Genomic DNA, 64446 nt, shown 5'->3' on the forward strand with positions numbered 1-64446 from the left:
TAAATACTCAAAATGCGACCCTGACAATTAAAGTTTTATTTTAACACCTCATTTGTCATATAATAATTTTACATGTAATTGGAGTTCTGTCGATGTTAATGTTTATTTTCCCCTATAATTACACACGAAATATTAAAGTATATTTAAGTTGTCACAATGGCATACAAAAGATCAAATTCACCTCGTCATATTGACTTAATGAAAGTAAGTGTATTTGAAGCGATATTATAAATAATTTTTTTGCATTATTCATTTATTTAGTTAAGTTCAAAACTATAACATTCTTTTAAAGATAAATGTAATCTTTAATTTTATTTCTGCGTTTTTCAATGTATGGTTTTACTTTTAAAACTTTCTCTGTAGTGTTCAACTAAGGGTGTCAGAGTTCATTATGTTTATTTATTCTAACTATTGTGTGGTTGGTTCAATAATTTAAACATTCCACTAATTAATAATAATATTATTAATTATAATATTTATAATTAATTAAGTTGTTTATTGTTGTTCAAATAGATAGATGAAGCTAATCACATAACATATTGGTATTTGACACATATGAAGTATAAATAATTATAAATCTTTTATTTCAAATTTTTGTACCATTTTAGGATATTATGAAACTGGTTGCAGAACCAAAATCAATAAATAATCAAAAAAATTCAAACGTAACTTATTATCGTCAACCTGGTAAAGAACATAATCATGATTTTTGTGATGCATGTCGTGAAGGAGGTGATATTGTATGTTGTGATAGATGTCCAAGATCATACCATATTACTTGCCAGTAAGATAGAATTTCCTGTAAAATGTATTAATATTGTATCCATAAAATTTATTCATTTGAATAAATTAATTGTTAAGGTTTTTTGTATATTGTATTATCAATAAAGATTCTGACGATTTGTCTTCTATGAATAATCTGCCTTTAAAGTCAATAACTATGTAATTTTTGGTAGATATGATAGTTATTTCTAAATTTGTTTCAAATTAGCATTTAGTGTTTTACAACAGTGATTATAATTATTGTCAGATATTAACCAATACTTATCTAAAAAATTCCTCAACTCTACTATAATAATGTATTCTGACAGTACTTTATTATCATCATTATCTTTTTATAGCTTCTATCTCAATTATTCGGTATCTGCTTTACTTTAATAATTAGACAGATTTTTACACCGCCTGTCAACCTGATGAAACCTCATGGCTAAAAAAGTCAGTAAATTCCTATTGTACATAACTATTTATAATTTGTTATAAAGTTTTTATATTTTTCGTATACTAAGCAAAATTGTTATAGGCCTGTCATTTTCTTAATTAGATAATTTTTTATTGTACAATATAGTATGTTGTATTTAAAAAAATTAAGTTCACACCCTTATAAGCTATGAGTCATGATTCTAAAAAGTAATTAGTAACTGATTAACAATAATTGTGTATAACTAATGGATAAAAAATCATTTGTCCAATATTGTATTTATTTTGTGAGTCAATTTATTTCTCTAAAAATGTGTATTAATTTTTTTTAATCAATTGAATCAATATTTAATTTTTTTTAGCATTCCTCCTCTAACTAAATTACCAGATGGTGAATGGCTGTGCAGAAAATGTTTTATAAACAATGTAAGAACATTTTATTTAAAATAAAAATAATAATTTTATATTCCTCCTAGATTTGTACTTTATGATTTATAATTTAAATAGTTTTCATAATTTTTTAATTAATTTTTTCCTTAGCCATGATAATTATTATTTCAGAAAGAGCCAATGTATGAAGTTCCTTTAAATAATTATGATAAGACTGAGAGTGACGATGATTCTAGTTGTCCTTATGATTTTATGAGCAAAGATAGATTTGAAGTTGACATGTTGCCTAGTGTTGTTCAAAAAATTATAGGTGAAAGCAATTCTCCGAAGTGCATGATATTTACAGATATCAAATCAGTAATGAAGCATAAATTTGATCTGCAAACTCCACGTTTTTTACCTGGACTTAAATCAATTTTTAAAATGCCTTTAGTACGAAAATATAGTGAGTAAAATCGAAGTACTTAGTATGAATTTATATAGAACTAAACTAACTCCTTTTTTTTAAAGATGGCAAACAAACAATACGAAGACAACTAGATAAGTTTAAGTTTCTCCGTAAAGATGAGAAATGTTGTTTGTGTAAAAAAGGTGTCCTTAAAGGACGATTAGTACAATGTGATTTTTGTAATAGATTATATCATCTTGATTGCTTGGATCCTCCTATTCGTGATTGGGATCATAATATGAAATGGTTATGTCCAGAACATAATACATTTTATGTAAGTCATATCACATATGCTATTAATTTTATATTAAAACTTGCTACTGCAAACAACTTAATTTTTATAATATTGAATTTATGTTTGGCGTTTATATTAGGTTATTTATTTAATTATTCTAGTCTTTTAGATTGAAACAAAGTATATAATCTTTAATTGAATACATGAATATAGTAAGGTATATAAAAATTATAGTACAAGTAATTACATTGCAAAGTCAAATAAATTGTTATATTAAAATATGAATGGTAGTCAAATCTAAAATTTTCTTAATTAATTTATAATGTTTTTCCAAATACTCAATTTAGATAAACTTTAAAAATTTTAAAAAATTGTATAAGTATAATTATTTTTTATTATATTATTTTATAATAAACCACAATTGATCATATTTATTTTATTTACTAAAAATAGAATTTTTAAATATAACATTGTATTTTTACAATCAAAAAAATTGATCTATAAATTTTTATTTAAAGTAAACTGTCAAAATCTATTTAGTTCTGAATATTTCAATTTTAAATTTTTTTTAAATACCAAAAGTTACTCAGAAATAATTACTATGATTTCTATTTAAGTGATCTATTACAGTAAAAATGCAAAAAAGTATTGACCTTTACTTATAAATTAAATAGTAATTATAAAATTTTCTGACTGCATAATAATCTTAACAATACCATGTTTTAATTCTTATAAAAATTTCTATTTAATGATGTCAATTTCAAACTTGCAAGTTGAGTTAAAAGTCATAGTAATAATTTTTAGCTTTTTTTATGTTTTAATACTCGTTTTTAAATAATTATTAATAATATCAAAAATTAGCAGTGATGGGAATAATTAATTGCAAATTTAAAACAATACAAAAAATTAGTTTAGTAGAGTATATTTTGGACTTTAATGAAATTTCCTTGTAGACCATTTATTCATAACAACAAATGTAAAGTTTTGTATCAAATCCTTCAATTTTTATATGCTTTTACCATAAAAGTATCAAATACTTTATAATTTCTCCGTAAAAATTACAATACTAAATTATTAAATATCAATTTAATGAGTGCTATAATAGATATTTAATTATATTTTATTCTTATAAATCATAGAACTGATAATTAGGAATAATGAAATAAATAGGAATTAATTTTGCTTTTGGGAACATCATCAATTTCTTAAAATTATACACTAACAGATTTGCATCAAAGTGTTTTTTATGATAGTGATTTTAATCATTGTCAGATATCATCTATACTTGTTTCAACTATGCCATGGTCACACTGCTGCAACTGTTTTTTCATTTATAATTTGAGTACTCAAAACATTGTTACAGAAAAATATTTCCAAAAATTTTTATATATTTAATCTTTGTTTACAAAACAATGAGTGCAGTATTTTATAAATACTTCTTATTTAGTTCTATTTTATAAAAAAATTAATATTTGTATGTTTAATTTTTCCTAGGAACAGGCTTATCCAAGGTTTTTTAAAGATGATCAGTTGTATTCAGATTGTATTACAATCAAAAGATTGCGATGCCAAATGTCAAGCCCTATTGTAAATAGATTAGTCAGCATTCCCAATTCTGTTGATAATGTGTATAAGAAAGTAAATATATAACATTTAGATTTTGTCATTTTTCATAAATAAAAATAACACTTCAGGAATAAGTTTTATGGTTTAAGCAGACTATAAAATAAGCTATAAATGTGGTTATTTTACTTTTGTTGGTGAATTTTTAATAAAAAACTTAAAATTTTAATATTAATTCTAATTACCTAGAAAAATGTTGAATTCTAGTTATTGAAAATTAGGGTTTGTTATACATATCCTCTGTGTTAAGCATCTTTCAAAATTATATATTTACTATACACATTTTACTCCTGAGATATTTTTAAATTGAATGAATAAGTATAGTTTAAAATGTTGTATATTTTTACAGTTAATTAAATTGATATAAAATTTTACAAAAGGAAACTTTAAATTATTTTAAAAAAGTCCTAATATTTGAATAGAGTAGATGACTTCAATAATAAATATTTTGAAAAAAAAAAAAAAAAGGGTAATTGTTTCACAAGAATTGTTTAATAAAGGAAACATTTCAAATTGATTCTTTGTATTAAAATATATACACCTTATATCTATTGTATATGAATATTTTTATTCTTAAAAAATAACATATTTTCCAAGTCAGAATACTCATATTTTAAAATTTTATTTTTTTCTAATTTATCTTTGATTTTAAATTATTTATAAAATTCTTATATTAGAGTGTGTTTTAATGAATTTATTTAAACTGAATAAAAGGTTAATTTTTTTTAGTTATTAAACCATTGTAATATAATTATGTAAAACTATTGAAATTATTTATAATTATAAAGTAGTTTTAATATTTTCTTTTAATATTTTTAGAGTAATGACAACAACATTCCTACTGAACCATTTACAACAGCTTCCTTACAAATTCTATGGTAATAATTAAAATATATATATATATATAATTTGGCTTTAATAGGATTAATTATAATAAGGTTTCAGTCAAGTACAATTTATATATTTTTATGGAATTAAAATTATTTCTGTGATTATATTATATTATTATTATGATCCAAAAGACTTAAACCTTGTATAAATTCAGTAAAACAGAAGCTTTTTTTTAAATATAAATTTAATAATATTATTCTTAAATAGTTTTAAATATATATTTTTTTTTAGTGATATTGCAACATTTGAACTAAAATCAATGACTCCTGACATTTCAATTGATAGTAAGTGTTAAAAATACCTAATATAATGGGCAATTTTATAAGCTTTTAATACTTTTATTACTTTAAAAATATAAGTAGAGTTAAAAAGAAGTACTTAAAGATATTTTTATCCTATTGATATTCTATTAACATTTTTGGAGACTATTATTGCTGTAAAATAAAACTTAGTGTTAGTATACAAGATATTAGTATTTAAGCTGAATATTATGTTATTTTTGATTTAATGAAAAAAGCTATTGAAGTTGTAAATAATGTAGAAAAAATAATACAACAGCTTTATATTATACCTTTTTTGTCTCTCAAAAATAACACTTATTTCAAATGATAAAAAAACTTACTATTAACATTTAAAAAATTATACTGTATTTTTTTTTCTAACAAACTGAATTCCTGTTTACCAGGTTAACAAAGTTCATTTTGTAATGTAATTACAAATTAAGTAATTACTTTTTAGCATTATAGATATCATAGAAAATTATCCTATAAGGAAATGATGGTCATAAACAACTTTTGGACCAGTATTTTATAATTTATAACTATTTTCAAATATAGAATAGGGAAAAAACGCGAGTATAATTATTTACATCATTAGATATTTCTTGGCTGTTCTTCTTCTATCTGCCCATATATTAAAATTTTAATACATTTCGAAGTATTGCCTAAATAATTTTTTATTGTATAAAATAGTGTAATATGTAGCTATTAAAAAAAAAACTATGTTGTCATTCCTATAAGGTATGATAAAAAATAATTAATAGCTGATAAATCATGAAATATATCTAATTAAAAGAAATATTGTACTTATTTTGCAAATAATTGAATAATTTATGATAAATGTGATACATTGATATATATATAACATTCATGTATACATAAATCATATGTAATCATAAAAACACACAATTTTTAAACATTATGTCAAATGATCACAACTGGTGTCTAGTTAAAGATATTACTATCCTTGCTTTTGGAATAATCCACCAATTTCTTAAAATTAAACACTATCTACAGATTTACATTGAAGCATTTCTTATGATGGTGATTTTAATCACTATCAGTTATCATCTATAATTGTGTCAGCTACGCTACGACTCCACTATGCTACCATTTTTTTTCTTTAAGTTATTTATAATGGCTACACTTTAAGCATAATTCTTGATCTTAATCAATGTTTAGATAATAGTTAATAATTATCTACAATTATTGTAAATAATAGAATATTAAAAAGACAATTAAAGTGTAACAATACTCTTTGGAGTATTCCAAATTCAGATAGAAAAAAAATGTGTTTGTTTAAAAATTCATACTCCTCAATTTTATCAAAAGCTAAGAAAAATTAATTCTTTAATAATTTTGGAACGTTTTACTTAATCCATTGGTTTTATATTCATATTATTACTGTAGTTACTGCCTCTTATACTGAGGTAAGAGTTAAAAACTTATTACTATACAATTTTTTCTACTTTTCGAAAAAACACAGTTCATCATGAGTTTTTTTCTAAATCAATGTATTTTTAGTTGTACAAATTATTATGTATACGAGGTGTGTTCAGAAAATAACGCAAATTTTTGTTTTTTGAAAAAATATATATTTATTCGACTACATTAATGATGACGCCTTCAAAAAAGTCCCCATTAGATATTATGCACTTGTACCAACACTTCTTCCAGTCCTCGAAATACTTCTCAAACTCCATCTTTGGGATAGCCTTCAGCTCATTCAACAATGCACTTTTAATGTCATCTATGCTTGTAAAATGCTCAAACCTCTCTTTATTTTTGGAAAAGAAAATAGAAAAGTCACACGGAGCCATATCTGGCAAATATGGACGCTGGGGCATCGTTACAGTATAAAGTGTAAGCAGGTGCATTATTGTGGTACAAAAACTATTAATCATTTTCCCATAAATCCGAGCATTTTTTTGGATTGCTTTACGAAAATGGTGTTGAACTTGTAGATAGTACTCTTTATTGACCGTTTGATTTCTGGGCAAGAATTCATGATGCATTATGGCATTAAAATCAAAGAACACAGTTAACATAACTTTCATGTTCGATCTCATTTGTCGAAACTTTCATTCTGGCGTTCTAGAATATCTTCACTAAGATGATGAAGCCTTAGTTATCCTTAACATTTGTTAATATAATGAAAATTATATTAACGTAATATTACGTAACAAATTACGGTAGAACTTAATTAAAAAAATATATTTAAAATATTAATTTAAAACTAAAAAATATTTAAAATATACCCAAAGCGCCATAAAAATTATTAAAAAATTGTATGTATGAGTATGTGTTAGGTTAGTAATATTATTCCCAAAATTTACATATACATAATTTTTTAGTATTTTTTGTGTTTTTTATAGTTAAATATTGTTTAGTTTTAAATTAATATTTTAAATATATGTTTAATTATAAGTAATATTGGACACAACTGATCAATTCTTACTATTAAATTACTATAAATGCTACTAAAAACTTATTTTGAATTTATTTTATTTGCCACATTACGTTCAAATAATTACCAAAATTATAAGTATCTATTAATTTGTTAAGCAAATATACACTATTCACATTCCAAAGCATGAAGAAGGTGAAATATCTTACCATAGGGATTTAAAGTTTGTTAATTTATAATATTTTGTTTGAATCATTATTTAAAAAAGTAATATGGTAAATCAACAAATACTGATATTAGTATCAAACCATTATTGGCTTTATCACACACAATAAATTGTGCATAGTTTTTTTTATAAAATTGTTTCTTAATTTTTATTAATATTGAACAGATAATGATGCAGATGTTATAAATGATATTTCAATAAAGTTCATTGCTCTTCAACGCCTTTATCAACTACAAAAAAGCTATCTATCAATACCTACAAAACCATTAGCATATCTATCTTGCACAAACCCACCTAACATAACCACTTGTGTACAAAAATTGGAATTTACCATTGGAACGTGTAAGTTTCTTTTCTTGTTTTAATTTTCATGTAAACTTTAGAAGGTTTTTAATGTTAACTATGTTTTATATTAATATTTCAGCATCTGAATGTGATCTCTGTTTACTTAACTATATCAATTGTGAAAATGTTTCTGATGTCCATGCAACCATTTTATTTGATGAGGTATTTATTAATTATTTATTCTATTAAATTAATTGTAAACTATTGGATATTCAGTTAAGTTTATACTGATAATTTTTTTAGCGATAACTATTTAAAAGGTTGATTTTTAACAACAATTCAATAAAACTTTTGCATAATGATCTTGTATTTTTAAATTACTCGTTTTATTATTCTAAGCCTAAAGTGTCATTTAAGGTCCTTACATTCTAGGTGTTTCAAAGACCTGTAAAGAAGTTAATAAAATATAACATTCATAATATTCTCATTTGGAAAATTGTTTTATAACACATTAACCGCCTTAGGTTTGTACTTGTTGAATTATGAGCATTTAATGCTACATAAAAAAAATTCAGTATCCGAGTTAAAAACTTAATGAATAAGGATCTTTACTTATTTTATTGTGCATTATTATTACTTTTAAATAAATTATGTGTTTTTTTTTTTAGAAACTTGGAGATTTTAGCATTAAAAACCATAGTAAATATGGTATAATAGTTAATAATATTTCTTATTTTGGTAACTATCAGCCTAAAGATTTGACCAATAAAAAATTGAACAAAATTAACTCTCAAATAAAAAGACATATAAATAAACGACGAAAGTTGATGAGAAAGCAGCCAATATTTTCTATAAATGAAACCAATAATGGAAAGTTTTCACTCAAGTATAACACAAATAAACAAAATTCTCTATTAGATTATCGATCATTGTCAAAAAATTACATGAATATGTTAAGTAACACTACACATAATTACTCTAATGTACAATGTTCATGTTCAAAAAGACTTATTCCTAAAGATGGATATCCAGGCTTAGCTTTTTTATGTAGTGGTTCCACGGTGTCATTTGGCTGTATTAAATTTAATTTCACTTATGATCGATATGTAAGATCAGTTTCAATTGAACCTTTAAGTACCAAAAAGTCATTAACTTTTAAAGAAGAAATGAAAGAAAGTGAAATTGATCTTCAAAATAACGAGAAATTAACATTCAGTCACAAAGATGTAAGCGATAATAATAATAGATATGAAAAAAAAAAAAGTGATACTTCTAGTTTAAAAAATTTACCAAATAGACCAACTGATTTTAACATTTCTATTGAACAAACTAATTTAAATCATAAAAAATACTCTATTTCTGAAAACAATTTAATAAAAAATATTAAACCAAAATTAAATGGATTGATAAACAATAATGGTCATGAAGAAAAAACATTAGACTCTATGTCTAATTCAACTATGACAAATTTGACCATGGATTGGGTTCATACTAATGGAATAAATAATCAAAGTAAATCATATTTTGCACATGATTTAATACAGGAGGTAGAAATTGATGCTACCGAATGTTCTAATGAAACAATAGGTATTCAACAAATTGAAGAAGAAATTGTGTATGATATGGATTACACAGAATCAAATAATAGTGCAATGGAAAATGTAAATGAAAATAATGCTCAAAATTGGATTATAGAAGAAATCCTAGAAGATGGTGTAAGCTGTAATGGTTTTGAAATTGGTAATGAACAAGATTCTGTTGATCAACTCTCAGATTCTAATGTTTTAAAAACTTCTATTTTAGAATATTCTGTATCTGAATGTAATAGTAGAGATTATAAGACTGAAAATGTATATCATCCTACGTCTAGTCTGTACAATGAACCTATAATTATTTCAGATGATGATGATGTTTAGGATTTAATAACCAAAGATAATTTTGTTGTTGATTTATTGAGTTTTGTTAAAGATATTTTATTTAAGATTTCAGTATTATGTTTTTCTATGTCAATTAATTTTTTGTACCTTTTTTGTACTATTTAATCATTGTTTAATATATTTGTAAAAAAAAAAAAATTATAAAATAATGAAAAATTGCATTTGCTTTATATGTAAATAAATTATTTAAACTACTAATTTATATTTCATTTTACAATTTGTTCCAACAATAAATTATACATATATTTTGTATTCTTTAAACACCATGCAGTTTTTTTTATAATGTGAATGTAATTTGTGAATATGACAAGTATTTAAATATTGTTTTAGTTAAGTTTAATTAAGAATATTAATTAATTAATATAGCCACCGCTTCAAAATTTTAGTATAGCTGCAATTAAGATCCTAAGGAAAGGTATTCATTGAAAAATGTTTCATTACACCAGTGTAATGACTACCATGTAATTATTTTGGTCAGAAATATATCTCCCTTATCTACACCCATAACAAAAATAGGTTTCTTTTCAGCAATCAATTTAAAAATCTTTTTTTAGAATATCATTAAATAAAGGTTTACATGATTTATTAAAGGTTTTAATTTTTGTATAAAATAATACAGAGTGCATAAGACTTATTTTTTAGGAAACATGAATATTTTTAATTTTTGTAAAGAAAAATATTGTTTGATTTTTACTTTTTTTATTTTATACAGTAATATGTATTTAAATAATTTTTTTTCATCCTTTCAGATATCAAAAATCTTAACTTTAATTTTCTTTAAATAATGTTCTAACAATTTTGTTCTTATGTTTTTTATCCAATCATGCGTTTGCATTTTAAAATTATTTAAAGATTTGGACTTAATATTAACTTTATTATTATCTTGGTTTTCATAATACTAAGACAACAATAATCTGTTTTAATGGACCATAAATTATAATTGGCATTTATTCTTATTATCGTAAGTGACAAATATGATAACAAGAATTGTCAATAAAAACTTGATTATGTGATATGAGAATAAATTACGACTACAATATGTTAAACAGCAAATTATCAACAATTGTTAACTTAAACTATCAATAACAGAAAAACAGTTCATTGAATACAAAATATATGAATGAAAATTTTTTTTCTGTAGTATTATTAAACCAAATATACCTCTATTTTTGGTTTTGTTCTAAAGAGATGAAAAAAAATTATTTAAATACATATTAATTAAAAAATGTTTGAATCATACAGTTTTATCCTTTATAACATAATGTTTTTTTAATAGTTTCCAAGAACGTAAGTGTCTTATTTTTAAGTGATCACTTGTATAACCGTGTTAAATTAAAAATGATAATCATATCAATTAATATAATATAATGAATATAGTATTATTATTTACTGTTTTATGTATGTTAAAACCTATGTTCCACCATTTTTGCAACTCTAGGAATTTAAATGTATACATAGAAGGTTAACATATCTACTCTGGTAGACATAAACTTAACAAAAATATATTAATGAGAATAATTTTTTTTTATCGACTAATTGTTATAAAATTCATCGACAATTTCAACACTTAGGACACGTGTTTCATTTGACCCCTGAACACTTCATTAGGTAGGTGAAAAAATGTTATGTTAATAGATACCATGGGTCTGATAGACCCATATAATTAAATCGATTTTACTGTAGTATGGTAAAACTTTATTTCTACAAATGTAAATAACAATTACATAGACATACTTAGAAATATATTTTAACAATTACGAAACAAAAAAAAAATATATTTAGGTCTGATTGACCCGACCTACCTAAATGTAGGAAATGTATTTAAAGGGTTAAATATATTTCTAGTACTTGGACAGTAATGCACCGACTCATGTTTATTCTTATCAATTATGACAGTAGCCGATAAGAATAATAGTTATTCTCGTATATTACGATACTGTGGTTCACTACTTAAAGTGTTCACGGCATAAACTGTTGTAAAAATTAATCGGGTTAAAATTAAATTATGTACACAGAGTTTGACTAAAGATTGTTGTTATCCCAAAACTTAGAACTAAATTTTCTTTTTAATAAAATTTTAGTCAATATGATCAACTATAAGTCTTTTAGATTATGGAGGACATATTTAGGAACTGAGTATAGAACTTATGATGTAAAGAAAATTAGTACGAGAATTGAACCCGTTAAAATGTCTTTCACTTCTTACGAATCGGCTAGTGATAGTAACCAAGATTCACCATTGATTATTATGCACGGACTATTTGGTTCAAAATCTAATTGGAATAGTCTTTCCAAATCTCTTCACAATTTAACAAATAGAAAGGTATGTTACATTATCATATACGTTTTATCTTAACCCATTTGAGCATCTTGCATATATATTATTAGTTTAATAAAATAAAATGGTTATTGTGTATTCTTTCTGATGAATCAATTTATTAAAAATTGATTATATGGTTAAAATTTTATAGACATTTTAATAGTATAGTGGTCGCATTAAATAAACATTAGTTTTGAAATTATTAAAATAGACAAAAATTAGTAATTTGTATTACAACACAATTAACAAAACAAAAAAAAAAATGATCAACTTATTAATATTTAGTCAAATATAATTCCTTGCATTGTTTAATTTATGTGATGAAGTATTGAAATCCTTTTATTTTGACAGTTTGCCAAAATTTAAACTGTGTAAACAAAATTATAATTAGAAATTTGCCTGCTAAAGTAATTTTAGAATTATTTATCTCACTGATATTTATTTTAGATTCATTTTAAGCCAATTGTATTTTTTTATATCTACTAAGTAAATCATTTTATATATTTTTTTTTATAAATTTGACCTTTTACCTGCCAACAGGGGTGGATTCAAAGTGACAACTTTTTCACAAAAAATTAACTTTTTTAACTTAACTTTTGAAAGTGTTCCGGAAATACTGACACTTTTATATATATCTTAAGTTAAAGCTAATGTAATATACTTTATTATGAAAAAAAAAATTTTCATTGTAAAAACAGACATCAAAGTTAATAAAAAAAATACAATTTTTGTAAAAAAATTCTTTTTTATATTCTTAACTTTATAATGCTATAACTTTTTGAAAAATGTATGGATCATTATATTTTTTTTGAGATAAGTACTATTTATATTTATATATATATATATTTATTTATTCATATATTACACTTCTAAATCATAAAACTTGTAATCAGAATATAATTAATGAAATACCACGACCCCACTGTGCTGGGTTTTTTTTTTATAACAGTACTGTTATTCTAAAATCAAATGTATTTTTAATAGTTAAATAATAAAAAAGCTTGACTTTTGACTTCAAAGTTTTGAGCTTCAATAAATTTTGTTTTTAAAGATCAGATTCCACTTATATAATAATTAATATAAAAAAAATTGTTTACCACTTTTTACTAATTTTATTTATTATGTAATTATTTATATACACAATTGATATGTTTGTATGAAAGAATATTAAAAAAAACAAAGTTGACAATCCTTATATATATTATGTTTGTCTATATAAAAATTATATAAAATTTTATATAGAAAAATTTTTTTATTTTATCATTTCTTGGAAATACTTGTTACTTGCTTTTCGTAACTTTATACTAGAAAATTCTGATCACTATACAAATTTTTTATACTATTTTTAAGTGAAGTTTTATTATTTTATTTCTACAAATAAAAAGAAAACACTTTTAAAGGTCATTTCTGTAGATGCAAGAAATCATGGTGATTCTCCTCACTCAGAAAAACATACATATGCACACATGGTTGAAGACATAAAACTTTTGATGGATGATTTAGGCTTGAAAAAAGCTTCAATGATTGGTCACAGTATGGGTGGTAGAACAATGATGTATTTTGCAATCATCTATGTAAGGTTTGTTTTAATATTTTGATCGTTAAGATTATTTTATTGCGTTTCTAATATTTTAAATATTTTTAGCCAGATCTTGTAGAAAGTCTTATACCTGTTGATATATCACCAATAAATCATAAAATTGGAGGCGAAGGATTATCTTCTATTCGAAATATTATTAACGCACTTTCTAAAATTGATACTAACTTAAATATGCCTATTTCAAAAGCTCGACTGTTAATTGATGATCAACTTTCTAGTTCTATTGAGGTGTGTATTGAATTTTTCTTCTTATAGGACTAACTATTAGGACTGTTTTTTTTTTACTTTATTTTTTTACAGAGTCCAGTTCTTAGACAGTTCCTTCTGGTTAATCTTATACAAGTAAATAACCATTATACATGGCGTGTAAATTTAAACGCAATAGATTCCAATTTTGATAATGATATAAGTGTATTTCCAGAAGTTAATTCAACTTATAATGGACCTACTTTTTTTATAGGGGGTGGTCTTTCAAAATTTTTAATCCATGAAAATCATGACGCGATAAGAAAAATATTTCCCAATGCTAAATTTGAGTACATCTCTGATGCTGGGCATTGGTTACATGCAGAAAAGCCTAATGAATTTTTAAAATTAGTGACTGAATTTTTAGCTACTCATTAATTCTAAAGTATAGAATGTTGAGAAAATTAATCATTCTTTTAAAATGTATAATAAAATTAATTAAATAAAATAATGAATCAGGTTATTTGTAAAGCAAATAATTATATAAGAAAGTTGGATAATTAATTTTTGATACAAAAAAAAATTTGAGTACTTTACATGAATGTTGTTAATGTTGTTATTAAAAACAAATTTGCAATTTATTTATGGACCTTATTCTGTATAATATTTCTTTTAATCTAAAAATTTTGTTAAATTAACTTCACGTGAGTATCATGTAAATTTTATTTCAACAAAATAATAATTTTAATGTGATTTCAATAATAAATAATAAATAAATTGTTTTAAAATAAATTATTTAAATTTTTCTATCCAATAGATAGATTAGTTATTTCAAACTGGTTAGTGTCAATAACTATCTATTATGTAATGATATGTTAGTAAAATTGGTAAAATTTCTTTTTGTGTTTTGATACACTATTTATATTAAATTAAAAGTGAATAGAACAAATTTTCAATCATGGTTTTTTAAAATCATTTTAATAGACTATACAAATTTTCAATTTTTCAGTGAATGATTTTTTTTGTCATCTATTAAGCACAAAGGTCATAAAATATGTTACTTTTACAAAAAGGCAATAAAAGAAAGAGTGTCAAATTTGCAATTTTGTAATTCTAAAAAAGAAAAAAAGTTAAACACAAAAAATGACAATAAATAAAAACTAAATTTAAATAATATTTCATGGAGGATTTAGTATCTGAAGTTTATTATTGTTACAAAAAAAAAAAAAAAAATTATGGCAAACTAATTTTAATTAAAATTCTTTTTACATTATTTTTAAAAATTATAAAAATACAAATAACTAAAATTCATGAAAATTTGACTTTTAATAGTTATTAATATTGTTTTATTTATAAACTTCTCATTTGATGGACTTGTTAACATAATAAATGTCAATATTAATTATTCACATAGAAATTTTACATAATTAACTATTAATTCACCTTTGACAAAAGTTTCTACCATAACAGTTTAATCTTTTCAATATTGAAATTTAAAAAAAAAATAATTATGTACATAAATTTTATTACAAAGTTATTTAAGTTTCTTTTTTTGTTTTACACAATCCTTTAATCATTTTTTTTTATAAGAACTAATAACATTAAGCTAATTAATAATAACTTGTGTAATTGAATTTTGATCAATAGTAGGTTAATTAGAAATAGTATTTACAACTGCTCTTAGGTCCCTCACTTTTTTTTCTAATTCCAATATTGTAGATCCCCTAAAAATAATAATTTTTTATAATAATATTTATACATACTAAGGGTAATCCTTTAAATCATAGTTACATTTCTGACAAGTTTCCTTTTATCACTAATTCTTGTTCAAGAGTTAATCTAAAAGAGCGGTTCCCTGATGTTTGTCGATTAGATGAAATAGATTCTTGCTGAATTATATTCCATTTATCTTTTAATTCCTCTATACGTTTATTCATTGTGGTCATTTTTGATTTATACATTTCTAATAATTCTCGTTTTTTTTTTGTTGACACACTTTCAGGTGTAACTGATACTAATTTCATGAGAACTGTAGATGCTCTAAATATATTAAAATTAGTTTTACCTATTGCTTTATACTAAAATAGTCAGTGTATAACATAGCAAAAAAAAAAAAACTTACCTTTTTGTTAATTCTTCTTGTTTGTTATTAATTTCATCTAATTTCTCAGCTTTATTCTCAACATCTTCTTGTAATTTTAAACGAGCCTCTTCTAATTTTTGCATTTCCAATAACTGTCTTTCTTTAGCATTAATTAACATTCGCACTCTGCGTTCAATTTCTTCCGAAACAGTTTTATGTTTTTTTATGGTATCTTCTCTCATAGTAGTCATAGATTGTAGAATCATCTAAAATAAATATTTGAATTATAACTTAAAATTGTTAGAATTATTTTATACTGACATAGTAAAAAAAAAAAAAAACCCAGCACAGGGGGATCGCGGCACAGTGGTGACGTGGTATAGTTGGATCAAGTATTATGATATCTGACAGTGATTAAAATAACTATAAAAAAAAAACGCTTCGATGCAAATCTTTAGATAGTGTATAATTTTAAAAAATTGGTAGATTATACCAAAAGCAACATGATCTGCTAGTTCTTTATTAATATCCTGATTCAGATAAAGATATATGTAAGGGATTATAAAAAAATATTATTTTTCATAAAAAAATTATGTTGATCCATACACTTTTCAATAAGTTATATCATTATAAAGTTAAAAATGTAAAAAATAAAATCGAGAATTTTCACACAATAGCATTTGGTAGCTATTTTCACCGTGAAGATAAAATAAAGTCCGAAATTTTTTTTTTTGCATAATAAAGTACATTACATTAGCTTTAACTTAAGATATATATAAAAGTGTCAGACTTTCCGGAACACTTTAAAAAATTAAGTTGAAAAAGTAAATTTTTTGTGAAAAAGTTGTCATTTTGAATCCCCCCCTGTAGGCAGGTAAAAAGTCAGATTTATAAAAAAAATATACCAACTGATAGGTAAAGACATCATGCATCTATAAAAAAAAAATTATATTGATCCATACATTTTTTAAAATGTTATAGCATTATAAAGTTAAAAAAATATAAAAAAGAATTTTTTTACATATATCGTATTTTTTTTATAAACTTTGATGTCTGTTTTCACCATGAAGATAAAATAAAGTCCGAAAATTTTTTTTTGCATAATAAAGTATTTTACATTAGCTTTAATTTAAGATATATATAAAAGTGTCAGACCTTCCGGAACATTTTCAAAAGTTAAGTTGAAAAAGTTAATTTTTTGTGAAAAAGTTGTCATTTTAAATCCCCCCTTGTGGGCAGGTTAAGGGTTAAATTTATGAAAAAAATATACCAAATGAAAGGTATTGATATTATGCATCTATATAAAAAAAAATTATATTGATATGTTCATTTTTGAAAAAGTTACGACAGTTTTTAGTAAAAAAAATTGAAAAAATTTCGAAAATAAGCGATTTTTAAATTTGTAATTTTTTTGGAGGTTTCCCCCATTTACGGGGAACGAGGGAATTTTTTTCAATTTTTGAGGATAATGTCTTCGACTAGATACGATTTTTGATCTTTTGACGTATCATTGAAAGAAATCGGTTCGGTGAGAACTGAGAAAAAGTGGTAACAGACAAAAAAAAAAAAAAAAAAAATAAACATATCTTAGTAAAACCAATACCTTCTCAGCTTCGCATCGAAGCTAAAAGGTAAATTACCTGCATTACAATATGAGGTGGAATATCTGATCCTAATTTCAGAAGAGTATTTTTAGATCCATTGCCAGTTTGTAGCAATGTTGATATAAATGAACTGAAATTATTGATATCATTCTAAAAAAAAAAAACAATTAGTCTAGAATGAAGTGGAGTAATAGCACGCAAATTTCATTCTGAAAATATATTAGTTAAACAATTTTTGAGCTTATTATAAAAACGTTATGAAATAAAATGAGATATTTAAAAAAATTGTGTGCAAATTTTATTGATAAGATGGTTTTTATTTCAATTTATTCAAAATGGATCAATTAATTAATTTTTCTAAGTTGAAGATAAGTATTACAAGAAAATTTCATTTTTATAAATTTTGGTTTGTAGTTTGTAAAAAAAATGAACTAAAAGACTTGAAAAAAAAATACTATTTATTTAATTTATTTATTGACACAAGCAATAATTTACATAAATATTTAAAAATTCAAATACCATAAGTATTTATTCACATTTATCTTGTTAGTGAGGCAATTGTATAATTAAAAATGAATTAAAAACTTCAAGCTCTTTATAAATAAAACAATATATAGATTTTTTGTGTAATATTTAAAATATATATTACAATAAAATTAAAGAATAAAAATTTATTAAGTTCAAATTTTTAAAAAATTTAATTATTCTTTCAATTAACAAAAATATTTAGTTTTATAATCAAAATTTTGATATCATTCTTCAGATACAAATATTTTTATCAAAAATGTAATACATTTTTTACTTTTTAAATAAAATATGGATTAATTAATTTTTTTAAATTTAAGAGACATAAAAAATCAAATTTAAAACACTTGTTAATGTATTNTAAATTTAAGAGACATAAAAAATCAAATTTAAAACACTTGTTAATGTATTTAAAAACTGATTAAAAAAAATTATATTCTTTTAAAAAAAGAAAACTGAAAATAAACTGGTATTTTTAATAATAATAATAAAATTCTGATCTTTACTATTGATTATAACAGTATGAATCAGAAAAATATTGCTAGTTATATTTTAAGTTGAAAGGTTAACTTTGCTTGTTTGATAATAAATCATTGTATAGAAGAGCAATTTCTTCTCTTTCTATAAGATAGTAAAAATTAATTTTCAAAAACTATATATGGTTAATACCACTGGTATCTACAAATAAGCATCAATAATACCATCCAACCAACAATATTAAGAACTTGATAAAATATGAAAATAATTTACATTTTCAGTACTTTCAGTTTGATTATCTAATTCGTTTTCATCATTGGCAATGTATAAGTTTGCAATTGATGCTTTATTGTGAATATAGTCTGGAATAGATTGTGTAACAACTTCACCATTGCTCAACATAGTAACTAATAAATCAGTAGGAAAATTTATCACAGAAAATCCTTTGATTGGTTTTGTTTCTCCATTCATAAGTCCAGTACAAATGTAATACTCTACAAAGCTTTGACCTAGTATATCTGGAGAAGCTTGTTGTTCATCTAAAATGTTATTTGTTTTTATTATTAATGTAATTACTTAATTTTATAAAATAATAATTTACCATTTACTGTTTTAGAAAATTCTTCTAAAAGTTCACCTAAAGGTATAGTGACTGAATGCACACCAGTGTTATGTAAACACCAATACCTAGAAGGAACACCAAAATCATTTTTCAATTGTAATATATTTGAACTACCATAATCATCATTAACATCAGAAATGTTGATTCCTAATTCTAGTTCAATAGTTTCGATGATGTGTAAACTATATTCTAATTGTTTTTCGTTGGACATATATTCATCCTTAAGTATTCAAAAAAAAAATGTACTCGTCAATAACACAAGCTCATAATAAAAAATCTTACTTGGTTTTGTATAACTGGTAATAGTAGACAATTATAAAGTTCGCCAAAATTAGAAGCAATAACTACTGATGGAGGAACAGTTTCCAAAACTAGTATAGAGCAGGCATCTTCACTATAATTATCATCAGCTGGAGGGTACATACTTAATGGTCCAGTTAATTTAGCAGATTGAATAGTCATAGAATCATCAACAGTAGTATTCAAACATAATACTTCACCTATTAAAAGAAAAAGTAATATAATGAAATAATAATCAGGACAGCATTCTAAGTACAATTTTTTATTGTATGCTACCACTATCGTTAAAATTGATTCGTATTATTATTTTTAAGTTTTCCAAAAAGTAGTATGCTATTAAATGTTGCGTATTTCTAATGTTTAAGAAATATGACATTTTTGGTTTTTGTTTCAATCATACCTAATCCTTGAACAACATTTTATTTAGTTCTGTAAAATTAAAAAATCCTTTTGGTATTGATTAGTTTGTCCATTTAACACAAACCCCCCATTTAATATCGATATATATTCTAATAAAAAAGTAAAATCATTTTTTATTCATAATTCTTTTATTACTTAAAACACGATTCAGAATTTGGCTTAAATGCATTTTACCACCCCATCGAGATTTTTCAAATTTTTTTTTTTAAATCAATTTAGTTTTTCATACAGATTAAGAATATATAAAAATTTTTTGTCGGCGAAGTCTAGTTTAAAAGTTATGAGCTTTCAAAGATTTCAATAATCATATACATATTTTGTTATATACTGCTGTTTTTTTTTGATAATTTTCATTAATTAACTATAAAAAGTATTCTCGATGATGTAGTTACCGAGGAATAGTAAATTTAAGAGTATTTATGAGTACATTAAACGTGTTAAGGTAGTGTTGAAGTAAATAAATTAAATTTTTTTTTTGAATTTTTTCAATATTATATCACCATTTTAACATCAAGGTTTTATACTTGTTGGGTCACTGAGAATTTCAGTCGAATGAGTTTAAATAGGTTGGGTTTGGGCTTGACTTCTATCCTCTGGGGGTTTGGGGGCGTGAGCCCACATCCCATGAGAGTCCCGAAGGAGCTCGAATCGGTCACCGGAGCCGGCAGGCGTAGGTGACCACAACTTATATTTAAATGGGTTTGTATAACTCAACATTATAACATTAAGATATTAGTAAGTATATTTTGATACCTCAACAACTTAACTAATATCAACAATATCTAATGTAATAGTATTTTTTTTTTGTTTACAACAAGTGTTAATTGGTGTACATAATAAACAGTAAAAACTTTTATTTTATTGAATTAACAATTCTATGTAAAACACCACATCGTGGTCTTTTTTTTTTTTTTTTTCAAATTGAATTAATTGAGTTTCTTGTTATTTTTATTTCGTATTGCGTAAATTTGATGTGCGTAGTTTTGAAAAAAAAATTTGGAAAATCCTTATTTTTAAAGATAATTTTGGTTTTAGGATTTTTAGAATGAGGATATTATGTAATAATTACGTCATTATAGTTTCACAATAGTATCATGAGAAAAAATCCCAAAAATTAACAAAAAAAAAATAATTTTTGAGCTATTTTTAGTTTTTGACGTTTCAACTTTAAAAAGCTATAACTTTTGAACCAATTTTTTCCGACAATTTTTTCAAACACTTTTGAAAAAAGCATTGAAAAATACACGTTTAAAAAAAAAAAAAAATGAAAAAACTCGATGGGGTGGTAAAATGCATTTGTTCCCAGAATTTAATAACTGTTGATTTTTTGCCTAATGATAATTTTATAATTTATATTGGATAAAAAAGCTATGTATTCATACATATTTTAAATAGTGGCGTTCAAATGAAAAAGGGATTAGGGGATAAATCCCCTAGACATATTCTATTTGACATTTTCATAAAAATGCCAATATTTTAGAAACTTTATACACCATAGTTCAATTAATAAATTATAAAGTAAAACTAATATGAAAAAAAAAGTAGTCCTAAAAGTTTTTTAGATTAAATTTCATGTCTTGGTTATTATCTGTATATGAATAAATTCAACGGAAAATTACTCTAAAATAAATTAAAAGTTTGCAACAAAAAAAAACATACCATTTCCTAGCAAAACTAAAATAGGCCAGATAATAGAAGGTTCTGACCGGACTTTTTCTCCTAGTAGTACAGGAGGAGCAAAATCAAAATCAACGGCAGTATCGCCAAGTGACACCGATAATCGAGAAGACTGTGGTCCTAATTGCCACACTGACGCTAATTTTCCTAAATTGTTTTCAACCTTGAACAGTCTCAAACAGTTCTTGTCATTTGTCAACACGATGAGATGGTTATCTTCTGGACTTCCCGGATACCACCGTACTCTTTTAATATCAGTCAAGTGTTTGGACACAAAATATTTATCTTGTAACAGAGAAGTGCTGTAAACAAAATAAAACAATATTATATAAAAAAAAAAATTATAATGATATACAGGACCAGATTAAGAGGGGACGAACGCCCAGTGACCATTGGGCTGAGAAGCCCATTTCAAATTTTATTAGTCTAGTCATGATTAGCGACAGTATTTATGGTTATTTGCTCATCACTTTTTTTTATAGCAGCGATATTTTCCATTAGGGGGCCATAAAGGTCTTAATCCGGCCATGATAATACATAGTCAGTGTATATAGGTGTTCAGTAAGTAAGGAGAAGGTTTTCTATTGTTCTCATTGTTTGTAACAATTAACCTGTTTCCTTACTTACTGTACACTCTGTACAATACACAGATTATAATTATACAATTTTAATTTATTTAAAGTTTTAATGATCGTCAACAACTAAAATATCTTTGTGATTTCCCTATCTATTGTGCATTTCAGAAATATCCTTTAAAATGGGCTATTTTATGTTACGGCCTATGTTTATTGGTCGGCTGCGAGAATTAAAGGCGTTTATCGCCTATTGTATTTTTTTTCTTAGAGTAGTACACCGCGATACACCAAGCTGTTAAAATATATGCAAATTATTTCACTTAATATTATTTGATAAATGTGTATTATTAATAATTGTGGCACGATGGTCACACTAGTTGTTGACAAAACTAGTGTTAAGCTGAGCCTACCGTCGTAGGTGAACGGATGGGTGACCATGCGTGCGCTTCTACGGTTGCGAAAAAGCACCATGTTCCTAGCGCAGAAGGCAACGGGAAACCACTGCACTTAAATTTCCCCAGGACATACCAATCCAATTGATATTAACCAACCAAACGGTTGTATATATATAAAAAAAAAATAAAAAAAATTCTGAGCGTACGAATACATTTAATTTCTTTAATAGTATTCTCGCTCAACCCGCAACAATATATAAAAAAAGCAAGTTCTTATTATTTTTATAATATTTAGTTATAATAGAGATCACTTTCCAATAACGATTGAGACATTTTTTGAAAGAAAGACGTTGATCCTAAAACTCCCGTATGGATACGCCTAATTTAATAATACTTATTACCAACATCAGAAATTAATAATAAATCAGTAAAAATTGGTAAATAAACTAAACTAAGATAACATAATAAAATAAGTCAATATAATTTAAAATTGTTGGCAAAGTTCACGATATAGATTTAGGCTGTGGAGAGAATAGGAAATTTAATGACCTAAACACGTCTATTTTTTCATACATTAAAGCTCTTTATCCAATAAAATTACAGAAATAGAAATACACACATAAATATACATATAAACAAACGTTTAATGATTATTAAGATAAGAAAATAATAGGTATGAATGGTAACTTTATAAATAATTAATTTAAATAATAAAATGCATACAGCTTAATTTTAGTCGTATAAAACAAGTAAAAAAAACGAAAATAAAAAAATTGCTTTAATCGTTTAACCTGCCAACGCGTGAATAATTTATCAAGTATATAAACACACAGAGCTTTTTAACAAAATTTTAAGTAATATCAAATAGCTTAAGTTCCAATAACACACTTTTCTTCGTTTTTAATTCGTTAAAAATAATTCCTAAAAGCGATATATTTTAAAGACATTAATTTAATTTGAACTCATTAAATCAAAATTATTAGTTGCTTTTAATTGTACGTTCTAAATAAAATATTTAATTCTATTCTTTATTTTCCAAAAGTCAATAATAAGATTATTCGTACAAACAAAAAAACTGTTATTTTAATCACATTGATGTCGTGATTAGAAATGCCTTTGCAACATCAATTATGCACCCTTAAAAAGTAATTTTCTATTAAACCTTTCCCCATTATATTTTCACTCTGACTCCTCTGTACAGACGTCTGCCCGTTGTTGGCAATATCGTTCAAGTATCTTTTATATTGTCGTGCACTATCAATAATTTACAGTCTCTAATTTGTTTTTCGCTCGGAAATAGGCGATGGTGCCCGTCAATTAGCACCAAATGACACCGGGCAACTAACGACAACGTCAATGCGTCACTCTATATATATTCGATAACAGTGGGAAAAAAACAATTGTAAATAAATAATCAAAATAAAGGGGTGTTGTGCATAATAAGGACTTTCGGTGAACTTTATTTACTAGATAACCCAAAGCTTGTTAATAATTGTTCTAATATAAAATTAAATAAAAAATAAATATCAAAAATTCAGACCAATAAACGGATTTAGGCATAGTTTTAATTCGATTCTCGTAGAACATCTATCAGTACAACTTTATTTCATAGAGTATTTTTAGTTTGTAAAAAAAATTAATTACAGCTAGGTTGTATTTTAACTGATAATTAATATTGAATGATATAATCCATACGGGTTGTTATCTGCACAATGGATTAGGTATCATCTTTATTACAGTAAACGGCTTTAATTGTTTCATTCGTCGTTGAGTACTTGGATAACACACACGTTATACCTTCGGTACCTAACAAATTTTTTTAGTTTTTTCATACAGGTTTGAGGTTTATAAACTGTTGTCGACACGGACCGTTACCAGAACAGAATATAAGGCCGTTACAGAGTAACGAGATTGAAGTTATAGTTTGAAGGCGGTACTAAGAGCTGACATAGGGGAAGAGTAAAAGTATCGATAGAAGGCGGTGGTTGTAATAAGATATGGATAACTTCTTCGAAGCACCGTGGACGAGTCTTTAATAGCTAGTCCATTAGCGTAAAAGTTAATCGCCGGTGTACGCAGAGAGCTCATAAAATACACTCGGTGCGCACAAAAACAAAAGTGTGAGCGTTTGCGGCAGTTCTTTATTATTTACCGTATATATATTTATGTTTTTTGCCCCACGGACCCCTAGGAAAAACCTTCAGCACCACAACCATTATCGGCGGCTGAGGTATCATTAAGAATCGCTGAGAGTCACGTGTGCAAGCGGATTTAATACGAGTACACCTCAGCTGACCAATCTCTCTCCGAAAAATCCCAGCACGTCTTTACTCTCTTCGTTTTCGATCCGTATCTTATTATTGCGGGTCGCTCAATTTCGCCTAATACGTACAGAATTCAACAAAACTTTCCCTCGGAACTCCATCGATGATCGACACATTGACCATTACTACCGATGAATTTTTAGACACATTAGCATAATAAGTTAGAGTAGGGTTAAATAGGCCAAGTTCTTACATAAGTCGTACACAAACAAAATTTTCTTATATCATCGAAAAATTAACTTTATAATTATTAGACTTCCGATTGAAAAATTCACTGTTAGGTTTCGTATAATCGATACATTAAATTTTGCTACTGTTTAGGAAATACCGTCGAATTAATTGCTAAAAAATGATTAATTCAGTAAAATTCAATTAAAAACGATATAAGGATGATTGATTTTTAAAAATAGCGCTTACAATTCAAGGTAACTAAAATTTAAACAATTCCATAATTCTTAATATTATATTTGCAAAAAATATTTTGAACTCCGGACATAATTATTAGTCGTTCATATCATTAAAAATATTTCATTTCGGTTACATGCAAACACGAAAGGAACTCATTACGTCTTGTATTGATTAATATAAAAAAGTTGTGTTTATAATATTTTTATTGTTTTCTATACAACTATGATTGTCAAACAAAATATAGCACGACATGAATTATAAGTATATTAATATACTTATAATTATAATATATTATAACTACAAATCGGATAACAAAAATACATAGTTATAAGATTTTTTGTAATTTTATTTTCATAGGAATTAAGTTTCTATAAACCATAAACATCACTAAAGCATGTCGCTTTAGTGATGTTTATATTTTAACTATAATGTCTATAGTTAAAACTTAAATATCCATTTAATACATCATTTAAATTTTACAAGGGGAAAACGTGTAATTTTATATTAATTTTGTATAGATTTAAAGTAATAAAACACAAATATTTTAACGAACATTATTGATAGCATAAATTAAACAACAGTGATGTATAAAATATTTAACCTAAACAAGATTAACAATAACGCGAAATTTTTTGAAATTTGTAATTTATCATCCAATATTATATTACTAATGAATAAAGATTTTTTTTATCCGAACACTATCACAGCCATTGTCTAAGAGCGAAGAAAGTCAATTAACTATTGATTGCAGTATCCCCTACGAATACTAGTCCTAAACAAACGTGGCGATTTTTAACATTAATCTCACGTGCTTTGATGTATACCCTTTAGAATCACGGATAACACGTGTACACAATAAAATCGTATAAATTCTTAATTTATAATAATGCACAGAACTTCAAATTTAGCTAGTAGAGCACGAACACTACACAGTGTAAGCGATTTCTATGGTCAGATTGCAGTCAGGGTGGGTGCATATTTATATATTATACAACATATATCATAAATAAAAATATATCATACAACAGTATATTTATGTACCTGTGTATTATAAATAGATGTACAGTACAAAATAACTAAAATGAGTACCTACGGATTTGAAATACTAATTTTAATATTTTGTCAAGAAAACAAGCGAATAAATTTATTTAAAAAATATTTTATCGAAATTTTTAAAATTTCAAAACAATAACTGACGAACTAAGATTTTTTGTCATTTTTCAAATAATGATTACAGAGGAATTTTGGAGTTACTCAAAATCAACTGTTAATAAAATTAAATTATTAGCAATGACAACAAATAAAAAATATAATTATAATCTAAAAATTATATTATATAAGATAAAAAAATTTTTATATCTTCATATTTGTTCATTTTTTTAATTATAGTATATGATTCATACTTCGTAAAAACGTCATAGTAGTAATATTAAATCAATGAAATAAATTCTAATAAAAATATATAAATTTAATTAATAAGTTAATTTCTAAATTGATAGCGTTGATAGTGATTGCTGCCATGCTCAGGACTTTAACCAATGATACTCAAAAATTTCCATACCTAAGTATGATATTTTTATCATACACATTAATTTCACGAACGAATAAGTGACGTTTTAATATTTATTTCTCGAAATTTGTATACAAATATAACATTTTTATCATTAGATTATCAACAATTTTCTGTATATTGTACGCCTTAAAAACTTTTATTTTGTATTAAGAGCACAAATAGAGTTACATAATCAATAAAATAAATTCTAATATTAATAAGTTCTACAAAATCTGCAATTTGTGAAAAATAAATTTTAAATACACTTCTGTATCGTGTGCACATTAATATAAGAAGTACCTTCTTACTTCACTATCGAATCGAGACAGCGGATTTAACTTTTATTGCATTCTAATTAAAATTCATACGGTTTACCAAATGAATTTTATTTACCTGCATGATATGCCTTCTCCAGTGCCGTCATATAAAGACTTGGTACCCATCCGTTTAGGAAATCTCATTACTGATACGCCCTTGGTGCCCACTAAGGCACAAAGAGTACCTGGTTCGTTGATCAATATTTCGTTCACGTCGAACAGTGGTGGAGTTCCGGGGTAAAGTTTCTGAAAAAGGTTGAAAAAAATTAACAAAATATATCATAAATTAATATATTAGGTGCACTTAAGCCCAGCCGAAGGGTAAAGAATACCGCGACGGTGACCTGTTCGGATTAGTAAGTAAGTAAGGGACATGTAGCGCATCGTTTTTAAATACGCATATACGTTTTGTGTTTTTTCCCCTCTAGGTTTTTGTTTTCTGCGAGTCACATAATCCTTTTTTTGAAAGAGTAGGGATTAAACAGAGGTAACTGGGTATAGAAATTACGATCCAGGAGAAAAGAAGAAAATGAAAATATCAAATAAAAAAAAAATTACCTCGATGATATTATATGATTAAAGTTTTATTCGTTTTAAATAAAAACGGGCCAAGAGAACAATAGTTTTTAATAATACATAATCATTAATAAATTATATTATGACTTATATTATCCCCTTATAAATCTTAAGACTATGAATATCTAACAGGTTATCTGATATGTAACAGAATTGCCTAATCGAAAACGCCGCTAATTCGCATTAGCTATTACAAAAATAACATGATGCATTCTTATCATTATTCATAAAAATTGTTATTTTTGTAATTTTAACTTGCGTAACAATATATTTGGATTCTCAATTCGTCGATAATACACTGAAAAATGCCAATTTGTCATAAATTTGTCGATATAACTAAATGTAGTCTAAACATACGTTTTGAATAAAAAACATTTACATAAGATTATTTGTAGAGATAATAGTTATAAAATGTCTTATTATCTTTCGTATAAGTTAACTTTTTTAACCATGATCTCTTGAGAAGTGAGAAAATGTGAGTTACTGTCTTATTCGTTGCGCATATTGATGTATTCGCCAATAACATTGGTGTTAACAAACGTTTCATTTGTTTTAAATATTAAAAAAAACCCAGCACAGGGGGGTCGCGGCACAGTGGTGACGTGGCATAGTTGGATCAAGTATAATGATATCTGACAGTGATTAAAATCACTATCAAAAAAAAACGCTTCGATGCAAATCTTTAGATAGTGTTTAATTTTAAAAAATTGGTGGATTATTCCAAAAGCTTCATAAACTGCTAGTTCCTTATTAATATCCTGATTAAGACAAAGTATGTAGAATAAAAAAGAGATTATTAGAAAATAGTATTTCCCATAAAAAAATTATATTGATCAATACACTTTTCAATAAGTTATAGCATTATAATGTTAAAAATGTAAAAAATAAAATTGAGAATTTTCACACAATAATAGCATTTGGTAGCCATTTTCACCTTGAAGATAAAATAAAGTCCGAAATTTTTTTTTTCCATGATAAAGTATATTACATTAGCTTTAATTTAAGATATATATAAAAGTGTCAGACTTTCCGGAACACTTTCAAAATTTAAGTTGAAAAAGTCAATTTTTTGTGAAAAAGTTGTCATTTTGAATCCCCCCCTGTAGGCAGGTAAAAAGTCAGATTTATAAAAAAAATATACCAAATGATAGGTAAAGACATCATGCATCTACAAAAAAAAGAATTATATTGATCCATACATCTTTCGAGAAGTTATAGCATTATAAAGTTAAAAATATAAAAAAGAATTTTTTTACAAAAATCGTATTTTTTTTATTAAGTTTAATGTCTGTTTTCACCATGAAGATAAAATAAAGTCCGAAATTTTTTTTTACCATTATAAAGTATATTACATTAGCTTTAATTTAAGATATATATAAAAGTGTCAGACCTTCCGGAACACTTTCAAAAGTTACGTTGAAAAAGTTCTACTTTCTATATGCATTTTTATGTTTTGAATCCCCCCTGTATTTAGGGAAATGGTCCGATTTAAAAAAACAGTATGTCGAATGAAAGATCTATATAAATACTACTTCTCATAAAAAAATTGTAATGATTCATACATTTTTCAAAAAGTTATAGCATAATAAAGTTAAAAATGGAAAATACAAAATCGAAAATTTTCACACAAAATTAGCATTCGGTAGCCATTTTCACCATGAAGATAAGATAAAGTCCGAAATTTTTTTTTTCGTGATAAAGCATATTACATTAGCTTTAATTTAAGATATATATAAAAGTGTCAGACCTTCCGGAACATTTTCAAAATTTAAGTTAAAAAAATTAATTTTTTGTGAAAAAGTTGTCATTTTAAATCCCCCCTTGTGGGCAGGTTAAGGGTTAAATTTATGAAAAAAATATACCAAATGAAAGGTAATGATATTATGCATCTATATAAAAAAGAATTATATTGATATGTTTATTTTTGAAAAAGTTATGGCACTTTTAAGTAAAAAAAATTGAAAAAATTTCGAAAATTAGCGATTTTTAAATTTGTAATTTTTTTGGAGGTTTCCCCCTTTTACGGGGAACGAGGGAATTTTTTTCAATTTTTAAGGGTAATGTCTTCGACTAGATACGATTTGTGATCTTTTGACGTATCATTGAAAGAAATCGGTTCGGTGAGAGCTGAGAAAAAGTGGTAACAGACACAAAAAAAAAAAAAAAAAAAAAAAACATCTTAGTAAAACCAATACCTTCTCAGCTTCGCATCGAAGCTAAAACGTGTTTACCTCCAAAAATAAGTGACAAAAATGCTTTTGTGGAATTTACAAGAGTAAGTGGTGCGTATGAGAGCAGCGTAACCAAAAGGATAATAGCGCATAGTTTCTAGCCTTTCGGAAGACATAAATTTTCAGGGTCGACCCTTTTGTGTACGCTGTATAGCTGAAGAAGACTGTCGCGAATGCCGAAACTGTGTACACACATGCCGCGTTTACTATGTTCAGTCGGTGTTAACATAATGTTGTATAAATGAAGAACAAGAATTTCATTAACCAGTGTCATTTTATAATACGTGTGGAAACAACGAGCAAGGGCAATACATTATCAAATAGGGGGTCCTTTCTATACTCACGTTTTCCCAGTATTACCCCTACGTTAATTAAACGAGTAACAAATTGACCGGACCCCACTGCCTACTCGATCCGTTATAAATAACTCTATAGTGTCGTAGGGAACGACGAAGTTTGTTTTACTAGTTTTTAGCTTAAAGTTCAAAACAGTTTATTAATAAAAATTTTTGAGCTAAATATGCAACAGAATAATTACTTTCAAAATAACCTATGTGTTATTTGTTTTACCATACATGCAAGTAGACCTCTGTTGTTATGATAATCTAAAGGTTTCTTGAAGAGAAACCTGTCAATAAAACTAGAGTAAAATATTGTGCATTTCTGGTTATAAATAACTTCATTTACTATTGATAATCGTTACATTTTTTATAGAAATAATCAATTTTTCCATCATTTTTCGAGTCAATTAACAGTTTAACGTTTAAAGTTATTAAACAACATTAAATATAATAATAATATGCATTACAATTTGCCTTTTAGACGACTTATCAGTTTATTATGTGGCAGGATTCACTGAGAAAAATTCTCTGGGATTTCGCCAACTACTTAAATTAGCTTCAACGTAACACGACAATGCCCAGCTAATACTTCTCTCCTCCTTGTTAAAGGTCTTAAGAAAAAAACATTCTCGTTAGAAACTTTATAAACTTGCTATTTAAAGAGAAAAAGGCGTGAAGTACAAATAAATCGCTCATTTAACAGAAAAAAAGCGGTACAGAAGTGTTTTTTTTTATTATTTCTGGAATCAAAAGACTTTATTTCTGGTCGACGCTTATGAGTTAGTCGAACCGTTATCTGCTTTGATTACTTCTATATACATTTTTATTGATAAAGTCATTAGTGAATTCCAACCACCGATTCCATCCAAAGCACTCCTCCATCACTAGTTAAAAAGCGAAAAATAAGAGTACCTGCTTAACAGAAACCTTCGTCGCAAGTAAAAATTGCTAAGAGGATTATGTACACATGAATTCCCACCATTTTACATAAACATATATATATATATACATTTTCATGGTTACCGATTGAATTTTCAATCGCAGCAAAGAAAAGGACATGAAAAAAGAAAAAACAGNCACACACATATATATATATATATACATTTTCATGGTTACCGATTGAATTTTCAATCGCAGCAAAGAAAAGGACATGAAAAAAGAAAAAACAGAAAAATGCGTTTTCTTTCAGTAGACACAGAGTGTGAATAGAAATTAAAGATCAAAGTTAAAGTATAAATGTAAAAATCAGACATCGTCATAATACGCATGTTAAAAAAAATTTTTAAATAAATGAACATTTTTATGAAAACTAAAATAGTTATTAACTATTTAAAACAAAGCTTTTTTGCACGAAAAAATATTTGAACTAATCAAAAAATAGAAATTAAATAAGATATCCTCTAAGTTCAATTAAATTAAATTAGTCATAGTTATTTGATAAATAAGACATTTTAAGCTTAAGAAAATCTGATCAATAGGTATTTGATACATTTTTACATCAGAACAAGGCAAACGTAAGTCACATTTAGTCAATTTTTTAGCAAACTATTAAAATAGAAATCTTTTTTGAAACGCTACAGAAATTGAAATAAAATTTAACATTAATATTAGGAAAAATGACAATATTTAACAATATTTATATAGCTAGAAACAATAACATTTTAAAATGTTTAATGTGAAAAACTAATAATAAAATACAATTATTTTTATAAACCACTCAAATGGAGTTTTAATTACGTTTATAATAACCCCACAAAACTACCTTTTAACTTAATTATTTAATTTATTATTAAATTAAAAAAGATTTATTTTTGTATTTACTTCTACATGTGTCATCTTACTAAAACAGGGGAGCAGAATGAAAAATTAATAATTTTTCATTTTTGGTTTTTCTTCTGACAATTTTAAAATAAATCATATAATAATACATTATTAGAGCGAATAATTTTATATTAAAAAGTTTTTAATTAAGATTAAATAGTTTAAAGAAAACAAAATACAACAATTTGTGTAAATTATAATCAACAACTATATAACCATCACATTAAAATTTACTTAATGAAATAATTAAATTATATTAAGAAATATTTTTGGTCAACTGTAACGGCGTGAAAATACAATTAACTATTTTTAAATAAAATTCATACTTAATTATAAATATAGAAAATTTGTTTTCCATTAAATTCATATTATTACTTTATTTTGTCTTATTATTAAATTTTTATTCGAGAAAGTATTAAATATGAAAAGTTAACAATAAATAGACAACTTATACATAGTTGAAATGAAGATAGTTCAAAAAAATGTTTTGTGTAATTATTTAAACAGTAACTTTATGTCTATACGATCAACAAAATAATTAAATTATCAATTTTAAGAATAATAACTCAAGCATTCAACACATAAATAGTTTTCGTTAAAAAAATAATAGATATATCCGCTGAAAACTTATTTCAAAACGATTCAAAAGAAAAACTATCCAACTTATGTATATATTAGTACACGCCTTATTACACTAGAATAATCAATTGAGGAAAGCCTTTTTCGCTTCACGTAACCATTACATTCTAGGGATATAGTTATTGTAATAATATTATAAAACTTTCATATACATCCCACGAATTGTTTTTAATTTAAACTTTTATTAAAACATCCAATATGCGGATTCGGTAGCCTTTCTGTCAAAAGGTTATTGCTTTTTGTGTGAAGACGAAATCGGTTACATGATTTCATGATAAAGCAAAAGGAAGAACATTTCTAAAAAAGTTTTGTAGTTAAGAATATATACATTCACACTCATGAATATAAAATGTAGGGAATTTTAAATCGTATTATATAATAGCCTTTAACCCGTAATAACTTAAACGAAGGAATGTGTTACATTGATAAAATTATTGAATTCCTTACCTATATTTTTTTAACAAAGACATAATGATTTTTCAGTTTAAGTTATTCAATATTTTTCTATAATTTCTCAATAGAAAATTCGGTACAGTTGATTTCGTAAAAACAAACGATTCAATACTATTGGTTCTCGGGTAATTAGTATAAAATATCAATACATTGTTATAGTGGCGAACAAGAAAAATATTGTAATTTTCCAAGTCAAGGTGTTTAAATTAGAACTATTGTATTTACAATCATAATATAATCTCATACTTAATGGCATATTGTGTATTTCGAAGAGAATCGCAATCGATTTTACGGCCAAGTTATTCCCCCAAGGAAAAACAAGTCATTTTGCGAAAGCGAGCAAAACCAAAAGAAAAAATTAAAACAAATATAAATAAATAAAAAAACCTAATTTTACAAAATATGGCCTTCGGTCGTTTGCAGGCGATATTATTCGGTCGGTTGTTCTTATTATTTATTTCCTTTTATTATTTTTTTCTTTTACGTCGCGGAGGGTTCGACGCGGCTCAAAGTGTAGACGATTAAAGAGCTTGAATACGGCGACGGGGTATGGGAAATAATAAATAAATAACGAATAATAATAAAAAAAAACGCCCCCGGTAAAGTTTTTAAGAACAATATCTTCGATTAAACAGTATTTCATATTAATGGCCCACGTTCGCCTCTGTGCGTGTATATGTGTGTATATGTTTGTTTGTTTCTCATTTCGAAAAACTGCGGTGAATAAATAATAACAATAATGATGGAAATAGCACGGGACGCGAGCAGTGGGAAAAAATTACCGTTTAAGAAGTTTTTATACAGGAGGAAGAAGAACATAGAATATGAAAGAGGCCCTGTGTGCGGCTTGTGTGACTTCCCAAGCGCATATAAATCAATCGGTGTGCATAACCGAACATAAATAGTGTAGTCTCCGTATAAAAGCTTTCCACCATCCATTAAACGCGTTCCTACATAGAACAATGTGGAGTGTACACAACACGTAAAACTGGTAGCTGAGATAATGGAAACTATTTGATATATAAATTAACCAGTCGTGTTTTGGACACCACTTCTGATTTTTCCATAAGCGCATTTTCGAAAATACTAGATATGCGAAGAAATAACAGCTAAATGGACTAAACTTCACAAAATAATGGCTTACGAATTAAAAACTAGGATTAGGATATTGCGAATCGACTATAAATTTTAATATAATAAATAAATTATTATTTACTTATTGCCCACAGAAAGATAAACTAACCGATTGATATAAAATAACATTTGAAGGGTTATTTGAATAAAAATAACAACTAACTACACAGGCTAGCATTAAACTAAATAAATTAATAAAAAACCAATATGATTAAAATAACAAATAAAAAATTTGTTTTTTTAATTTAGATATAAATAGTTATTTAATGAGTAAAATGGATTAAAGGCGGCAAATACTAGAAGTTCACTGAAAAATAGCATAAATTAAAATATGAATCCAATAAGGTAAAGATAAAATGTTTAACCTGTTGTGAAAAGAGTGTACATTTAAAGAACGAACAAATGATTGTTGTTTTTTTATAATCCATTTAGATGAAAAATTTTAGATGTTAAAAACTAAATTTGAATAAAAATTATAAAATCGCTAATCATCGAGAGAATGTTATATGATTAACACCGCGTGGGGTGTAAAATACACAAATGTCAAATGACAAGAAACACAAGAGCATGTTTTGTTGGAAGAGTTATTTCTAATTTCAGTGACGAGGTAAAATTATTTATCAACAAACATTTTGGAAAAACGAGTTTCGGCGAAGAAGAGAGAATGTTGGGAAAAAGTTTTTCGGAAAGTTCGTTCACAAAAGCCTTTGTGATTAAACGTCCAAAAGCCCAACAGGTACACTCGTATATCACAGGACACGCGAATTACGACGGACGACAGACACTATGATGTGCTCATCTTTCTACATACCATCATCTCCGAACGTAGATTTAATTTAATTCCAGAGGTGGCGGTACAAGACCATTATTTAAAATGCTGAGAGTACACAAGATTCAGGCAGATTACACGCACGACGATGTTAATATTATTATTATTATTATTATAATTACTGGCAATATATTATAAGTATGTGTGCCCCACGGAAAAGCTTAATGGCCGAGTTGAAAGGATGCCACTTGCACAAAAGACCTTTGTGCAAAGTCCGAACTACAATAAGCCTTCACTGTTATTATGGCTATTCGTCATCCTTTGAAGTTATTTCATAACGCCTGGAAACATTAAGTTTCGGTCGACATTTTTAAAGTAAGTTAAAATGAAAACAAAAATATTGAAGTAGCTACTACACTAGCTCCCGGCAACTACTACATGTCTAATGCAGACAAACACATGGGGATTTAATTACGAGTANATGGGAAAAAGTTTTTCGGAAAGTTCGTTTACAAAAGCCTTTGTGATTAAACGTCCAAAAACCCAACAGGTACACTCGTATATCACAGGACACGCGAATTACGACGGACGACAGACACTATGATGTGCTCATCTTTCTACATACCATCATCTCCGAACGTAGATTTAATTTAATTCCAGAGGTGGCGGTACAAGACCATTATTTAAAATGCTGAGAGAACACAAGATTCAGGCAGATTACACGCACGACGATGTTAATATTATTATTATTATTATAATTACTGGCAATATATTATAAGTATGTGTGCCCCACGGAAAAGCTTAATGGCCGAGTTGAAAGGATGCCACTTGCACAAAAGACCTTTGTGCAAAGTCCGAACTACAATAAGCCTTCACTGTTATTATGGCTATTCGTCATCCTTTGAAGTTATTTCATAACGCCTGGAAACATTAAGTTTCGGTCGACATTTTTAAAGTAAGTTAAAATGAAAACAAAAATATTGAAGTAGCTACTACACTAGCTCCCGGCAACTACTACATGTCTAATGCAGACAAACACATGGGGATTTAATTACGAGTAGAACAAAATAGAAATTTAAAATATATAAACGATAATTTAACAAAAAAAGTAACTCTTAGATCAAATTTTACGTAAGAACAGATAATAATTAGCAAAAATAATTTATTATAAAAATATAATATTGATAAAATTCAAAACGCGTTTTAAATTATCAATTTAAACAGTTTATTATTTTATGTAAAAAGACTATTAAAAGTCAATCGTTCTTAACGAACCCAGAATCAATGTCCAGTCCTGTATAATCGTTAACATATAATATAATAATCACTAAATACGACTAAAGGTCTTATTTTTCAATTAATTAGATTTATTTTGTAGTAAAATAAGTATAATTTTACATATTACTAATTAATAAACCAAATGTTGATAAATTAAAAACCAAAAAATTAACACCCACGACTTTCAATTATCAATTTGTACAATTTTATATTATAACCCGTAAAATGATTAATTCGTTAGTACTTAAATATTATACAAGTCCTATCTTATTTTTTGATGGCAAATTCAAATTTATTAACGCCACAGTTTTGACGATTGATTATTGTATAATATCGATGAAATTTAAAAAATAAACCAAATATTATGATTGTGTGGAAGGTTATAAAAGATATGATTGATTCCAGTCTATTGCAATAGGTTGCGTGATGCAGCTGCTGCTTAGTAGTGTTTTTTTTTTAAACTGTATTCTTTGAACAAAACTCCCAACCCAATAAATCGCTTTTAAAATGATGTCGTGACAATCAAAATCCTTTTGTTAACAGTAAAAAATACAACGTAAAGTTCTTTCTTATCTCGGTGTCCTTTCTTAAGTTTAGAGTATAAACTTTAGCAATTCTGATCTCATTCACACGCAATGTACGCCGTGCAATTTAGCAATCAACGCATAATGGGACAAAGTTTCTCTCTAAAAGGTAGAAAAATATCAGTGTTTCCGAATTAGTTTTTTTCTTNCATTTAATTACGAGTAGAACAAAATAGAAATTTAAAATATATAAACGATAATTTAACAAATAAGTAACTCTTAGATCAAATTTTACGTAAGAACAGATAATAATTAGCAAAAATAATTTATTATAAAAATATAATATTGATAAAATTCAAAACGCGTTTTAAATTATCAATTTAAACAGTTTATTATTTTATGTAAAAAGACTATTAAAAGTCAATCGTTCTTAACGAACCCAGAATCAATGTCCAGTCCTGTATAATCGTTAACATATAATATAATAATCACTAAATACGACTAAAGGTCTTATTTTTCAATTAATTAGATTTATTTTGTAGTAAAATAAGTATAATTTTACATATTACTAATTAATAAACCAAATGTTGATAAATTAAAAACCAAAAAATTAACACACACGACTTTCAATTATCAATTTGTACAATTTGATATTATTACCCATAAGATGATTAATTCGTTAGTACTTAAATATTATACAAGTCCTATCTTATCTTTTGATGGCAAATTCAAATTTATCAACGCCAGAGTTTTGACGATTGATTATTATATAATATCGATCAAATTTAAAAAATAAACCAAATATTGTGATTGTGTGGAAGGTTATAAAAGAAATGATTGATTCCAGTCTATTGCAATAGGTTGCGTGATGCAGCTGCTACTTAGCAGTGTTTTTTTTTTAAACTGTATTCTTTGAACAAAACTCCCAACCCAATAAATCGCTTTTAAAATGATGTCGTGACAATCAAAATCCTTTTGTTAACAGTAAAAAATACAACGTAAAGTTCTTTCTTATCTCGGTGCCCTTTCTTAAGTTTAGAGTATAAACTTTAGCAATTCTGATCTCATTCACACGCAATGTACGCCGTGCAATTTAGCAATCAACGCATAATGGGACAAAGTTTCTCTCTAAAAGGTAGAAAAATATCAGTGTTTCCGAATTAGTTTTTTTCTTTTTTTAGGGACAAACTTGATATGACGTCCACAAAAAATACAATAATTGTTTTATTAACCAGAAACGTGATCGGAGTATTTCAAATCCATTCCGGTCATGTATTTTGCATATCAATACGAGTGAGAAATCTACACATATATGTATATTTTTAAAAAATACATAGAAAATAAAGTAAGGAGTGGATAGCGGGGAAAACGCGGTGGTGGGCAATAAATAATGTTACGTACGCGTATGAGGCGGAGAGGAAAAAAACAGTACACACCGCTAGTAATCCGTCGGCTTTTTATTATCATCGACGATATAATACACACCGGTTCATTGAGTAATAACGAAGAAATGATATGACCGTATATCATTTGATAGAGGAAAGGGTTGATAGAAAAAGGTACACGTTTAAGTGATAGGGGAAGCATTTAAAACTGCTGTATTTTTGTTGATGTTTTTTTTTTTTTACTCAATAGCCATTTAAACAAAACTATAAAACCGTAATAATGTTTGACCCTTTTTAAAATTATTTATTCACGTCGTGGTTAATTTTATAAAATATGAAATTGAAATTTTAATAACGCAAATACTAAAAAACATAATAATTGATTAAAGAGTTAAATAAAACAATTGAATTTTTTTTGTTGAAGACAATCATTAATAATGTACTAGATGAATTTCCAAATTGTATTACGTACTAAATTATACATTTTAACTGTTATAATCTATGAAATCTGTTTAAATCATTTCAGTATTTCACTTCAGAAGTCAATAAGACAATGTATTCAGAAGGTAACCTGTGTGCATAACGATGATGTTAAAATCGATGTGATATCTGATTATATTTTCAAAGTGCAGCACATATTTATAGTCGTGTGATTTCGAGCAGACTTAGAATTAAATAAATCACAATCAGATATCTTTGTAACTTCACGGGTGTATGTGAATATAAGTGATGTTACAAAACTGTTCATAAAAAAAAAAAAAAAATAAACAGAGATTTTAAATAACTTCGCATAAAACTATTGGGTCTTTGATAGACATCACATAGTGGTGGTAGCGAGGAAACGTACCTATATGAGAAAACATGTTTAAAATTACACTAAAATTACTTAACTGGGCGTTAAGCCGTACAGTGTTATCTCAGAGGAGTTTTTGAGAACTTTATATATCTCTAAGTAATGATTATAACTGGACAACATATTTTTGCACATAGTGAAACTACCACAAAATCAATAGATTAGAAATTCTATTTGACATAATAAGAAATAAATCATCTAAATATAGAAAATAATGATTTAAATTTAAATTTTTGTTACGCAAAAGTTTTATTTTTTATAGTCTTATACAAAGAATAAGTAATAAAACCTAATAACTTTTTTTTACACTACAAGTTTAATAAATTTCAAAATAAACAAACATTTATAGATTTGAATCCTATCCTATCCCAAGAATAAACAGTATACAGGTCTCTTATTATTTCGGAAAATTTGTTTAAGTGTAAAAATTAAGATAATATTCACAATGGTAATGTTATTCTAAAAACCCGCCGGTAGCGTTAAGTAAGAAAAATACTAAAACGGATATTTATGTGGAAAAGATTACCTAAGGGCATTCGCTTAATTTTTAAAAATGCCATTTTAACCCTTTTATTATATTAAATCCGAAATTCTTTTTACTACTTTTTAATAGGAAGACGAATACAAACCATACGAAATACAAAGCTTTTAAATTATTTTCTTTTAATTAAAAAACATATAAACATAAAATTGCATCAACAATTCCTCAAAATATAATTGTCTGTTCAGTTAGATAGAAATAATATCATTATAATCGCGTGCATGAAATTCACGAAAAACATTGTAATTTACAAAAATTATATTATTATTGTTATCTTCTAAGTAATTTATAATATCTAAATAGAATCAAGATTACATTTATTTGTTGCTTAGAAAAATATTCTAGCTTATTAATTGTGATTATTAACAATTAAATTAATTTAATTTTGGAGTATAAATATAATTTGCTATACATATTGTTGAACATTATAAGTAGAAAAGAAATACACGTGAAAACATGTTCTTGCAAATCAAATTACCCCGCATTATTCAAATAATTAACTAGAATAGTTTCTTTTTTGGATACTAATTTACTTTTATAACAAAAATAAGGAAATCTAATGTATTTCACCAACCAACAAACCGACCGTCTTATATTTTGTTGGTTATTACATCATCTAGATCTTCCGAACACCCTAGAAAAACTTCCGCCATATGATTCTTACACTAAGTCTACGTTTTTTCTACTATGAGAAATCGCTTGCCATCGTTGATCTCTAACCATTTTTCAGTATTAAACCCACCGCTTTTCAATCATTGTCTCTCAAATTACATGAACGTGATGAGAGTCCCCGATGCCATTCATCTATTTTCCCGGTCAGTCGGACTAAGCATATCCCTTGTCGGTTGTTTTTCATTATCATTCCACGTGACTACGGTTAAGACTTGGTCTTGTGAACACATTTTGCTAGGGCTAATGAAAGAAAAATGGTAATTTTTTTTAAAAATGTAACCCTTTGTATAAAATTTACTATTTACTAACGAGTTCATAGTTATGCACAAAAAAAAAAAAAAAAAAATAATTTGATTAATTGAATCAAATAAAGTTTAATAATGATAAATATTTCATAAAAAATTATACAAATTACTTGATGACTTTTAAATTTTAATATTTGATGCGGTATCTAAGAATTAAGGATAAAGTAACCCCTAAAAGGTCTCCCGCTTAAAAAGCATTGGGCTACAGGGTAGGTATACAGCAGACGGTTTAAGCTATACTCTGCTGCCGCGCGTGCATAGTGCCCATAAATCGTTCAAATTGTCACCGCAAACAAAGTCTCGTTTCCCAGAGGTCTGAAATCTGCACATAAATTTGTTCGCCACTCTTCCTCGTGTCTTTCTCATCGCTAGAGTCTATGACCCCGGGGGCTTGTAATTAAAGCCGCTTGTATATACGCGATCATATATATATTTATATACACGAGGCTTTTAGCGGTATTTTCTATCGGTCTCCACCATCGCCGTGCTGCCGCGGCCGTCTACTGACTTTTAATTAAACGTTTAATTATTCCGATACCAAGTAATACTTATGCAAAATCCACGCAGTTCGCCTTGCTTAACCATAAAACGGCGTAAGTGGTAACACATTTTGATACACGAAAACAAATAATGTCAATTAAAACACTGTAATTTTTTTAATCTTAAAGAAGTAATTTAATAATAACTTAAGTAACACCGCTCACTAAATATAAAACAGAAACAAATTCACTCATTTAATCAACATCGCCAAAACAAAGTTAAAAGAACACTATAGTACACACAAAATTACTATAAAAATCATTGGTTACACGAATAAAGGTATTTTCCATGCAAAAGATATAGATGAAAGGAAAACAATAATAAAAAAAGACTGGATTTTCAAAACTCTTACTATTATATGGGATATAATTTTAAACGCAAAAAAATTTCGAGTATAACCACTTAAATCTGTAACAAAAATCCAGTGTCCGAGATGACTTTTTCAAATGTCTTTTTAAACTACGTTTAATCCTAAAACGTCCTTTAGAATGCTTGTCCATTTTTTTATTATGTTCGTCCTGGTTAGTAAATCCTTTACGTGTCCTAGCTTAAGAAGACCGCAGATTACAAAAACCCACTAGGACCTGCATATCTAATTACTGAATGCCAACTTTCATTTTAATCTCCGACGGATAGAAAGGCAGAGACGTAGTAGAATAGTCGAATGGGTTGTAATAAAATCCTAATTACAACGTAATGGTTAAAATAAAAATGTCACGCACTCAATTCAACTCGGCTATATTTTCCTCTCGCATTTGCGAGATTTCCTAATAAAAAATCCTCCGCAACTTACTTATTGAACGCAGAGACACCCTCCATATTCGACCAATCTCAAATATCTCCACTGTATAATGCCTTATAATTTTTCTACGTCCGCCGATGGTTTTCATTATTTATTATAAGTAAACCCGTTGATTACCGTGTCACGGATTTGAGCGGCCAACTACTCAATACAGAGGGCGCGCAAAAGGTCTAATGGCCGCGGATTTAACTTAATTCCGTGTTGTTTTAAAGCAAGAAAAATCGAGTCGAATAAAACATTTCCCCTTTAGATTGCTCAGACTAGATAGAGGTATTTTTTTTATCTTCAGATATATTTTTCATAAAGTGAGAAACGCGACAATAAATAAGTAAAAGTTTGGTCCTTGATGACGATAGTAGTAATAAGAACGAGAAAAAGAAAGAGAAAGGCCTGAAAAAATAAGAAAAATAAAGTTCATCCAATAAAACGCTGCCCGATCCGTCTGGATTTTCTCCCGGGACAATAGCAACATAACGGGTGTAATCGCATCACATCCGTTATGAGTGCCTTTTCTCTGACACCAGATAATGAATTAACCTGGACTAGTATTTATTGGATTGGAGTGGAGGAGCCATACATTTTAATGTACATGAACACATACAGTGTATGAAAATATGCTCGATAAACATTTACACTATTATAAAAACGTATGGTATCTAAAAGGTTCATTCAATAATATTACGCAAGGAAAAACGTATTAACCTTTAATCGTCATAAACAACATTAACCTTTATCCACCAATAAATATCATTACGAGCAGACCTTTTTATAATTGATTAGCATCTGAAAATTACATGTTTGATTTAATGTTTCAAGAACCTAAAAAATACTTCTATCAAAATCTTAAAACTTATAGTCAAATTTATTATTACGAAGAAATCTCTAAGAGAGAATTACATGAAAATTGATAGTTATTTATTTACTTGTTTCTTTTAGTGCAAGGTTTAAAATTTTTCTTTGGTGTAATATAACTCAGAAACAAAAGAACATTAATTATGCATCCTGAATTCTTAATATTAAGCATTATGAGCTGGCAACCTAAATTACATTTATCATCATTCAATACATCAGTATTAAACGTGCGGTTTTTCATTACAATTAATTGTATTTAGTTCTCATAGTAAAATTTATTACGCCCATGTATAGAATCAACGACATATGCTAATACACAACACATAGACATATTATACGTAGTATTAATAATATGATATTAACGAAACCCTCCCTGAAAATAATGAATTCTTTGACAACACGGTCAGCGTGACCACAGTCGATTACTATACGCAAACAGGACCCAAACTGCAGTTTCATTTTGCACGTCCATCACTCACGTCATTAATATTTTATTTATCACTGTTGTTCATATATGAACATCACATACAACTTACACATTGCCTAATATTCTAATGACCCGAAAAAAAGGGTGTGGTCTTACGGTTTTGACATTACTTTTTTTGCTTTTTCTAAAACGATATTCATTTTATTACCATAACACAAAAAGTAATAACGATAATTACCGATCATATTTAGAATGACGGGTGTATGTCAACTTTTTTTTACTATACACACATTTTGTATTTTTAATTAAGCTAATACGATTATTTCTGATATGAAATTGTAATATAATATCTGGACACGCCCTATACTTTTATTCCTAAAAAATGTTCAATACTCGAGGTCGATTTAATCTCAAACCGTCAACGTCTATACGTCTATATCATTCATTTATTTTTAAAAAATTCAACGTTCATTAAACTCAAACCCAGTTGGGGTTCGACAATACTTCGCGTTTTAAAAATGTGCATGATAAACATCAGTCTTCAAAACAGCACTCAGGATTAAAATAACAATAAAAAGAAGTATAAGAGGAAGGGGCAAAGTGAATATATACAACAAAACACTAATGTAGCGTGTAAATTTAAAGACTTTGGTTTTTAGTACGGTAAACCAAATGGATCGAAAGCTATGATGAAACATGAACGAATAAAATAGATATTTTTTATTTTTTTTTTTAGATCATTTCAGATAAAATTTTTTTTTTGCAAAATATTCTACCGTATGATAATAATATATCATAATAATTATTAAGGAAAGAACAGAAGTCAAAAAATTATCAAACAAATTTTGTCATAAGAAAGATAAATTAAATTCTAAAACAATTTTAATTAATAAATGACAATGCGGTAAAAGTCATCTGCATTGATGATCTAAAATAGTAGTATTAACATTATATTCAGAGTTCTGAATCTTATAGGAAACTATTAAAAACATGTTATTTAATGTCGAACCATTAACTTTTTATTTTCAATAAAAGTTACTAACTAAAAATATAAGAATAAAAGTGGAATAGGAAATGCAGAGGAAATATTCTCTTAAGGAGCTTTAACCCTATGGCGTTTATTACCATAAATATATCCATTTTGTGAAAATAAGAACAGCATTGTAATAAACGATAATTCAACAGGACGTAGATGCTTCTCTCGACGAATGATACCAGCGGTTTACCCTAAAGGCGGTAACCACTGACAGGAAAAGGAAAAGGATGAGGTCATGGTGAGACACTAAAACGACGGTGGACTTATATACATAATTACACATAATAATATTGTATAAGGAACAATTGGAGGGCGATAATGACAATTTATTATTTCATTTTTCCTACACTTCTACTTTAGCACGCGCGCGCGTGTACACAAATAAACACACACAACAACGAAAACACAAACTCAACACAATAGATTCGCGAAGATAAACCTCGTCTTTGGTCTTCATCGTTGTCGCCACCAAGGGAAGTTCGAAGGACTGTTTATATTTATGATAATTGTTAAGTTAAAACCCCTTAGTCCTGTAGTGTCTCACAGACAACAGTATCGCGGGAAGTCTCATGCCCCTTCACGTCTACGATTGTCGTTTGTTCACGTTTCGTGTTTATATTGCGAGAATCCGAAAAGGAACTTATATTTCATGCCGATTTATGACCGTTAAACGGAAACAGTGGAAAAACGACGGAGAAATCAACGCCAAATGGTACTTACTTAGCTTTTTGCAAAAAAAAGTCTTTACATTATACAGCACCACTATAAATAATAATAAATTTTAATAGAATAGTACTAAAAAAAAAATGTTTACGACCTAGTATTTAATGAATGAATAGGGAAATTAACAGAATCAGAAATAAATAACCGATTATATTTAAAATTATGGTTAACAACTAAAAGTGAATAAACTCGATGAAAGTTTTAATTACCTAATGTCATAACAATTATAATTATTAAACTATAAATGTCTTAATAATTTAACGCAACGTTTCTTAACCTTTGGTTAGCAAAAAGCTCTTATGAGACGCGAAAAAAATCTTCATTTAAAAAAAAATAGTGTCATTTACTTATTATATCTATTTTTCAACAATCAAATATTTTTAAACAATATAATTTTGAGTTAAATATTTTTTAGTTTTAAATATATTTTTGATTTTAAATAACCCAACCAATCAGCCACAAGGATCAATTCTTATTATAAAATTATAACAATACTCACGACATAGCTATAGCAAAATAATTTATTTTAAATACTATAATATTATAGTATTTATAATTAACAAATGACTAGACAAACATTAGGTTTATGTGTGTCAATATACATAATATTAGAATATTTTAAACAAATTTTATAATTTGCAACAACATTTCAATAATTTTAAAATGCCATTGCGATTTGTAAATTTATATGATGTGTTTAAAATACTGTTTTGACATTAATTCTGAACAATAACTTTGGGTTTCTATCAACTTTAGATAATGTTTATAAAAAATTTAAAAAAAAAATGACTAATAGAAAAGATTTCTATAAAAAAAATATGTATAAAAAACAATAGTTAAAATATAAAAATATAAATAAAAAGCTTTTTAAAATTTTTCAATGCTTAGATCCTCAAGAAATTACAATTTTATCATTTTTTTACAAGTCATTATTTATTGATAAATTTGGTTTTATAATTTTTTTCACAATTTTTAAATACGAGGCACATGAGGTTAAAGTATAATCCTCAAAATTTATAAAAGATTTCGTTTCTATACATTGAATTTGGGTACCTGGCATACAATTTCTTAAGTTTCCTACATAAGGACTACACAAGTATATAGAATGATTCTAATATTGTGAATCACTTAATTAGTCAACAAATAATAATATCTATGTAAATTTTTTTTTTTAGTTTCAATTATTTACATGTTTTTTCAATTTACCTATTATGAAGAATTTTTTATATTCATCTTTTATATCTTATAAGAGTAGCAACTTTATTCTTTTTAATGGAAAAATATTATTAATTAACTTATTTATTACATAATTATCTAATTAAGAAAATAGTTAGAGAATAATAAATTTTGAACTAGTATTTTGGAAATAATTAATATGTTTATACCTAGTCGGATGTAGGAGAGCGCATGTAATTGTCTAGTGAAAAAATCACAAAACTCTATGCACACCTTCATACATAACTTTAAATTGTTAAACATCTGAAATACTGTTTTCATAGTTGTTATCTACCAGTACCTTGTTTATTGTTACATTTAGATCATTATAAAACAAATAAGCTTATTAATTATTTGTGTTCCTACTAAAAAAAATTTTTTATGTATACTTATAATGGAACATTTTTTATATTTGTGGATGATTATTTTATTAGAATTGATCTTTAATTGACTTTGCTGTAATAAGGTATGCAATAAAAAGCAAACTACTGTTTTCAAAAAATAATTAAATCGTAGAATAAAAATGTTTATTTTTTCTACAAAATCAAAGACATATTACCTAATATATAAATCTTATAACTAGTTAAAATTAAAAAAATTTTAACTTTCAAACAATTATTTAAACTTTTCAGTTATTTTTAAATATACTTTCAAGCTTAATTAATCATCATTGTTTGATAGTCAAGAACATATAGGTTTCTCTATAAGAGAAATACTTAAAAAGGTAGGGCCTTGAAATAACAAAAATGAAATAATTTAACTAATTATTTTGAATGAAATGTTATTAAAATTATAGTGTATTCTAAAAAATGTGCATTTGATAAATATATTTAAAAAAACACACATAAAACATAATCTAATCAATAAAGCATCTAGATTTACATAATAATAATGAAATGAGACAGTTTTTTACAAAATTATTTAGCTACAACCTATGTAAACAAGCAGTCTCAAATTCTTATCACTTTAAGATTACAAAAACAACCTCAATGATTTTAAATTCTTATGCTCTATTAATATATTAAAGATCTATGTTAATATCTAAAATACTTTAAGGATATATGTTTTCATAAAGTTTATACTAATTGTGTAATCAATTAAACGTCAAAGCTTTGGTCACTATGATGAAAGATAGTCAGAATTTTCAGAGTAATTATATTCTATCTATGACTTAAAAAAGTAATATATAAATTTTATGACAATAAACAAATATCCACTATGCTAATAAAATTGAATACTTTGCATGAAAGGATTTAAGTTCATTTGAGATATGCTATGCATTGTAGTTTTTAATTTATAACTTTAAAAATAATATTTATTTATTTATAATTTTCAATTTAAGTTGTTAATAGTTTTGTTTATAGACAAAAAAATTCAATACTATATTTAAGAATCAAATTAATATAGGTTGATATTCTAAATTGACATAATAAGTTTAAAACAAATATATAATTAATAGTAATGCAATCTAATTGAATAGTTCAAAACATTTAACAGTATTTTTTTAATATTTCATTAGAGTTAAAGTTTTACACATTTTCAAAATGGCTAATAACTAATATTTATGTATATTACCCATCCTAAAATTATTTTTTTTTAATAAAATTTATATGAGCATTTTAAGCTATAAAATAATTTTATTGAGTTAAATTATCATTGTACTTGAACTTAGCAAACTTTTGCAAAGATATGTTTAATTCATTCAAGATGTACAAATTCTTTAATATGAAGTTAGGAAAATATATTTGGTAACTTTTTTGTTTTTTAGTGTAATAATAATATACTCATACTATCATTATATTATTTAAATAAATGTTAGTGAATAATGCAACTGAATACTTCTAAGATTGAGAAGGAATATAGCTGTTATACATATATCATAATAAATTGTATTAAACAGTTGTTGGCCACATTAATTTAATTTAAGTAAACATAAATTTTGATGATATAATTAATATTGGAAAAATTTTAGCTACTTTATTGCAGTTATTCGATTTTTAACAAATAACATTAATTACCTTATACTTGATATTTTTTTCATGGGCTGTAGATAAAAGTATAGCATATAAGCAACATTCTTCAGAATTCCACACATACAAAATTTGGTCTTTGAATGCAATCAAATTTTGTAAAAAGTTAGTTCCTCTTTTCTCTAATTGTTTCTTCAAGTTTTGGAATACTTCCATTTTATTCAAGTTTAATATATCTGTGGCAGAAGACATTTTTAGGTATTTTAAATTCGAAAGTAAATAATCAAATAAATTGAACGAGTATAGTAAGAAGAAAAAATTAAAAACGCACTATAAACGGATATTTATTTCTTATCTAACAAATAAAATTGCCGGAAAAAGATAAGGTTGCGTTGTCATACATCTTACAGTGTAGCCATGTAGTGCAAAACAATATCACTGTTATTAAATAATCTGATAAGGTTAAAACATAATTTTGCCTCTATTATTTTAATTTCACTTCATTATAATAACAAATTACTGTTCAACATATTATCTATTTAAAACGTAATGGCACAATGAATTAATTTGTAAAATTGAAATCAATTTTTATAATAATCGACTATTTTTTGTTGTGCTGGTGTAGTACATATTTTATTATAACTATAAAATGTTAATATTACTGTGATTCATTAAAATCATTTATCCGATTTATCTACAGTCAGAATATTTGTCGCTTTTGAAAACTGTGAACTTTCGAAATGTTGTTGTAATAAAAAATTATTAACTTAGTTAATAATAATAATTATAATAATAAATTTAAATATAAGTAAACAAATGAAATATTATACACAAAGCCGGGGCTTTATTTTTAAATAAAAGAAAACAAATTTAATTCAATAATTTTTTTTTTGTATAATTGAAAGTATTGACTAAAAGGGTTCAAAATAATAAAATAGAAGTAAAAATATAGGATCAAGATAACCGAATCGTTAATATATAAAAGATAAGTAACAGTTAATTTATTCTGATATTGCGTGTAGTTAAAGTCAAATAATATTGTATGGGCTTTACATATTGACCATAGACTTAATAGGGTGAATAAACGAAAAACCATCTATTTTATACGAATATGCGCACTATTATATGTTTACTCTCATATATACATATACATAAACAGGAAAAAGATCGTCGTCGAATTCAAATTTTTTTGGCATTTTTGACATGTACAACCCCTTTACGCCTTAGTAGAACACGAACATATACACGACAATAAAGGGTCATTGTTTGAAAGTTTTCACGAAAAAAAATAACACCAAATAAATGTATCGTCATCAGCGGCGAAACGCTTCCGGCTTTATTTATGTATATATCAGAAATGATGGTGACGGTATTCAAGACAAACGATATTAGCATTATGTGTTTGTAAGCTTTGGCATTTCTTTTCTTTCCTATGCATGTATTTGTTAGTCAGTGTGTGAGTGTCTCCGGTTCTGCTCTTACCCCTTGTCATTTTTTTATTGTTGAAAAACGTTTTCCTGCTTTCCCTTGACAGCACGAAACATTTGATGGATATCAAATCCTGTATAAGAAATGTGACTATATGAACAATATTATGATTATGACATACAATATACGTATGAGAGTTATATGTAGCATACGTAACAATTGCTAAACCCTTACAATAATTTTGTTTCTGTTTTGTCTTTTTATATAGATTATATGTTTTTGATATTTGATCAAATTTTGAATATTTATACCTTTTTTAAAAGGTATAAAATAACTAAATTAATAATGAATTTTAAGCTAAATAACCCTAAGTACTTGTTAATTTATAATACTCATAGTGCTATAGATTGATGCATACATACATATGTATATCAATTAATTTTTTACCTAAAATAAGTATAAAATATAGCACAAAAAAATTACATACATATAATTTGTTATACAATTGTACGGAAATGGTGTTAAAAATAAAAAAAAAATCATCAAATATCAATTAAGCGAAATAGTCTTTTTAAGTTCTATGTAAATAACTAAACAGTTGTTAAAGTCATTAAAAGTTCTTAATTTTTTAAATTTTCATTTTTCAAGTTCATGTCATCTTAAAAATAGTTTTTTATTTTAATAATTCAAAATACACGTGCTGTTTTACCCTACTCCTGAACAAACATGCTTTGTATTATATACTTTTGCATTGTAGTACAGCAATATTGTTTACTCTCCAAGCAATAGCCTTCAGAGCATATATTCAATGCCTCTATATATAATCTTTGAATATAATAGCCCCCAATTAAAATTTAACCAAGTCCTAAATCAGTTTTCTGTTTACTTTTAACGAATATAATACTTGTGGTTTAGAATGTGTGCAACATCATTACATCTTCAAAAAAGGGGTTCATATTTAGGTGTATTGATCTTAGAATTGAGTAATAGTAATCCAAATAATTAATATATAAGAAAAAATGTTGAGTATATATTAAATGTTTATTCAAAAATTACTATTTACTTTAAATGAATTTTTTTATATTTGAAATTAAAACCGACGGATCGAAGCGTTTTTTATTATAATTATTTTAATCACTGTCAGATATTATCTATACTGGACCCAACTATGCCACATTCCCATTATTCCGCGACCCCACAGTGCTTTTTTTTTAAATAATCTTGAAGTTATGTTCTTTTGTTTCAAAATTTTAATTAAAATACGATTTTTGTGGTCTAAAGAAAAATTATTCATATATTTTTTGACACAATTTAACTTCAAAATTAACAATCTGTTCCCTATAGGTACAATAAGAGTATTAGCTAAAATAATTATAACATGAAATACTTGATAAAAGGAGCCATAGATGACACTTTTAAGTGATTATTTATTTCTTTTTTTCTTTTTTTAACTAAAGTTAAGTTAATATATCTCTACACCAGTTGCGCTTTAAGAGTCTCGGAAGATTACCAGGAATAACATTAGTTGAAAGACTTTTTATTAGGGAATTGGAGTGGGAGGCTAGTCAAGTGTGGAATCTTTTATAATATGTTATTGCTTCTTCATTAACAGTTTTAATTTTTAGATCAAAATGGAGGGTATAGTTTGATACGTATGGAGGGGAGTTAGTTAATTTTCTTAAAGAAATATTTTGAAATGCCTGAATACGATTTATATTTGATTTTTTAGCATTTCCTCATAGTTGGAGACCATAGGTCCAAATGGGTTTAATAAGGGATTTATACATTAGAAGTTTCATATTTAAGTTAGTATGTTTATTATTAATTAGTAAAGTTTTAAGCATACGGACACAATTTAAATTAAAAATAATATTTGGTTATTTTTAATTTTTTGTTAATGTAATATAATTTTGAATATATAATACATCATGGATATTCGACATTAAAAATAGTATAATAAAAATACTCTGAGAGAATTAATTTTAATATACTAAAATTGTCACAAAAACATGTGTAAATGAATAATATACTTTTTTTTTTTAATATTCTTTATTGAATAATTTTATAACTTAAACTCACAGTATAAAATTATTTATTTTACATTCCTATTCGTTATTTCCATGAGCATTAATTTTTATTTTATATTCTTCTACTAAGTTAGTAGTAAGAATGTTCATGGCTTCAATTATTTCCTTATTTTTGTGTTTAATTTTTGTTGGAGGATAATATTCGTTTTCTAAATTTTTACTTATTACAGATTTAAATATAAGCCAACATTTTTCGTGGTTGTTTCTTAATATAGTTTTATTAGTTTTATATTGCAAAATTTTTTCTCCTTTGAAATAACAATTTATCATTTTTATGATATTATTGAAAACCTTGGGTATGATTCCAAAATGTGGACCAGAATTTTGTTCTTTCAATAAATGATTGAAATTCTTTAAAATATTTCTAATGTTTTCTAGAACTTCATTTTCTAAATCCATGAAATAAAAATAATTACTTATAGTATATACTGCGTTACTAACTTTTTCAATAGATTTATCTTGATTTTTTTGTCCAGCTGTTAAGTAACCATAAAAGGCCAATGCATACACATATTTCAATGATCGGTACACCATGGCATCTTTATAGTAAAGGCAAAGCAACGTCCTCTTTTCATCTTCATCTATACTTTGATTTTCATTAAGCGATCTCAGAATTATCTTTAATGAAATGCCAATTTTATATTCATCATTCCGGTTGCCTAACATTTGTGCTTTTACATATTCATTTTTCAAATATTCCATGTTTTCGAATAATTGAATATGATCAACGTAGAAAAATAGTATAAAAATTGTAGATAAAAATAAAGATGAAATGTTCAACATTTTTTCGATATTTATGCGTCGCAATTTTAATATCTTTGAGAACTTTGATTAGACTAAAATTATTATAAATAAAGTTGTTTTAATTATTTTATATTTGTTTTGTATTGACGCATATATATTATCAAATATAGTTTTGTTTACTCAACTGGATGACTATTTTTCAAATTAATGAACTATCAAATAATTAAATATACCAGAAATATTACTAATATAATAATACTTTTTTTTTTTATCAAATTTCTAGAGTTGTCTTTTTATGTTCGAACTATTTATAATTTTTTAAAAGTGTAATTATTCCATAGTAATTATTTCTCATATAAGGGTCATTTGTTTATTAATCTGGGTTGACTTATCTTATTTATATTATGAAGAATATATTGGGAAATGTTATGTTATAAAATCACGTGTAATGTCCCAAAATTAAAATAACTCATACAGCACAAGTAATCGTATGAATGAAATCTTTAAAAACCGCGACTGTTGGCAAGCCATTCGCCACAGTTAAGGCTTATTTTGACAATAGCATGTTTGACTAAGATATATTAATGTATTTTTATTTGCTAAGACTTGAGCCTGTGTTAAGGTTAATCCCTAGCGAAACCCGTTAGATAAGACAAGTGTTCTAAACCAAGTGTTTTTAGAATAAGCAGTCGCACTGTCACTATTTATACTTTTTTTTTTTTGATATCTAATAATTTTTTTCTGCATCTACTCGCATTTTATTTAGAATATTATTAGTGAGGCTATCCAATTTTTTCTCGATTACGGTATTGAAATAAAGATAAAATACAATTTTATTTTTTCTTTCAATATTTTGCAGTTTAAAATTAGGGACATTCCTAGAGATCATTTTTAAGGGTGTTTAAAGTGAATGTTGTCGACTAAATTATGTAAATTAATAAAAATGTTAATGATATATTCTAAATATATCGATCATTAATAAACCCCACACACACTATCAATTAACCTCCGTCATTGATTTGTTTAAAGAAGTGTAATTTTCGTGTGGCAGTATGTGATTATTTTCGATTAAGTGTTTCCTCTAAATATCGGTCTTGAATATGTCTACTATACTAGAACATGATATTTGCTCGTTAAAAATACAAATATGTTTTTTTCGATGTCAGCTGTGAAAGTTATGCGGACAAAACACGTAAAACACTTGTTAAAATACTCTCTTTTATACATAAATCCCTAGTTACATAATGATATCTACTAAATTTCCATAGAGTAATTGAATATTGACCAACTAACTCGTGGACTATAATTGAAACAAAGAATAATAAAGTACTTCTCCATCACCCTAGTGGTAACCGCCCATTTTAAAAAGGCTATAATAGAGAAAGAGAAAAAAAAATGAAATCTATTAAAATTTATTTTTATAGTATAATAAACAATACTATGCATGAGGGTTTCACATTAATTCATAATTAAATAACCCGAATGAATATTTTTTCGTAAACAAGTATAAGCCAATCAGCCACTAATATTTCAGAAGTTCATTATGCTTCAGTTAATTAATATTTTAAGAAAAATATAAAAGTAAAATAATCTAGTGTTTACAACTAGACCTTGATGGAGCTAATTAAAAATATGTTAAGAATAAACAATTTACTTATTTTTTTTTTTTGTCACTAGACTTTTCAATTAAGAGATTTTAAACTCGATGATTTAGTACTAATATAAAAAAAAAAGAATTTCAAACAAGTAAAGAATTTTATTTAAAAATATTATTAATTCTAAAAATCTAACCATTATACCGATGTCTGTTTAATTCCGAAAAATACTTGTGTACATGTGCAGTAAATTATGATTCGTATTTTTATTAATTATTCGTTTAAATCCGTTATCTGTTTATAATTTAATATAAATAAACCATTTTATAAGTAATTTAGTAAGTTAAAATCATTGCCAAAAATTAAACCAATGTTGCATAGATTTATTTATTTATTTATATATACTTTTCTTAAGACTATTTAACGTATTCTGAATGTAGAATTTTCGATTTCGAGATCTTAAGTTCAAAGTTAATATTTGACTTAAAATTTATGAATTGTAATTAACATTTTTTTATTTTTATTTTGAATAAAAATTAATTATTTGTAGTAATTATGGTAAAAATATGTATTAAAATGTGAATTTTTATTTGAAAATAGTAATAGATATAAATTTTATTTGTAAAATAAAGCATTTACTACAAATTAGTAGAATTTCCAAAGACATAGAAAAATTAATAAGTCTATATATATATATATATTTTAAATACAGTATTAAAACATATTTTAAAAGTTTGGTATTAAAAAAAGTCGCTATTATTTTTTTGTTATTGCGTTCTTAATTTAAAGGGTTCAGAGTCTTAGTGTTTGTAATAATAAGGGAAAGGCTTTTAAAAAATCAAATATCAATTCAGATGGGAATTTTTTAAAGATGAAAATTCCCCAACCGTTGTTTATAGTCTTTTAGATCATAAATTTTCTAAACGTCCAGTGCAACGCTAAGGCATCTTATAAAGTTTGATTGCTTTGGGCCAGTGCCGGATGTATGTGTATGTGTGTGTGTGTGTGTGTGTATGTCGATGAGCCGGGCAGTTTGTATTAGAAGCAATTACGATGTGCGCTATTAATTTGGACTGTTGGTGTGCCCTCAGGGCATCGGAAAAGATATTATTTAGCCAGCTTTTACTTAAAGGAGCTTGAGTTACAGTGGTTGTAGTGGTAACTAATTACTCGTTTTGTCTTGGCAGAAGTCAAACCTTCTTAATTAGTTATCAAAGGAGTCCGGCCTCTCCACCACAGCTACCGATGTATTGTATTTTCTCGAAACCAATCCCTTAGTTAACCTACTCATTCTTTACGCTTCCAGTAAGCGGTACTGTCTTGGGGGAAATCTAGTTATATGGTTTCTTCTTCGTCTTGAAACAGTTAAGGTAACACGTGGGCATCAAGGTTTTCTCTCATTGTGATGGATAGTGTCCTACTGGACTACGAACAATTTATTTATATTAAATACTTACATAAACTATTGTTATTAGAATGTTCGCTTCATCGATGTTAAGAATAGCAATACAAGCATTTATATTCTTCTAACTAAAATTATTTAACAGAGTATTTATTGATAAAAGTTAAAAGTTCAATCAAAAAGAATTCATGTGGTCGACTACTATTTTACATTTATACTACTAAGTACAGGCGTAATTAGGGTGTGGGCTATCGGTGTCATAACTATTTGACAAAAAGAATTTAATGTTGAAGACACAATTTTTTTTGCCAAGAAGACGTATTGAAATTTTTTCTATTATATCCTAGAAGTCCTGTACCCGGCCGAAACCTAATTATACTACTGCATATGATGATAACGAAATTAAGTATGCAGGGTAAAAAACTTAATAATATGTAGTTAAATCAATTTTTTTTATACTTTCGAGGATAAAAAACCATCATCTAATATGATATAATTATCTAGTGGGAACCCCAAATTTTAGTTAAATGATATAATAAAAAAAAATTGTTAAACATTTTGTTCTTATAATATTTTTTATTCGATCAACTTTTAGCGTTTTTAAATTATTTAGAAGATAAAGATTTGGATTTAAAATAGAAATTCATCATTAATTTAGCTTTCATAATATCGAAATCAACAATAATCCACTTAAAATGGCCATTAATTATTGTTGGTTTATTGTTTATTCTCATTATTGACATTATCGAAGTAACAGAAGACAACTGCTATACGCTAAACTGCAAACTATTAATAGAAAATATGTTAAAAATTGATAAATGTTAATGAGCAATAACAGAATAACGGTTCTTCGAATAAAAATGTACTACGTGATAATATTATACTACAGTAAAATTATAATATATAATGTATATTATATAATCATATATTATATGATTAACTGACTTGTTCAAGAATATATTTATATCATTTCCTAAATGTTTTTAAAAAATTGGCTGAAAAAATCGTTTAGTTTTTTTTGGGGGTGATATAAATTGAGCAAATATTTAGATACCAATAAAATAAACGACACAAAACATTTCCTCCAGTCCATTATATCGTGGCCTCAGTGTAGTTGAGGTCCGATTTCGAATGTTTGCAAACCGATTGCAAATTCAGTAGAGCGTTAAATAAAGCAAAACTCTTCTCCGCCGCCCCTTTTTCGTCGTTAATGCTTAATACACACCGTATCAGGACATATTGTATTATTTTACCTTTATTGTCTTTGGAGGAACAGATGAGAAAGGAATATTTAATATGTATATATACGTTCAAGTAACGACTATAATAAAAAATACAAAAAAGATATGACTGGGGAGTTACTGCAATGTTCTCTTTTAATACCCTCGAGATATATCCGGGCCAGGGTTTGTTTTTAATTAGTCGAACAATGTGTAACGATGGTGCATTATCGTTCATTGTTTGCGTTGGTGAAAAAATCTATACTATACAAATAAGGGGAATTATTTAAAATATCTTTCTCCTTAAGTTTTTTTATAGATGAAATTTAATTTTAATGTTTACAATATGTTTGTGAAACATGTGCTTTCTTATGGAACGGTTGTGGGGTTAGAACCAATTCCACGATGAAAACAAAATATTCAAGATATGTGAAATTTTGTTGAGAGATTTTTAGTAATTATAGCGTAAATTTCCAATATTGTTCATTTTGTTACCAACTGGCCGTGAAATTACAAAAAAAAAAAACAATTTACAAGTATTTAATAAGGTAATTTCAGGTGACTTTAAAATCCTTTTGGACTATAATACTTCAAGTTTCAACAATTTTTTGCTCAATTTTTAAACCTAACTGTTTAGCTGTAATAATACTCTTGTATTGAAAGTTTTTAAATAAATAAATTTTTAACTATTATATTTTTAATAATTAGCTATTAATTAGTCATTAATTATGTTATTTGTATGCATATTAAAGTTACCTAATAGCGTTATCTTTAATAGAATATTTTTTATGTTTAATTTCTCAATTAAATTAGAGCATTTCTTGATCAGTTGAATGAATATAAAATTACAGAGTGTGTATATATAACTACTTTTTCAACAGAAAATAAAATCTATACATTAGCGATTAATAAATGATTATTATTAAATTAATAAAATTTAAAATAATTAATTAAAACACTATGTTGAGTAATTATTAAGTTCAATTTTATTTGAATTTACTCAATTTACTGAAATTAGTTAAAATGATAATCAAGTATTTTGAATATGTTCAATTTGTTGTTATCGAGAACTATCGTTCTCGCTTTTAAAAACTTGCGGTTTTATTCACGAGGGAGTTATATTATTTGTTTTTGTTTCACTTGAAAAAACTTATCCCCTTGCCGTATAAATATTTGGATAAAAACAGCGTTCTCAATGCGATTTGATCGCCTCGATTGATACGTCCGTCGTCTACGATAGAATAGTATAGTGGTATAGTAACAACAAGGGTAGCGGAGAGAATGATATTATCTCTTCAGCGGGATAATTCGAATTTTCCCCTTGATTGCCGTTTCTCATATACATATAAATTTACCTTTAACGCCAATCTTGTGCACAGTCGTCGAACGAAGCAATTTAAAATAATGGCGACAAATATAAACACGTATGTGAATGTAAGTATGCAAATTTTCTGATGGGTATCCGTGATGGGTTCCGGCGAAGGCAGTTTAGCAGGTGATATTGTTTGCAGTTAGGGCGGAGGTGGTCGTGTCCCGAAAAATCGCACCCCAGAGATGAGTGTAACACACAATCTGAACGAAAACTGTAGTGAAATTTAACGATAATCTTTTATGTTCATTTTTTAGATAAACAAGTTTTGTAACATTTACATTTACACGCTGTTCGGATAATTAGTTCTAAACTCGGATTTTCAAATTAAAAATCGAAATTCATTGAAAAATTCTTTAAGAAATTTCAGTTTATTCTTGATAAATTTACAGAACTATAATTAGTATTTTGGTTGTTGTTTTATTATGTGAAAAAAACTGTTTTTAAGTCTTAATTATTTCCATTAATCATATATAGTATTATTAATTGTTTAAAATTTATGCAGATTATAAATTACAATAAAGTGTTAAAAAATAAATGTTGAGATTTTTACTCTAGCTTTGTAATACTATGATACTTTATTGATTTGATTTTCAATTACAATATAATAACTATATTTTAAGTAATATTTTATCAAATATCTATAAAACTATGATAAATTTAATGGAATGACCTTTGATAAAAAGTTTAATATTTCAAAATCTAAAGCCACTTTATACGTGTAATATTATCTAAAATAAATGATCAACAGCGATTTTCAAATATTAATTAAATTAAGCAAGTGTAGCTTAGTTTAAGTTTTACTATCAATGGATACTGACTTTAAAATAAAAAATATTATTTATATTTATGACAAATGAACAAGTAAAATTAAAATGACAAATAAAAATACTCACAAAAATATTTTGTATTTTTAAATTAGCTATAGTGATAAAAATTAGTTCTGTGTAAATTGAAATTCTTTAATGTGAAAATTGTTTTTCTTTAAATAATTATATTTAAGTGTTCATATTATTATTATTAAATGTAAGCTTTACATATTTTTAACTGGTCATATTCATGACAAACTGTAATTATGTAATATTTACTTTATTCTGTCATATTTACTTTAATTTTTCGATGCCTGCCTTGATTTAAAATATATGCCACAGATTTTGCTTAATATTAATATTTGGCGATAAACTTAACAAATAATGCATAATCTTATTGGACTTTGTTTTTGGTATTAAAATAATCAGCAAATTTATCCCACTTATTTTCAAATACAAAGGAAAAAAATCAATTACATCTTTCTATAATTTCACTGTAATAATTGTTTATTGTTTGTTTTACATAATTTACTTTGAAACAGTAAATTAATTAGTCATTTGTGACGTCTGTGGTGGTCCAATGATTTTTTCATGAGAAGTAACGATATTCCTTCAGGATAAAAAATGTCGTGTGCACTGTAATCTTATACCTACCTTGGGATGTATTTATTGTATTGACTATGTTAAAATATTATTGTGAACTAATAGAAATTCATAAATGATTCTTTTTATTAAGTTTCCATAATACGGAGTATGAAACGTATTCAAAAATGAAAAATAGAACATGTCGGGGGGTATATAATTCCTAATCCACTCCCATTTAACTATCACTGTATGACTTCCATCAAGTTGTCACATTTATAAAACTATAGTAAAACATATTTAGTAAATTACAATTAATTTTATTTATTTATTGAGACTTATTTAAAATTAAACAATATATAAAAAATACTAATTTAAATATAAAAAATATTTAATGTATTTAACAGAAAAAGCTACAAAGTATATTAAAAATCGCGATACGTATTTCGGGAACAAAGTTACCATTATCAGCGCTAAATAGATAGCAGTATGTGAGTGTGTGTTTGGCGCTGATGATGGTAACATTGTTCCCGAAATACGTATTCGCGATTTTTTAGTACTTTTTGTGGCTTATTCGTCAGTTAAATATTTTTAATAATTTTTATAATCAATTAATATTTCTAAATATTTAATAATATTAGCCCTAAGTGATCAATTGTTATTATATAATTTAAAATTTTGTAAAAGTATATAGATCTTTAGATTCTACGTTTAATTGTGTATAGAAGCTTTGTATTGGTCTAACTATTGTTGTCTGTTAATGATGAAGTGTTTAAAAATTTCATTGTCCGTTATCATAATATTTATTATAATTTTAATCTCCTCTGGCGGCGTACATCCAAGAAATTTGATGGCACGTAACGACATGATTATGTGGGAAAACGTATTCGGTGACTCGTATGAAGATCCTGTTAGTCTGGATGAAGCCAAAAACTGGGTGTTACAGTGTATGGAAAATACAAAATACAGCAAGAATGAGCAAACTCAAGGTCAATCTGATAACATAAACGATAATCAGTTATTTTCAAAAGATAATGAAGAATTTGAAAAAGATAATGAGCTGAAAATTTCTACAACGGAAAAACGCTCAATATTAAATGGTATTTTTGACAATGGCGGTTTGTAAATGCAATTATTTCGCGTCTGTACTATATCAGAATATAATAAAATGTTAAATAAAAAATAGTATTAAATACATTTTTCTTTGTGAATATAACAAGTAAACATAAATAATTTAATTAGTATTGAAAATTTCAGGATTTTAATGAAAACAGGTAATTTAATTTTTGTAGATAAATTATCAATAAATTTTAGATCAATTTTGTATTTTGCAATAGATCAAATAAAAGTTATTGTAATAAATTTTTATTTTTTAGCAAACTTAAAATTTTAAGTTGATGTGTTGTTAGAAAATAATGTTATTGTTAAAATATTCATCATATAGAACAAAAAAATTTATATAATATCAGCCATCGTCAAAGTCAATGTTGCACTACTTATTGTAACTCTTACATATTTTCGTTTTATTTAATTTGTTGAATCAAAGATACTAAATGGAGATATTTCTTTAGTACAATGAAAAAACGCATTTGGTTCATTGGTACACAGGCCCCGTTCAAGAGACTATTTTAAAAAGCTTGTAAAAAGGTTTAATGTTATAATGCTATTAAATACTCGTGAGGTATTTAAAAGTCAGTTAGATATTATTAGAATATTTGTGTTCACCCACCGTAAAATCCAACTGTAATCCTTTTCTGTTTTTATTCTTTTTGCATCTCTTTGACTCTCTAGCCGTTTTTGAAATATATGCTTAGCACGCCGTACGTTCTTTATTGCGCCCTATTGTTTTTATTACCCAACACAATGCCATTTATACGTGTGTAACTTATTCGCCACTACCGTCGTTTTAAGCGTTTAATCCAAAGTCTCTACCTCTCCAGCAAAGTCTTGTGCGTGCGAGTATTTTGAAAATATTATTATAATTACCATTGTTATTATTATCTTAATTACTACGGCTATAATCGCACGTTTTTGTGTCTTTCTTAATCTGCACGAACGAGACAATGATTCCGTCTTCGGCGGCAACGGAAATCTTATAAACCGGACGTGTTCGTTTGATTTTTATCGCCATTTTTACGGTAAATGTCAACGAACTAGGAAAACCCGACAAACTTTTCTTGGCGTTTTGCATTTATCGAAATTTACACAGCACACTTCGGAAGACTTAACCTTTTGTGTTAAGAACACAACCGTGCCGCCCTCGTTTTGTATAAAAAGGATACGACACTCGACGACAACTAAAATTACAGTTTTTTTTTTCTAAAGACCGAGAGGCGATAAAAAAAGGGTAAGACGAACGCGTAAACGCGTGGAAAGAATGAGAGGAAAAATCGCACAGTTGGCGGTCACATTAATATTACAACTCGTTTTATGTCCGCCCATCGGTAGAGGAAAAAATTTATAAGGAGCATCAGTCTTATCGAAACGAATAAATGTTTATTCATTTAAAGCTACCGGCTGCGAATTTCTTATCTGAGCGCCACGGTTATTTACACATTTTTAATTACAACTTTCGACCATTGCCTTCCCTCTACCTGCAGGCTACTCTTGAGAAATGTAACCGTTGATAGTTATCTTTTTTTTTTTTAAATTATAATAGTGTTCATTCACGAGCGAATTGTTTTTATTACTGTGAAACGGTTAACTCTTTTTTCACGAATTAGAATATAATGTCAACCCATCGTATGTATTACTTATAAGCAAAAATATGGCACTGAAACGTCGAAACTCGATCAGATGGTTAGCATTAATACTCTCATTCGCAACCATGTTTATTTTACCGAAGTGAAAAATAGTCGTAAATTGTAAACGCCACATTTGCACGACACTTCCATGTGCAATTGAAAACGAAATAGTCAAATGGTTCATTAATTATTAATGGATATCATTTTCAGCCCGAATTCAATACACTTAACCAAAACAGAAATGAGTGCTGGGGTGGACTATCAACATTCAAATGAGTACCACTCCAGGTTTGTGTGTGCGTATACACGATTCAAACGTTTAACTGTAATAAATTGATGAGCTCCCTTTCAAACCCTTTTGTGTCATTTGACAAAAATGTATTTTTAATTTATATTTTTATTTGTCAAATATTGCAGTTAAAGCAATAAAATCAAGTCATTAAACTTATGAAGAAGTGTGTTAGCATTCTCGGGATTTTTCACAGAGGGATACACAAAACCAATATTTTCTCAATAAAAAAAAATATTCCATTTTGGATTTATAGTTTTCAATAGTTAAATCAAAGTTTTAACCGTCTAGGAAATCTACCTTCTCAATGAACAAATGGGTACAGTAGTTAAAAAAAGAAAATTTGAAATAAATAAGCCAATGCATACATTGAAATTTCAATGACATTATCTTAGTCGAATCAAAAATAAATATTAAAATATTAATATTAAAGTGAGATTTCTTACAATTCAATAATAAAATTATAAATTTTAGCAATGTCTATGAATACTTCTAACAGTTATTAATTATGCAACATTGTTTATTATGGAATCCATCTAATTTTCTACCAGATTATTATTTTTATTTTTTTGTCGTTCTTCGGGAAGTCTCGGCGTTCCAAGTGAAATATTCAGAAAAATTATAAGGTAACAAAAAAAAATTGCTCTGTTCAATAAAAGTATTTGGTATTATTAGAGCGAGAATTAAAAATTAGTAATTAAGCGATCTGGAATTTTCCAATTTGTTTTTTTTATTAATTATAAATATTTAAACTTTAATTTAAAATTTGTCTTAATCTAGTATTCGATTTGGTACACCGAGTTTAATATTACGTTAATCAAATAAAAATAATTAATGTATTCCCAAAAAATAATTAATTTATATTTTCACGAGATTCAAAATGTTCAAAATTTTACGGTTGCTAAATTACTGAAGTTTTAATTTGTGACGAACGCTGTTGATTTTCGAAGAGACGTGAATAAATGGCAAGTCGATGCAAATTTTTATGTGATATTTTTTTATTTTTAAAACAACTAATTCATTAATTGTTTAATGAATAACACAATAAAATAATATGAAAAAACTCGATTAATTGGTAGCGTGTATTTTAACTAAAATGGTTTTACAATTATAAATATAAAAATTAAATTTTCCTTTTAAGAGGCAAAAAAAAGAAGCGTTCTAAAAAAATTCTTATTTCGGTTTTTTTATATTGTTAATAAGACTTTGACAGGTCGAGTGATTAACCACAATTTTGACATTGTATTTACAATTTCGTAACCTACAATTAGGATTGATGTTTATTTTTTAGGCAATTTACCAATGTATTTTTCACTTTTATCTACGGACGTCAAGAAGCTGTGTAACGAAATTTAGCCACATAATGATATTAGACGCATGTTAAGGGATGATAGTTGAACAGAATAGTAAATACAGTAACCAACTTTCTTTCGATTATAACATGTCTTGTTCGGCCAACCTGAACTAAAGTAATAGCATAAATCGCTATGGTCTTTGATAGAAGTTAATCACATCGCATGGTGTTTGTGTACGTGTGCCACATCAACATCCATAATGTTCATTGCATTTTGACTCACACAAACACATTACATTATACACGTATGACGCCTTGTGTAATATCTTTGGTTATTATTGGTTTAACGGTGGCCAACGCCGTCGGCCACCGTCACCCTCCTCGTCCATTAGCCGCATTAGCGACCGACCGACATATACTCACTGGGGACAACGCTTTCCGTTGACAGGATATTAAAGACGACCTTTTCTTCTTTTCTTTTTTTTTTTTTTTTT

General features: G+C 26.3%; 3 protein-coding genes across 4 annotated transcripts in view; 2 read left to right on the forward strand and 1 right to left on the reverse strand.

The window, feature by feature from the left end:
• LOC126907566 (uncharacterized) overlaps window positions 1-10158 on the forward strand; it is a 10461-nt gene extending 303 nt beyond the window's left edge. Inside the window, exons 1-11 of one of the 2 annotated variants that reach the window (XM_050688931.1) lie at window positions 1-204; window positions 609-784; window positions 1560-1623; window positions 1759-2032; window positions 2098-2309; window positions 3771-3908; window positions 4713-4771; window positions 5016-5068; window positions 7861-8037; window positions 8120-8202; window positions 8649-10158. The exon at window positions 1-204 is cut by the window's left edge and continues 303 nt beyond it. In XM_050688931.1, coding sequence (XP_050544888.1) covers window positions 157-204; window positions 609-784; window positions 1560-1623; window positions 1759-2032; window positions 2098-2309; window positions 3771-3908; window positions 4713-4771; window positions 5016-5068; window positions 7861-8037; window positions 8120-8202; window positions 8649-9896 — 2532 coding nt within the window. In that variant the 5' untranslated portion in view covers window positions 1-156 and the 3' untranslated portion in view covers window positions 9897-10158. Of the gene's footprint in view, window positions 205-608; window positions 785-1559; window positions 1624-1758; window positions 2033-2097; window positions 2310-3764; window positions 3909-4712; window positions 4772-5015; window positions 5069-7860; window positions 8038-8119; window positions 8203-8648 lie in introns of both variants that reach the window. The other variant, XM_050688930.1, reaches the window with a different exon arrangement.
• Window positions 10159-11830: 1672 nt separating this feature from the next.
• Window positions 11831-14517, forward strand: LOC126907574 (protein ABHD11-like). The gene is made up of 4 exons (XM_050688946.1): window positions 11831-12240; window positions 13638-13811; window positions 13883-14065; window positions 14138-14517. Exons 1-4 carry the CDS (start codon window positions 12004-12006, stop codon window positions 14459-14461), a joined length of 918 nt encoding a protein of 305 aa, XP_050544903.1. The 5' UTR covers window positions 11831-12003; the 3' UTR covers window positions 14462-14517.
• Window positions 14518-15177: 660 nt separating this feature from the next.
• On the reverse strand, window positions 15178-48741 carry LOC126907567 (nuclear pore complex protein Nup88). The gene is made up of 10 exons (XM_050688932.1): window positions 48438-48741; window positions 27379-27548; window positions 21714-22033; window positions 19617-19834; window positions 19314-19554; window positions 18986-19251; window positions 17747-17860; window positions 16146-16372; window positions 15815-16063; window positions 15178-15747 (listed from the first exon to the last, which is right to left on the reverse strand). The coding sequence occupies exons 1-10, from the start codon at window positions 48639-48641 to the stop codon at window positions 15675-15677; spliced, it is 2082 nt and encodes a 693-aa protein (XP_050544889.1). The 5' UTR covers window positions 48642-48741; the 3' UTR covers window positions 15178-15674.
• Between the last annotated feature and the right edge of the window lie 15705 nt (window positions 48742-64446).

The sequence above is a fragment of the Daktulosphaira vitifoliae genome, unplaced genomic scaffold, assembly GCF_025091365.1.
Source record: "Daktulosphaira vitifoliae isolate Bord-2020 unplaced genomic scaffold, ASM2509136v1 Scaffold_5, whole genome shotgun sequence".
In the NCBI taxonomy this organism is placed as follows: domain Eukaryota; kingdom Metazoa; phylum Arthropoda; class Insecta; order Hemiptera; family Phylloxeridae; genus Daktulosphaira; species Daktulosphaira vitifoliae.

What these genes read in the sequence shown, in the direction of transcription:
- LOC126907574 (XM_050688946.1), top strand. Translation starts at nt 12,004, where the DNA reads ATGATCAACTATAAGTCTTTTAGATTATGGAGGACATATTTAGGAACT. An exon ending in ACAATTTAACAAATAGAAAG is followed by an intron (nt 12,241 to 13,637) that starts GTATGTTACATT and finishes ACACTTTTAAAG; the next exon opens with GTCATTTCTGTAGATGCAAG. An exon ending in AACTTTCTAGTTCTATTGAG is followed by an intron (nt 14,066 to 14,137) that starts GTGTGTATTGAA and finishes ATTTTTTTACAG; the next exon opens with AGTCCAGTTCTTAGACAGTT.
- LOC126907567 (XM_050688932.1), bottom strand. Translation starts at nt 48,641, where the DNA reads ATGTCTTCTGCCACAGATATATTAAACTTGAATAAAATGGAAGTATTC. An exon ending in CACCTCATATTGTAATGCAG is followed by an intron (nt 16,373 to 17,746) that starts GTAATTTACCTT and finishes TATTTATTTTAG; the next exon opens with ATGATTCTACAATCTATGAC. An exon ending in AAAGGAAACTTGTCAGAAAT is followed by an intron (nt 15,748 to 15,814) that starts GTAACTATGATT and finishes TATTATTTTTAG; the next exon opens with GGGATCTACAATATTGGAAT.